The 72,089-nt window shown below is 36.3% G+C and overlaps 1 protein-coding gene across 1 annotated transcript; it reads left to right on the top strand.

Annotated features, from left to right (window-relative positions):
- Nucleotides 1–15,954: 15,954 nt before the first annotated feature.
- Nucleotides 15,955–17,703, top strand: fzd9b (frizzled class receptor 9b; the record flags this gene model as incomplete). Its single annotated transcript, XM_079374016.1, has 1 exon — nucleotides 15,955–17,703. One exon carries the CDS (start codon nucleotides 15,955–15,957, stop codon nucleotides 17,701–17,703), a length of 1,749 nt encoding a protein of 582 aa, XP_079230142.1.
- Between the last annotated feature and the right edge of the window lie 54,386 nt (nucleotides 17,704–72,089).

Below are 72,089 nucleotides of genomic sequence, written 5' to 3' on the forward strand. Positions count from 1 at the left end.
AGGTTCATTTCCAAGAACCGTCTAGACAATCCAGATGTCTCAGCCTAATATAAGAAAGACTGGTTGTTTTAGGAAAGTTAGAAAAGCCACACTATTCTGAAAAGGCTATGCTACTGTGCTACTAAAAAAATGTAAGTTAGGAATGCTGCTACTTTAACTTAGTTTTTATAAATAAAAGAGAACAAGGAACAACAGTGTATCGCCGGCCTCTGCCACCATATGCCAGAAATTATCATACAGATTTGCCTTTGTATCCATTTTTAACACACAGGCGAAGAATCAAGCCTTTATGCAGGCCGGAGTTTCACTGTTTACTCTTCTACCTCCAGGGCCAGAGGACAGAAAAAGAGAGAGAGGGAGACTCTGGTTTGAGTAAATGAAGGGAAATGTAGAGAACTGTAAGGTATAGAGGGAAGGAAAGGGGTGGAGAGAAGCAAGAAAGGAGTCCTTTGAGTGACAGTAATTTAGAAAGCTGTGCTTTTTATGAGTTTCCTGCTCTTAGAAAAACAGAGAGAGAAAAGGGGCCCAATTCAAATTGCTTTCTTTGAGCAGGGCTCTCATGGCAGGATGCCGCTTTGCATGTTTGTACATGTGTCTTTAAATTCAAAGGGATTTTGCATTGTTTGGGTCTTGGGAATATGTATTGGTTTTATGTTTAATATACCGTAAGTCAGCATGCCAAACGAGTATTTATTCCATGGTACAAAAAAAGGGGAGCTGCTCTTTTTATGTTCAATGATAAATAATTGGGATTTATACTTACAAACTACAAATACAGACTCAAGAATACCCCATAAATCTTGTGCACTAAATTAGACAAGTTCTTTGATTTACAACATTCAAACACACCACCTTGTAATCTGTTACAAGATGTACAACAACCAATGATATTTGATATTATTAAGGTCAAACACATGCATTGCTTTTATCTTAAAACCCTTGTGAAAAAAGTACACTTTAGCATACTTTTAGATTTGAAGTACACTACAAATGCACATTATTTTTCACATCTGCTGACTACATAGTAACGAGTAATCTATGACTGATAAAACTGTGTATTAAGCTTAATATCCAAGAAGGGAGGTTCTTCATAATCAAACATAATTTCAGAAACATACTTTTGGATCAAAGATTATACATAATATTAAAACAAGCATAACTGTCATGATATATATATCCCCACCATATTTCTTATCCTTGGTGACAACTACCACTGTGCAGCCAAGAATTTCTGTTCTAGATTTTTAAATAGAGTTTTTTTAGTTTTGTGTAACATGAGGAGGAAGTAAATGCTTTAGTTTAGTGGTTTTCCACAATGCCTTCAAATGCATAAAACAACACGATCCACCTCCAAGGGTAACAACTCGTCTGGTTTAAAGAATGTTATGTAAAAGTTGTAAGAACGACTAACGACATGCTGCAGCGATCCAGCTCCTATTGGCTGCATTGATTGATTCCTATTTTCATGTTCAGAAAGGAGACACAGTTATGAGTTTGTTCCCCCACGGGTCTGAAGTCGAAGACCAGGAAGAGTTTGTGGATTTGAGGTTTTGAGAACCCCTCTGACCCACACTCCCCTGTGTTTCCAGGCCTTCGTTTTTTTTTTTTTTTCTGAGCCCTGTGAAAGGAAACACTGGATAAATTATCAGCCATTTTGAAGGTCGACCTTGTTCCTCAGAAAAAGGGGTGAAAAAGTGAACCTAGAGATATTGCCACAATAATTTCTTTTCACCCTTTAACATTGGTTCTGGTGGATAAATGAAGGGGGTCCAAACAAATGTGTGTGCACAGGTGACTGTCAGTCCACTCAGTTTGGCATGTATCATTTGCTGTATGATTGATGGCATCATTGGTGTGTGTGTGTGTGTGTGCGCGCATAATCTTACAGCATGCTCAGGGGCCCTGTTGGCTAACACATGTGCCATGTGACAAAAACACAAGCCTCACTCTCTTGCTATTGAAATCAAGATGTGTACAAGAAATGCTGTGCACCATATTTATTTAAACTACATAGTTACTGTCTGAAAATATGCTTGCCCACTTATAGGATGTCTGTACTGTATGCTGTATGCCTGGGTGTTTCAATTTCAAACACTCTAGGATGTTCTGACTGATAGGTGTTTGTATGTGGTTGCTAGGGTGTTTTTGTTTGGTTACTGGTGTGCTAGGGTATTCTGAATGGTTAAAAAGATGTTGCTATTTGGTTGCTAGTGTGTTTTGGGGTGGTTTCCAGGTTATCTCTTTGTCAGCCACACTAGTGTGTTCTAACAGGTTGAAAAGGTGTGGCTATGTGGTTGCTAGAGTGTTTTTGGGTGGTAGCTGATGTGTTGCTATTTCAAACACTCTAGGGTATGAGTGGTTAAAATGGTGTTGATGTGTAGTTGCTAGCGTGTTTTTGGGTGGTTGCTGGGGTGTTTCTATGTCAACCCCACTAAGGTGTTCTGACAGGTTGAGAAGGTGTGGCTATGTGGTTGCTAGGGTGTTTTTGGGTGGTTGCCAGGTTGTTTCTATGTCAACCAGGGTGTTCTGACTGATTAAAAAGGTGTTTCTGTGTGGTTGCTAGGGTGTTTTTGAGTGGTTGTCCGGGTGTTGCTATTTCAAACACGCTAGGGTATGAGTGGTTGAAAGGGTGTTACTATATGGTTTCTGGGGGGTTTAGGGTGATTGCCAGGATGTTGCTATTTCAACCACACTAGGGTGTTCTGAGTGGTTAAAAGGGTGTTGCTATGTGGTTGCTATGGTGTTTTTGTGATTGCCAGGGTGTTGCTATTTGAACCAAACTAGGGTGTTCTGAGTGGTTAAAAGGGTGTTGCTATGTGGTTGCTATGGTGTTTTTTGTGATTACCAGTGTGTTGCTATTTCAACCACATTAGGGTGTTCTGATTGGTTAAAAGGTTGCTATGCAAATTGCTATGCATTTGTTAGACATTATTATGCTGTTTCTAGGGTGTTTTGGTGGTTGTCTGGGTGCTGCAATGTCAGCTACACAGGTTTTCTAACTGGTTGAAGAGGTGTTGCTGTTTGGTTGCTAGGGCATTGTTATGCTGTTGCTAGGGTGTTTTGGGTGTTTTGCCAGAGTGTTGCTCTGTCAACTACATTCAAGTATTTTGAGTAGTTAAAAGGAATGTTGCAATGTGGTTGTTGTGATTTTACCAGTGGTTGGTGGGCTGTTTCTATTTGGTTGTTAGGGTGTTGCCTTAATGTTGTTAGGGTATATGAGGTGGTTTCTAGAAAAATGCAAGGGTGTTATGGGTGGTTGCCAGAACACGTTGTGTGGTTGCTAAGGTGTTCTGGGTCGTTAGTAGGGAATTGCTATTCTGTTGCTTGGGTGTTTTGGGTTGTTACCTGGGCATTGCTATGTCAACCACACTCAAGTATTTTGAGTAGCTGAAAGGGGTCTTTCTATGTGGAGGTGAGGGTGTTCTTGGTGAGTGTTGCTATGCGGTTGCTAGTGTGTTGCTTGAGGGTGTTTTGAGTGTTTTTAGGACATTAAAAATATGTTCTGGTGGTTGTCAAAACACAGTACATTCTTGCTAAGTTTCCTGGGTGGTTGGTGGAGAATGCTGGGTTCAGTCTATTGGGTCATTTTATTGGATTGTTTTTAATATTTTTACCCAGATGCTGGGTAGTTTTTCTATAACTAAGTTGCTGGGTCATTTTAAACACTGGGTTATTTTTTCTACCCACCCGCTAGGTTGAGCCTGTCTCTGACAAAACAACCAATCTGCTGAGTCACAGTCAAAGCACGGGCTTATTGAGTCATCTACAGGGGAGAGCAGTTCTCAGCACCGCTGCCAATTTGGTGCGATTCTTCAGCGAAATAAAGGTTTGTATGCATTTTATTTCATGTATAAAGTCTTTAATGTGGTGTAAATTATATTATTTTATGCACCGCAATATAAGGACAAGATGTCAGTCAGCTGTGTTAGCAGTGGTCGTTTCACGCAGGAAACACCTTTGCCTTGCATAACATAAATGGATTTTATTCATTATAATACTGAGTTTAATTTAATTTGATGTTAAAATATGTTCTCTAATCTCTGTACTGTTTGTTTATGGGCAGGTTTTGGAGTCAGTCACAGCATCTTTCAGCTACAAGTGAAACGTGAGGCAGCAGTCTGAGGTTAGCAGTTCCCCCGTGAACAGCAGCCCTTCACCAGCTCAGATTTCGGCTACACACCGGCACGCAAATTAGCGCTATTTCAATAAAAAGTGATTACAGAGAACGATTGAATACACAGATTAAAATACTACTTTTAAATGTTAAATTTTTTATTTCTAAAATGCTTGTTAAATGAGTTTAAATATATGTAATATCGTAAACTATGCTGTATTTACCCAAATAAATTCAATTTGTCTTGTATTTTGTCCATGTGTTCTTGCTTAATAATAAATGTTCATCTTTTGATTATTGCAGTTGCCTCTAGTAATTCTGTGTATGATTTTATTATTATTATAATTTTTATTATTATTACCGCCCCATTTTAAGCCTGCAATATAATCATTTTTAAACAATATTTGACTCAAATAAAACAACCCAACATGGTGGGTAAAAATATTTAACCCAACCAGCTGGGTCAAAATAACCCAGCATGTGTTCTGTTCCATATTTATCCAATCCTGGGTTGCCAAATAACCCAAATTGGGTTATTTTTAACCCAGCATTTTTTGTGTAGGGTGTTCTGGGTGGTTGCCAGGGAGCTGTAATGCCAACCACACTACAGTGTTCTGAGTGTTTGAAAGGGTATTGCCATGCTTTTGGGTGGTTGCCAGTTTGTTACTTATATCAACCACATTAAAGTGTTCTGGGCTGTTGCCAGGGCAATATTATGTGGTGTATAAAATGTTCTGAGTGGTTGGTAGGGCATTGCTATGCACTTGCTTGTTCTCTGTGGTTGGCATCATGTTGTTTTGTGGATTCTACACTTTTAAAATTGGCTTCAAAAGGTTCTTCAAAGGGATAGAAAAACCATTTTTGGTTCCACAAAGAACCATTCAGTCAAAGGTTTTTGAAAGAACCATCTCTTTCTTACCTTTTTCTAATCTGAAGAACCTTCTTTCGCCACAAAGAACCTTTTGTGAAACAGAAGGGTTCTTCAGATGTTAAAGGTTCTTTATGGAACCATTTAAACAAAAAGGTTCTTCTATGGTATCGTGAAGCACCTTTATTTTTAAGAGCGTAAGGAGTTCAACATGGTTAGCAAATGTGGTTGCAAGGATGCTCTGAATGATTTCTAGGACATTTTTCTAGGCTAAGTCATTTGGGGTGTTTGCCAGGGTTACTGTAAGTGTCCTGGGGGTTGGTAGGGAGTTGCTATGTGATTGCTATTGCTGTCAGTAGTGGCTGATCTTTTCAATGCTGCATCATTACAGTGGCATGTAGACATGTGTTGACTGTCTTGGTGTTTAATATAGTTATTGCTCACTGAGTGGATCCTGTACTGACAGCATAAAGAGCCTTTAACACTGACACCTCTCCTGGCCTGTGATGCAGGTTAACAGCAACTCTCTGGATCTGTCTAAAGGGGCCATTTGTCATTCAGTAACTGAGCGCCAGTCCTCTCCGTTGGGCCCCATGTCGGGATGTCTTCCCCTTGGGCCACCTGACTCTCCCATCCATCCACACGTTATTAATAGGCCTTGCATGGCTTGACAGAAGCACTAACAATCCGTCAGGGGTGGGGTGTGTGTGTGTGTGTGATAGTAAGACTATATACAGGGGTCTTACTTGGAGGGCTGGGTACATCATGGGTTCAGGTGTGTGTATGTGTGTTTGGATGGGGTCATTTATTTTAAACTTTCTGTGAAGTTAGCCTCCGTCACACAGCATGTGTCCTCTAATTGTCCCAAGGCAACTGTCTGGACACTACGTATTACGTGCACATGAACTGTCTGCACACTTCACCCCCAAATCTTTATATTCTGATTATCTACACGTGGCTTGTGTTCATTTTTCGAAGTATATACACTGCTGATCTAAAGTTTGGGATCAGTTTGGGATCAGTTAGGTTTTTTAAAGAAGTTTCTTATGCTCATCAAGGCTGCATTTATTTCATTAGCAATACAGAAAAGACAGTAATGTGAAATATTATTACAATTTAAAATAATGGTTTTCTATTTTAATATTCTTTCAAATATAATTTATTTCTGATGCAAAACTGAATTTCATCAGCCATTACTCCAGTCTTCAGTGTCACATGATCCTTCAGAAATCATTCTAATATGCTTATTTATTATGTTGGAATATAATGTTGGAAACAGTTGTGCTGCTTAATGTTTTTAGAATACTTTTATCAGGATTCTTTTATGAATAAAAGTTAAAAAGAACAGCATTTATTTAAAATAGAAATCTTTTATAACATTATACACTACCGCTCAGAAGTTTGGGGTCAGTACTTTGTTTTATTTTTTTGAAAGAAATTAATCATTTTATTTAACAAGGCTGTGTTAAATTGATAAAAATATACACTGAAGACTGGAGTGCTGGAGTAAAAATCATGTTTGCATCACATAATTAAATTGTGTTTTAAAGTGTATTAAAATATAAGGAAAAAAAACATTATTTTAAATTGTAAAAATATTTCACAATGTGACACTGAAGACTGTAATTGATGATACAGAAAAATTGCCAAGCTTTGCCATCCCAGAAATAAATGACTGTACTTTTTAAAATATGTTACAGTAGAGAACAGTTCTTTTGAATTGTAATAATGATATTTCCCCCATTTTAAATTCTTATTATCCAATGAAAGGTTAGATTTTTTTTTTATTTATTTTTTTATTTTTTAATAAAAGATCAAAAGGATTAACAATGCAGATAAATTTTCACAGCCTTCTTTGATCATATTTACCAAGGGTGCCAATATTTTTGGCCATGACTGTATACTGTAATGACGTCTTTGAAAGGTATTACGAAAGCTGGGACAGGAGAGAAGGACATTTTCAAAACAACCCAAAAACAGGTTAGTTGTAGAAAAGTATGTATACAAGAAAAATGACAGTGGAGAGAGTGTGTCCACTGTTCTTGTTTCCCCAAGTCTGCTGCTGTTTCTGTCTTATTAATAGGTCTCTCGTGTGTGACAGCGGTGGGGAATTGAAATGTGGGTGTGAGAGTGTGTGACAGACAAAACACAGATAGTACCGTGTGTTTGTGTCTCTAATGTGTGTGCGTGAGTTCTTATGCACCAGGTGCTGATGGCTGCTGGGAGGGCAGGGATGAACAGCATGTGTTAAATGAGATGATTGGGCTGTTATTCATGTGATCGCTGAGTAGATGATTTATGCTGGAGTCTCAAAGCTGAGATCAGCCCCTCTCTAATATGAAACACTGATCAAAGGAGCTGATGGAAAGACTAGACGAGTAAGAGGGAGAGAACTAGAAAGCTTTTTCCACTATAGTCAAAAGAAGCATCAGGTTGGCACTTAGTAATCACTATCACATTACTTTAGGATTGCTATGAAAATATGATCATTCAAATATCTCAAATCACCCAATATAAAATTAAAAGCCAAGAACCGCAACACAGCACTTAAAAAACTCAGTTTATCAAACTGATGTAAATTGTAATTAACCCTTACAATAATCGTATGATCCATTTGCAGTAAACACATCTTTATGCTATAGTTCACCCAAAAATTAAAACCCTAATGTTGTTTCAAACCTGTATTAGTTTCTTTCCTCTGCAGAACACAAAAGAAGATAAATGTTGGGAAAAAATGTTGGGAAACAAACAGGTGCCCGTAGCCACTGACTGTCATAGTATTGAAAGAAATACTATGGAACTCAATGGCTACCGGCAACTGTCTAGTTACCAACACTCATACAGGTTTAGAACAACTAAGGGAGTAAATGATGACAGAATTTTCATTTTTGGGTGAACTATCCCTTTAATGGAAGGAGTATGGTACATAAGGCTCAAACATGAACCTGTGGAAAAACCACCCCGGTATACCTTTATAATCATATTTAAAAAACACATTTTCATTCACCCCTACACACATTTATTATTATAGTCATATTTATGCTACTGTACTGTAAATATGTGGCACTTGCCATTGGTTAGACAGAGCCGGTCATCCATGTGTCCAGCTACAGTAGTGTAGATTTCCATTACATTGCTCCCACTGGGAGGTTAAAAGCAGTCGTGTGTTTGCCCAGAAAGTTCAGCTTTCCAAAACAAAGAGGTGAAAGCTCAGTGGTGCACTGCTACAAACACACGCTCGCTCTCATTTGTTCAGTTCATTGTCTTCAGCTTACTTTCTCCTACTTTAAAGGTCTCAGTTATTAATATATATATATAGCTACCAAATTTATACAGTATATATATATATATATTGAATCGTTGACTGTACTCATATGTGTATGAACAGACATATTGTGTCAAATTTATTCCAAAAAATCCTGTTTTCCATTTACTTTTTAAGACATTCCAATTAAATATTAGCTTTTAAATCATTAACCATCCAAGGAATCTCTTCACCCTTAAGTACGGATTTGAGGGAAGAGGAGGTGTGGAATGGTATTTCTCTGTTTATCTTCTACAGAAGCTGGAGAACACTATTTATCTCTCTCTTTTCCTCCTTGTCTGACTCCTAAATACACATCACAAAGAAACCGATCCCTTATCAGCACACAACCCTATAAAGAGTGACAGACGCAGTGCAAACACACTCATGCTGAGGACAAACGTTCCCCATCAGTGACCTGCGGCCAGACCTGGATTTCCTTAATTATCCTAGTAATATAAGGAATGTCTTACTCTGAAATATATCAGTACTGGTGGTGTCCGAAAACAGCAGGTTCACTGAATTGCAAAATTCTATTTGTAAACATTCAAAATTGTCTTCACTTGACACCAAAAGAATCTCTGTTGGTATGTTACCAGGAATAGTTCGACCAAAAATGTTGCCAATATTTACTCACCCTCATGCAGTTCCAAAACTGTGACTTCTTCTGTGGAACAACATAGTATTGCAAAATGCTGTGAAAAGCATCAGCATATGTTTAGAAAGATTACGAATAACAAAAATAAATAAAAAAATTTACTTATATAAAAAAATTAAGTACTGGAATTAAGTACATTTTTACATGTAATATCTTAGTAAACACTTCTACTTTCTATGAAATATATTTGTATACTGCCAAATGTATTGACAAGCATTTATGGTAAAATAAAATATAATTTGAAATGATTTTGTGTATTTAAATATATTTGTAAATATCATTTTTGTAATGAAGTTACAATTTACTGCATTTAAAATAAATTAACTTTAAATCTAATAGCAAAAAAACAGACTAAAGTTAAAATTATAATCAAGTGCTTTACATGTGCTTTAGTATGTTAGTCAGCACATCAAAATAAATGAACTTCTTTAAAGCATGACAAAAAATTATTAAAACATGATTTCTTTAAAAAAACTTTGAGATTATTACAAAGTACTTTTAAAAGTGCTAAGAAACAGTCATGAACGTGTTATCCCTTTAAGTACATTTATTTCAAAAATATTTTTTTTTTAGTATACTTTTAAAATTTGAAGTACACTAAGTGCACATTCAATAAAATTAAGCACATTTCTTTTTCACAAGGGTCTGCGCTTTACCATATACTTAAAGTGGATGGGGACTGAGTCTGTCAAGCTTTTTTTAAATATCATTTTGCTGTGTAAATAACAACAATGATATTGTTGCTGTTTCAAAATAAATATATCCCACAATCCTTTCCTCTCTGCCACCAGCTTTGGAACGAAACTTCCTTGATGTTCAGTTTATACAGCAGGACAGTGTGACTGGAGCACAGGCAATTATATAATACTCGGCCAAACAGTGTTAGCATTGTGCTTTGTGAGTGAGTGTGTGTTGGCTCCAGATGTGAGAGAGCAGTTCTCCTGTTACACTCAGTTTTAATCACGGTAATCCATCAAGTCTTGCCACACTCCTCCACGCGTTGTCTTACTGTGTGTGCATGTAAGAGAGAGAAAGAGACATATAATCATATGGGACAGGGATGCAATTACAAAGACACCTCTATTGTCTTAGTTTTTGCATGCAACACCTGAACAGCTGTGAAATCAAATCTCTGTTTTTTTTTTGATGACAGAGTGAAATCATAGCTGGCTTAAATATGAATACTGCCTTTTCTTTATGGAAATTGATGCAGTGGAGCTGTGACGATGACATATTTGCTGGTGCATGTGTTAACAGTGTCTCTATTGTGGCATGAGAGTGTAAAAATTCATATATAAGTGAATCTCACAAAACCTGTCACCCTCACATTTTCACCCCGGTGTGTGTGTGTGTGTGTGTGTGTGTGTTTATGTGGTTTATGAGGACACAAATTTGTATAATGACATGGGTATGACAGAGGTATTACAATATGAAGGTGGTTTATGAGGACACTGCCTATGTCCACGTAATTCAAAAGGCTAAAAATACATACTAAATGGTGTTTTTTTGAAAATCTAAAAATGCACAAAGTCTCCTGTGAGGGCTAAGTTTAGGTGTAGGGTTGGTGTAGGGCAATAGCACACACAGTTTGTTCAGTATAAAAACCATTACGCCTATGGAGAGTCCCCATAAACCACAAAAACCAACGTGTGTGTGTGTGTGTGTGTGTGTGTGTGTGTGTGTGTGTGTGCACCTGGTATTCATCACGTCCTGGGGACCAAATGTCCCCACAAGGATAGTAATACCAGTAAATCTTAATCTTGTGGGGACATTTTTTGGTCCCCATGAGGAAACAAGCTTATAAATCATACAGCATAAAGTTTTTTGAAAATCTAAAAATGCACAAAGTCTCCTGTGAGGGCTAAGTTTAGGTGTAGGGTTGGTGTAGGGCAATAGCACATACAGATTGTACAGTATAAAAACCATTACGCCTATGGGATGTCCCCATAAAACATGGAAACCCAACATGTGTGTGTGTGTGTGTGTGTGTGTGTGTGTGTAAAAATTTTACATTTTATTTTAAATAGATCATTATAATTTCATAATCTTTTGAAAATAAAGTACATTCTCCAAAATGTTCATTGTTATGCACATTTTCTTATTTTAACTAGTATGGAGAATGTATAAATCATGGCAGGTAATGCTGTCTGTTTCTAAAAATTAATAATTTTAAAAAAGTTTATCATTTGAATTATTTTTTTATGTTATGTAATTATAAGCATCATTGACAATTATGACAATGACAAAAAAAGATGAGATTTGGGGGTAAAATGTGTTTAATTGCAAGAAAATGCAAGAAAATTCTTTAAAAAAAATCTTGAAATGCGCTTAAATTTCCTTTTGCAAAATATACACTGTTAAAAAAAAAGATTTCTCAAAGTTGTATATAAAACAAATATTACTGGAGTATGTTTTATGACAAAATATTTCAGTTCAAAATTTTATGTAACTCAGTGTGTTACTTGCCATTTTGTTGTGGAGGGGGTGGGACATGCACAATTTTGGCAGGTGTCATTTGAACATATTCGTAGGAGCATTCGTAAAAACATTCGTAATGTTTTTGGTCTCTCATTTCTTTTAAAGAGAACTCCTATTACTTTCTTCACACACCATGGCCCATTTGTCCTTTTAAAAAATGCATTATGAACTCATTTTCAACTCCATTTGAGTGCATTTTAAGGAACTTTCAGAACTAATCTGTCTCCTTTGTTTCTCTTTCCTCTATAAATATTCTATCCTCCCCTGCACATCTGAATTTGGCTGGTGGTGCGCAAAACTATGGTAATCATACCATTTATTTCAATGCTGTGTAAATATCCTTTTTTCTTTTTTTTAACCAAAAGAAGATTATGTTGAAGATTTAAACATCCCAACAGAGCACATGCCAATATGTTTCTTTTTACTTAGTTTCAAAATAAACTAATTATACATAAGTTTACTTATATATATATTAAGAGCAAAGAGCAAACTGCAATCCAGTTGAACGAACATGTATTATAGTTTAAATTTATATTAAATGCACTTAGCTGAACTTTAGAATGCTGTTTGTGACCCACTGAAGTAGGGTCTTTACATGTAATAATATGTTTGACAATTTAGTATTCAAGTGTGTCAAGAAACAACATTGATAGTGTTCCCTGTACTGTCTTTAAGTACTTAAACCCTTTTATTTCATTAATATTATATAATGTGCAAGTACAGTTTTTTAAATATACTTTTATGCTGTGCTGAATATTCTTCACCTAATGTAATGTTCCTGGTTAAAAACAATATATATATATATATATATACTGTCCTTTAAAAATTGCATGTACATCTCTAATTATCACCAAATCTTGTGTTCTTTGAAGGCTGGTAATTTTTTATTTGAAACACCACAAGTTAAAAAAATTGTTATAGACTGTGTAAGCAAAGTCAGTCTTGCAATAACAATAACTGGCATTTTCAGGTCAAAATAACCGAAACAACTCGAGGGTTATGATCTTAAGCGCACATTCACTATTATAAAACACACTTACACAAGTTAATGCAATGGAAAGGAGCAAGAATGGCTCGCCATCCGCCTCCCCTCTTTTTACTCCAGCTGATGGCATTGTCCCATACCTCTCTTATCCCGGGGCAGACCCTGTTCCTTTCAGACAGATATCTTACCCTGCCACGTGTCAAACAGCCCGACACACACTCCACATCAACACTACCCTCAGCGGTCACACTGTCCCTGCAGACGGCATCGGACCTTGTGATTTCCATCGTATTTTAAGAAGCACCCACACTTCCATTATGTCAGCGCTCCAAGAGAGTGTCCATAATAATCGTCCTCTAGTCGTGTACAATGCAAACAAGAAAAGTGAATACTGATGACGCATGACTTCCAACCACAGAAAGTGCAGTCCAGTGCAGCAGAGTCACAGGACATGGTGGCCGTTTTGATAAATAGTGACAGCCTAAGTGCTCTGAGCTGCATTAGCTTGAGTGAGAGAGATACCGCCATGGCACAGCTAGCCAAACAGGATATGGTGTCATGACATGAGCTCACATCACTTTAATTCACAGTTGGGTGAGCTCTAATTAAGGCCTCCATCTGTCACCCGCAATTTGTAAAGTCTTTAGGCAAGTCGCCCTGCTTCTCAATTAGATCGCTCTTGGAGTGGTGTCTGAGTGTGGTGGGGTTGTTTTTTTAGAGACGCATTTCGTGTCAGTCAGGAACACAGAGGTATGTCTGAGTGGTCAGATAAGATTAAAAGGGTGGAAATGTTTCTGATAGGTGGCATGCAAACACGGAGAGTTCTGTTACCTGATAAAAATCTCATATCGGTCCTGGGGAGGCTTCATACACAGACGGCGAGAGAGTGCGGCACCTGAGAGGACCCGGCGCTCTCAAAATGTGTTAGTTTTCTCTGTCAAGCTTTAAATAATGTACTGATTAGTAAAATGTTCCTGTAGCTTAAAGGAATAGTGTATCTGAAAATGAAAATTTGTTGAGAATGTACTCACCTTCAGGCTGTCCGAGATGTAAATGATTTGGAACAGATTTGGAGAAATTTAATATTACATCACTTGCTCACCAATAGATCCTCTGCAGTGAATGGGTGCCAAAATAAGAGTCCAAAATCCACTTCTTCCAGTGAAAAAGTCCATCCCATGTTGTCCTCTCGCATCAAAATCCACCGAAATATTCCACTAAAAATGTTTGTTTAGAACTGTTTTTTTCCCCTTTCCTTGATCTGTGCATATTTCTCTGCTGATTCACACAAAGCAACGTTTTAACTGGCTAAAGCAATATTTGAGGACTCATATTTTCCCTGGAAGATGGATTTTAACTCAGAAGACATTAATTGATGGACTGGAGTCATGTGCTTTAGAATTCTCATTCTGACGGCACCCATTCACTGCTGAGGATCCATTGGTGAGCAAGTGATATAATGCTCATTTTCCCCAATCTGTTCTGATGAAGAAACAAACTCATCTACATTTTTGGATGGCCTGAGGGTGAGTACATTTTCAGCTAATTTGCATGTTTGGGTGAACTATTCCTTTAACGTGATGGTAGCAACACCTAAGGTCATTGGTTTGATTTCTAGGGAATGCAATGGCTGTTATGCAATACAAGTTGGATTTGAATACAAGTGTTTTCATGATTGTTCATTATTCCAAAATTGGATTGGATTGGGGTCTGACGTGCAAACGCTGAGGATGATAAAAATCATTCTGTCTGGTATGCATTTCCTTTCTGGGCTGGAGGGGTATCAGACTCACTCTGTGCTCTTTCAGGCTAAGTGAGGCTTAGCATGCCAAATCCAAATCTGATAACTGCTCACAATCTAACACTATGGGTGAAAAGGTTTAAATGCCCACTGTAACCACATCAAACAGAAGGGATTTCTAACCTGGCTTGTTTTATTTTCACCAAATGTCTGGCTTGAGAACTGAGCGTTTGTGATTAATGAGTCTTGGAATAAATAAGACAGATGATTTTAAACATATTTGTTCTAGATATTACCAAGCTATACATTTTTTTAAAATATATTTTTAACTTTTGGATTACTTTAAGTAAACTGTTGCTTTGTTGCCTGTCTAGTGGAATTGTTATACATTATATAGCCACTAGATGGTAATAACTATCTTTTTTCTTTTACAGGAATCTCTCACTGACAGTATGTTGAGGGTTTCAGTATAAATATTTAAGTTTAGTAAAAGACAAAGTTTAATGGAATCTGTGTAAGATGAATTATTTTCCTAATTAAAATTTCTTGTCTGGGATTTGTTTTTCTTTCATTACATTTGGAATGAACCTCTGTCCTCTGCAGCAATATCCTGAGGTGTTGAGTATCATAGCAGCTATTTTGATAAATTCCTTTGCACCCTTTTTCCACTGCTGCCATTGCTTTATTAGGCCATAATACCAATGCCACTTCAAGATCAAGTTCGGCTGTTTATGATTTTACAACTAAATCTGTGGTTGAAATCTCATATGCAAGGATTTACATCATTTATGGAAATTTGAAAGGAATGCAAAGCAAAATGAGTTTAGTCTACTAAAACAAACAATTCCACAGTTTGAAGTGGACACCTGACATATAATCTTTTTTTTAAATCACAGTGGTAGTTTCCACTAAAATATCATTATTACAGTTATTGTTACTAAAAGGAAACGTATGCCACTGTAATAATTAAAAAAATAAAAATAAAAGAAAGAAAGAAAGAAAGAAAGAAAGTTTGAATGAGATCACACATTGTTTTAATTTGTAGGAGTAACAATAATATTGCATTTTGACTGAAACTATGATTTTCGGACATTTTTCCAAAGGTAGATCTCAAGATTGAGAGTGTGTATTTTATTGAGCGCCTTTTGGGTTGTAGGTGGGCGGAGCTACGGTTTACGCAATATATTTTTAGTTGTAAGAAGGCGGAATTTCAGAAGTGTGTGGGAGGAGCCACGAGAGCGCGTCATGAATACCCCGCCCCTGTATTAGAGGACACTGAGAGAGGAGAGCGAAAGTTCAGTGTGCGCCAGTGGAGATGTGAGGAGGACACAGGAGCTGCTGACGGACTACACGCTTCACAGAAGTTCGGAGATAACTGAAGACAAGGACAAATTTGTTATTTCTCTTGCTGAGCTCCTCCTGATGCCCTTATTTGTCCTAATAATGACGGTAACGACTGACGGGAAATATTAGTGTTTTAAGTGACTGTGCACGCGCGTTTTTCATAGAAACATATGACGAGTTTGGACATTAAGCATAATTTTATATGACGTGCAGACTTTAAAAGGGGATATTTTTCAGAGAAGTTTCATTTAGAGGAATATCTGTTTTTCAGCGTTTTAACTGGAGGACAAATGAAATATTCATTGAAGCACTTTTAATCTAAGCGGTCTATGGAGCTGCATAATCACCCATAACACACAAAAGTATCCTCTCTTGGGACTGTATATGCCAGGAAAGTTTCCACTGACTTGCCTCATTCAAAAAAAAAAAAAAAAAAAAGGTGACTGAAACTGAAAATCCAGCATGGGAGGCTCACCTCTGAAAATTGTGATTTCTCTGTGGTGTCAGCTGGTCATTGCTGCCTACAGTTTCGAGATTGGCTCCTATGACCTGGAGAGAGGGAGACCGGCTAAATGCGAGCCTATCGTCATCCCTATGTGCCAGGGCATTGGGTACAACCTCACCCGGATGCCCAACTTTATGGACCATGACAATCAGAGGGAAGCTGCGATTAAGCTGAATGAATTCGCCCCTCTGGTGGAATATGGTTGTGATGTGCATTTGAGATTTTTCCTCTGCTCTCTTTATGCCCCTATGTGTACGGACCAAGTGTCCACATCCATCCCTGCCTGCCGTCCCATGTGCGAACAGGCACGTCAGAAGTGCTCACCCATCATGGAGAAGTTTAATTACGCCTGGCCTGATTCTTTGGACTGCTCTAAACTGCCCACTAGAAATGACCCCAACGCGCTGTGCATGGAAGCCCCGGAAAATGATACCAAAACCGAAACTAAGAAAGGAGAGGGCATGTTGCCTGTGCCGCCCAGACCGAGGCAGCCTGGCGCTGGGAACGGACGCTCAGGGGGAAGCTTGGGAGTTTGTGAGAACCCGGAAAAGTTTCAGTATGTGGAAAAGAGTGAGACGTGCGCTCCGCGTTGCTCATCGGCCGTGGATGTGTACTGGTCCAGACAGGATAAGGACTTTGCTTTCATTTGGATGGCGGTTTGGTCTACTCTGTGCTTCGTATCCACGGCTTTCACAGTCCTAACCTTTCTGCTTGACCCACATCGCTTCCAGTACCCAGAGCGGCCCATCATCTTCCTCTCCATGTGCTACAACGTTTACTCGGTCGCCTTCATCATTCGATCCGTCGCCGGGGCAGAGAACATTGCATGTGACCGTGAGAACGGCGAGTTGTATATTATCCAAGAGGGCCTGGAAAGTACGGGTTGCACCATAGTCTTCCTCATCCTCTACTATTTTGGCATGGCAAGCTCCATCTGGTGGGTCATCCTCACCCTCACTTGGTTCCTGGCGGCAGGTAAGAAATGGGGTCACGAGGCTATCGAGTCACACAGCAGCTACTTCCACATGGCTGCCTGGGGCATACCTGCGCTGAAGACCATAGTCATCCTCACCATGCGGAAAGTGGCAGGCGACGAGCTCACCGGACTGTGCTATGTGGGCAGTATGGACGTGGGGGCGCTAACGGGCTTCGTCCTCGTGCCTCTATCCTGCTACCTCGTCATCGGGACGTCTTTCATCCTGACCGGCTTTGTGGCGCTTTTCCACATCCGAAAGGTTATGAAGACCGAAGGCACCAACACAGAAAAACTAGAAAAGCTGATGGTGAAAATTGGCATCTATTCCATCCTGTACACAGTTCCCGCCACCTGCGTAATCATTTGCTACTTCTACGAACGTCTCAATATGGACTACTGGAAATTTCGAGGGCTGCAAAGCAAGTGCACCACATTCCCGGGTCGGAGGAACGAGGACTGCTCCCTGGAGTCTTCGGTGCCCACCGTGGCCGTGTTCATGCTGAAGATCTTCATGTCGCTGGTGGTGGGCATCACTAGTGGCGTGTGGGTCTGGAGCTCCAAGACGCTGCAGACTTGGCAGGGGCTGTGTGGCAGGAAGTTGACAGACAGGACTTGCAGGAAGCACTGCAGCGGGAGCTGCAGCACCAGTCACTGTCACTACAAAGCACCTGCCGTTATACTGCACATGTCAAAGACTGATCCCTACTTGGACTGTCCCACGCACGTATGAGCGCATCCCTGAGACTGTGGCCTCATCTGTGATGTACCGTACTGTGGACTTTGTGAGAGTAAGACATACGGTGCAGTGAAGCTTTGTGGTGAAGTAAACCCACCATTGCAGCTAAACAATGGATTAACAGTACTTGTTAGTTAAAGGGAGAATTTTCTCATTGCTTGCTGTAGCACAAAATGAGACGGATATGCACGTCCTAATCAGTTATAAATATCTGCAATCACTCTTGCATGGAGAAGTGCACAGTGTCCCTATCTAAAAGCCGTTCGATGACTTGTTAATATGTTTAATTACTTGTTCAAATGTTTCAGGACTTCTATTTATTGTATATATATATATATATATATTTAAATGTGTTTGTCTTGGTTTCTCACAAGATGGCATTGATCAGTCTGTTAATAAGTGCCTTTTTGAAGAAGATAATAAAATGTTATATATTTTCAAAAGTTGTCTGAAATTTCCTCTTTGAAGTTGACATTTCAAGAGGTAATTGCTCACTTAAGCACATCTACTCCTACAAAGACAAACTACACTTTTGTTTTGGTGTTGCTACACAAAACAACAGTATTATTTCAATTTTACTGAAGTGCTTGTTTTGCCCAGACGGTTGTGTTTGCATCTATTTAGAGGTGGAAGTTAAAGAGAAGCACCTTGGTGAGACTTTTCACATGAACTGTAACAAGAAAATGCGTCAAAGCAATGCAAATATTTTGATGAAGAAAGCCAGGTTTGCATCTGAAAGGTTGCCCCAGTTCAAATGCAAATCGATCCTTGAGGGACCCTTTCAGGAGCCTTCAAAAGAGTGGGCTACCCCCGAATAACACAAGGCTATGTGGCTTTGTACGCCCCTGACACGAATAAATCTATGTTGTCAGTTTTAGGGGACTATTGGTCAGAGTTGTGACTAAGCTTGGATCATGGAGATGAGATTAAGCTTGTAGCGAAGGCCTCGTTTTTGTTTTAGCACATTGTTTATGCATCGTGTAATACTCCATGTTCTTTTTTTTATTCCTTTTAGCCGTTTGCTCTATTTTTTCTCTTTAATTCCCCTCCATATGACAGATGCAGCCACTTTGGGCGCGCTTTCCTTTGAGCGCGTTTACCAGAACAGAAATCCCTGGTGGGTTTCTCTCCTTCATCCTCAAAGGGAATCGTTGAGCAGAGCGACAGACAGTAGCCTGGATTTCTCTGTGCGAACGTTCACATCATCACCTTTAAACGCAGAGGTTGTTCTGGAATTATATTTCATTAATGAGGTGCACCACATGCACACACACACATCCAGATTCTCCTATTGTTGTGTGTTGCTTCTCTCTTCCCCCTACGCTCTTTGATGTGAGCCACTCATGCAAATAAAGGCACTTTTCTCCGACGCTTGATCCGGAGCATGTAGGGCTCCGATAGCTGCTTGAATTGTATTTTCCTCACCCTACCCCCGCCCGTTTGTAGCAGCGGATCTGGGTTTTGATGATTCATTCATATGCCATTGCATGTTTGTTTGTTCTTTAGCTTGGTTTAAGCATTATTAGAAAATGTATGGATATACCATACCAACAGGCTATATGCAGTATGCAACATTAATATTTAATATATATTTTTATCATATTTATATATGTCTATGGCACGGGTGAACATTACATAAAGAATTGGTTATTTGGTCTTCTATTCTCAAAATTTGAATAATCTGAATAAAACTCTAGCAAGACCCATTAAGAAATATATCCAGCATTATTTCAAGCATGAGAACAGAAAATGTAACGCTGGTGTGAGATTTACTTTTTCATACTACATTTTGTTAAAGTAACTATTTTTTCCAATAACTACTGGTATAGTGTGCTACATATTCATTGTTATGTTATATTGTTTCTGCAAGCAAATTAGTGAGTGAAATAATCAAACACGTTCTCTTAAACTGCAGGTTTGTCTAAATTACAAATTTTGAAAAAGTTTGCTGAACAGTCTAGGCATCTGCCTGCTCTCTTAAGTAATGCTGGAAAGTCTGATTCATTTTAGTGAATCCATTTGTCCAAAATGATTATCTGGCTTATAAGTCTCAGCATTGCCCATATATATATTAGTAAAATATTTAATTGAATTCCTGTTGAAGTTCTTGAAGCTGTTCATCACCATTGTCAACACAATTAATGAAATTAGAGGGTTTTGATGTATAAAAATATATACTATAAAAATACATGGAGTTCATTTGCAAAAACAGAGAACTCCATTTTCAACAATTTTCAAAAATCATGTTTTTTCATTGTGCATTAATTGTTATTAATTGTGTAATTAATCTCAATCAAACTGCAGCTGGGTTATTTTGATTAAGTAAAAATAACTAAAAAAATACAGCTAACACAATAAAAACATGATTTTTGAAAAATAAAAAAAAGTTATCCGTTTTTGCAAATAAACTCTTCATATATTGTTTAAAAAGCCCTTTTCTCTTATTTTTTCACGTAGTTTAGATGGTTGTAACTAGGACTAGCCCAATGTCATTTACCCAGACTCTGGCTTTACCTGACCTTGTAGCATTTGTTTGCTGACAACCAAGTTTTCCAAGTCGCATACTAAAATTAAGTTCATGGTCCATTTAGCTGGTCATGCAAATGTAAATAAAATGCCTCAGAATTTCCTTAGACATTTTTTTCCATCATTTAAATTATCATTCAACATTTTTTTTACCAGGGCCTGGGGCAAAAATGCAAACAAAATATGTCTTAGAAAAATATTAAATATATTAGATTATTAAAAAAAATTATATATTACACTTTGCAATGTTTTATAATCTATTAAAAATCTAGAATGTATCCTGTGCATTATATATACCTATGTTGATTTAATTTCATATTTAACAGCCATAATTGCTCAGATTCCTAAAAAGGCCATCTCACAATCAATTATTAAAATAATAGTAATTTGTGACCCTGCTGTAATATTTTACAGGCAATCTCTGACAGGTCTATGTGGGTTATTGAAGCCACATTGTTTTGTTGTTTAAACTGACAGCTGCATGTGTCATTTACCCATCGTCATCACAACATTGTAAAAGCAGCTCCTCTGAGAGAGATTTGGCAAGTGCACACATCCTTTCAGCAGCCAGTGGTTCAGAGCAGGCTGTTGAGGTCTGCTAGCGTTTTATGACAGAGTGTTTTGGTATTTTTCAGCTCAGGTTACCTCTCTTGTGCTTTACCTCCATCACAATGTCAGTAAACTGTGTCTGGTACAAGACTGTCTGTGTGTGTGTTTGTGTGCGTGCGTGTGTGTGTCTGTGTGTGTGTGTGTGTGTGTGTGTGTGTGTGTGTGTGTGTGCATCTAAAGGCACCAATTAAAATGACTCAGGCCAGTGGCTTACGTCGGAAAGGCACCTGCCCAACCACAAATGTGAGGTCAACACTGGAGCAGAACATGCATTCTCATTCACTCACATCCTCTCACTCACTTCCTCTTTCGCAAACCTAAAATAAGCTTTGATGATGGTAAAACCTCAAATATCAAACCAACAGAATTTTGCAGTGAACTTTTCCTTTGTTTGATGCCTATCATACAAAGGAATAGTCCACTCTAAAATGCATTGTTCAAACCAAAATTATATTTTGTCTAATGCACCTTAAAGAGTCCGAATACTTTTTAGTCTCGCTGCAAGTTGTGGGATCGGGAGTGTTTTGAGAGCCACGTTCTCGTCTGTCCGACCGAGCGGAGTGTGAGTGTAATCATGTGTTTGATTAAAAGAGGATCTTTATGAGGTGTTTACCCAACTCCACCCGAACCCCAGCCATGCTTATCAGTCCACAACCATCCACCCACCCCTTAGGAAAGAAGAAAGAGAGAGAGGGAGAGCAAAGAGAATAAAAGAAGCCCTCATTACACTCATCCACCCCCTCCACCCTCCCCTGCCCTCCAGAGAACTATCCCTTTTCTGCACTGTTTTGATGTGTAAATGAGCACATTGAAAACCTGCTGGCCTAAAAGAGAAGCTTTCCATGAAAATGCGCCAGTCGCTTCGCAGCAGGGTTCACACATAGTGGGTCTGCTTTGCTCAGCATTGATGCTTCTATTTTACTAATATGAATGTATACAAAGTACAAGTACATGCATGTGCAAAATTTGGTGTAGAAGCAATTTTCAATCAAAACTTGCTAGTAAATGTTGCATTTAATTACAAAGAAAAATAACAGCACATTAAACATAAAACTTTAAAGTTGAAAGACTGAAATAGTATTTCCTTGTAATACATAATCCAATAATCGGTTTTTACTTCAAAACAATAATTTTTTACTGTGTATAAAGTATCAATACATTTTGTGACTGCGTGTTTTGAGTTTGAGCTCCATCAAATTGATTCTTTATCGTCTATTTTCGTTTCTATAATGTGTGAATATAACCCCTATAGCATTCTAAAACAAAACCAATCAGAGCACCTTGTTATCACTAGTTTTATTTTATTTCTCGAGTCTGCTATTAGCTTATAGCCTGTTAGCATCGGCAGCGTGACTGCCGCTAATCTCGCTTACACTGCTAATACTCTACACACATTACCATTGTTTCTCTGTTACTTGCTTAAATGGCGGATTTGTGTCTACCTTTGAGTGCAGGTGAGGACACATTCGAGCTGCATTCGGTGCAGCTGGAGGCCGTGGAGAAGCAGGCCCAGCTGAGAGAGCGGAGAGCCAGCGCTGGAAACATCCCGGGCTGACGCTCACAAGTCCGGGGTAAGTATACAGCACGCTGCTAACACTCCCACCACCTCTACTCCGTGTGTTTCTCTGCACAGATCCTGTGCACCCAGGACACGATCTTCCCAGATGTCCTTCACTCCGGCACATCTCTTTAGCCAAGCATTCACATAATGCATCTTATAATCTTGTACTGCAGTTATATCTGATCAAATGTACATTATTATTATTCTTTAGCTTGGGTTGAACAAATCATTTTTGCTTAGATGGAACAGCAGCTACGCTAATTATGTCTCTATTTTTTTCTCTCTTTCTGCCATTAAGTGAAGTGACATACTGCCAAGTATGGTGACCCATACTCAGAATTCGTGCTCTGCATTTAACCCATCCAACGTGCACACACACAGCAGTGAACACACACACACCGTGAACATACACCCGAAGTAGTGGGCAGCCATTTATGCTGCGGCGCATGGGGAGCAGTTGGGGGTTCGGTGCCTTGCTCAAGGGCACCTCAGTCGTGGTATTGAGGGTGGAGAGAGCGCTGGACATTCACTCCCCCCACCTACAATCCCTGCCGGCCTGAGACTCGAACCCGCAACCTTTGGATTACGAGTCCGACTCTCTAACCATTAGGCCACGACTTCCCAAGACAAATCTTCCCAATTAACATCCCGCGGTAACTAGGAATTACAGAAGCTTCAGTCTGGATCCAACCCTTAAATGATCTGAGATGACTGAACACCTGAGAAAAGATGATGCCAACCCCTCAGAGGACCTCAGAGGATGCCAACGCTCAGACAACATACAGAATTACCAAATTTTGCCATAAGTTAAATATATTAAGGTTCTGCAATATATAAATATATTGTGGAAACTTAATTTCCTGTAGAGCTGCTTTGCAACGATTTGTATCGTAAAATGCGCTATACAAATAAACTTGAACTTGAACTATTGAATTGTGTGAAATTTCAGTACTGAATTTATGCATATTCAAGTCAACATGAAATGAAAATACACAATCCTGGTTTTATTGTAAACAATTCATCGGTGTTACTCCAAAAAAAAAAAAAAACTTTCTTGCTGCTGGATTTGTTTCTATGTCCTAAAATACAATCTCTGTTTGTATTGAAATATGTATGTGCAATGATATATCTCTAGTGTTGTAATTTGCCTAGGTTGGAGCTATGTTGGCTTGCGATGTTTAAATTTTCTTATTTCTACAACAGAAGCAATTTAGCCATATGTCAGTAAGCTAAAATCAAATTGCATTTTAGCTCTTATTTCAGTCAAGAATTGATTCTTTTTTAATACACACACATAGCTACAGGCGTACACTGAGTGTGTAGCATTTGATTTTTCTTTACAATATGATTAGTTGTCACCTCACCTTCTGGTTTAATTACCAATAATTCACCCAAAAATGAAAATTTATCATAATTTTCTCACCCTCAGAACATGAATAACTTTCTTAAAAAATAGATATATCAGATATAAAAGAATTTGGTGACCTTTGAGACAAAAACATTTCTGAGACATTTCTCAAAATATCTTCGATTACATATAAATTGACCCCATTTACATTTTATGATCTAGGTATTTTTGTGCACAATTCATAAGAGCTAATTCTAACAAATAAACAAAAATATTTGTCTTTTAAAAAAAATCTTTTGTCTTTGTCTCTAGTAACTAGCTCATCTTCTGAAACGACTTTCCTTTTCAGCTGACACCACAAATACTTTTATTTTTCAAGACCTCAACTCCAATTACACAAACTGGATGAACAGATATGACAGAAAGACTCATTGCATGTTTAGTTATCATCGGGAGTGCTTTCACACACACACACACACACGCATAGTGGATCCACAACGTACACCCAAACAAAACATAACCTTCTGACTATTAATTTCTGGAGCTGCCAAAGGTAGAACAGCCAAAGTTAAAAAAGGTGGTGTGTCCTCATGATGAGGAAAATATCAGAAAAATATTTTTTAAACAAACATTGAAATTCTCAGAATAACATAAAGCCTACCCACATTCCAGAATCCTGAAACAGTGCAGCCTTCCTCCTCAGTTTGTTAACGAACGACCCCCAAATATGTTTAAAAAAATGAGCACATTGAATTTGACAGACCATAACCCATCTACCTCACTGGTGAAAACCACTGTTCTGTCTTTGTGTTTGTTCAAGTGTTCAGTGCTACTGTATATAAAGTTCTGAACTTGTCCTGACTTCTGCTCTCAGAGCAACACTGACATGGGTTTATGAAGCCACTGCAAACCTACTAAAGCAGTACTTGGTCACAGTTTGATTTCACTGCATACTGTAGCTTGGAGACACAAGCACACTCAGTTTTGACCCAATGCACTTCACAATTAGCTAAAACATAGGCCCAAAACAGAAGTTGTAATGCAACGCAAATATGTGTTGTGTTTCGGCTAATTGCCACTGCATTGGACATATTTTCTGTCTTACGAACCACAGTTGACCTTACGACAGTGATTATTTAAATAAGCACACTGCTTTTCAAGGACGAGAACTTTATCTATATCAATCAAATGAAACAATGGCACGTGTTGGCTCACCTGCTGATGTTCCTGATGAATTTGGAATAAAGGGAAATCTACCCAACTGTCAAGAAATCGCACTTCCCACATTTAACACAGGAAAAATTAGTAACTGACACATGGCAGATTCAAACATAATGTATTTTTGTATGTTTTTCTTCAAATAAATTGAACTTGCTGCATGTCACATTATGTTGAAACCAGACGTTCAATCAAGAGTCCAATCAGCATTCTTCTGTTTCTCAAATAAAAGCAAATGATCCACACATAAAAGAGGCATAAAAGACACACAAGTACCTTCAATGAAGACAACGTGCATTTAGAATACAATTGTTTACTTTAACATTAGATGGACATTTATGAAGGAAATTAAACAAATATTCTGCTCATTTTTTCTGACTTTGAAGCACACTGCCATATAAAACTTGTCTAAATTGCATCTAGCATTAATGAAAACTGCTTTGTCATGAAGAATTACAGGTCTGATCCATTGCTTTGCATTTTTCAAGAATGCTAGTAGACATGCCATATTAACCCATTTTTACCATATAGTTAAAAGAGAAAAAAGGAGATTTGTTGATATGTTGTTTGTCCAACAGTTAGTGAAGTGATTTGATTGGCTATTTGGGCTTTCACTCAATTATCTGTCGTAAGGTCAATTCATCCATCTATCTACACGTTCTCCAAACCACTTGTCCTATGTAGGTGTCATCCTAAGTAGGTGAGTTATACTGGAGCCTATCCCAGTATCTTGGACAGAAATATGGACCGTTTAGCCTCAGCATTTCACCTGACCTGTATGGCTGTAGATTGAGGGAGAAAGCAGAGCACCCAGAATATTCCAAAGAAATAACTTACCATCAAAATGAAATAGATTTCTGATCCTCTGAGATGACTTTTCTTTCCACCTAACATCATTAATTTCTGATTTATTTTTCAGCCTGCTCCAATCATGTTTTTCCATTCTGCTAACTCTCTCTTTTCTTTTCTTTTTTTATCTGTAAATTCAAGTCCCAGCCTATTTTTTTATTCCTTTAATATCCTGTTTCATTCAAAGGTATCTGAATACCACAGTAAAATTGTGAAAAATATGAAATGTTTGGAAGAATTCAGTTATAACTGAACTATTGACATGTTTATAGCTACCACTGATGGTGCAGACATTTGAGGTAAGTCTATCGCCCCCTTGAGTGCTGAGGTTTGTTACTTCCATGCATTAAGTATGTAAAGGCACTTCACATTTGCATTTGCATACTGACTTAGCACATATTTCTTGACAGTCCATGATATTAAACAGTTTGTGTCATTCAAAGGAAGGAATGGAATCAAATATAAAAGCTAATAGGTCATGATTTGCATGATCTCCAGACATGCGAAAACCACTTAATCAGAGATTTGGGTCTTAAAAAATCAGCCTTTCCTCTTCTCAGTCGCTGTGAAAAATGGTATTAAACAGAACATAAAGCTTAGCGCGAATTTCCAGTCTGTTTCATCATGCCTTTCAGAGGCTGCAATAAATAGCAGAAGAGATGCCAGCGGTTGTCAAGAGATTTGCAGCATACTCAAATACTCATCTTTACGTCTTCCCTTCTCCGAGTCCCTGAAAAGAATGCTTGTTCTATTTTAGTATTTAACAGCCGGCTTCATTTTAATGTCAGCGTGAGATATTGTTTGTCGACTTCTCTACATTTTACATGTTGCCCCCAGGAGTACAGAGTCAGTAGTGCCCGTGTTCGACTGATCCGAGGTAACTTTTCCTCCTCCTCTCTTCAAAGTGACGTGAGCACATAGTGACAGCAGGCGTTTGTCGGGGTGACAAAGTGACGGGCGTTCGTCGAGGCCTTTTATCGGAGGTTGTCACGAAGTGTGATCACAGATGCTGTGCTATCTAGGTCAGGCGTTTAGACACGGAGGGCTCTGCCATTTTGATTCTAGTTGCTAGGCAGCACCCTTCTCTAATCTCCAGTACCAAAGTCTCTCCAGAGAGAGCAAGAGAGCGGGATCAACAAAAGAAAGAAGGAGTGATGGGAAAAAAACAACAACAAAGGGCTGTAAATGGTGCAGTGTCATCGTCTGGGTTTAGAAACATAGCCGGCACTGGGCAGCGAGAGGGGGTCAGTGGTGTGGAAGATCCTCGCTTCTTTAGATATAACTCACAAACCTCTTTATCTAGGCGTACAATCAAACTGTCTCTTTCTTCTCACTCAAAGACGCACACAAACTAAATCTCTGCTTCAGAACTTTGCTGCCAGGCTTGCCTTCTAAGGTTGCATCCCTAACAGTGTGTCTATACCAGATGCGACTGTGGTCGCGCCGCAACAGCTTGAGACTGTCTACACTGGACACAAAGCGACCATTGCAAATCCATTTGTCCATTTGTTGGAGTACATCGGAAATAGAACAGAGCATCAGTTTACTGTTTGCGATTTGTCATGTTGCATCCAGTGTAGACAGCATCAGTTTTAATGGGTTGTACTGTCTTTTATTGCATTGCGCCACTCGTGTCCAGTGTAGATGTGGTGTAAGCTAAATGTGACCAATGAGGAATCTAAAGTCTTTACATAAGAAATGCAGTTTCCGAGTTCAAGTCTCTGCTCATTTTGCAGGAAGTTTGATTGGCAGGCGATATGACCAATCAGCCATTTTTGTCCAACAAACGAAACAGACAGGAGAGATCCTGCCATTTTAATAGATTAACGTCGGTGGACTTGAACTTGAAAAATGGTGTGTATTGACATCTTTACGCATTGAAACAAGATGCCTTCTGATATTCATTCTTGATTATTTAACGCTAGTTAAGAGGAAGTAGTAAAGAGGAAGAGATGATCAGTTCACGTGACACTTAAACTGAGGCGCTACAGCGATCTGTCAAGACTCAAAAAGGCCACAAAACGGTATTTATTGTTGGAATTTCTTAAAAAATGGCTAAATTTGAAAGCTGAGACTTTGTTTAATTCCTAAAGTAAACTGCTCTGTCTTGTCTGTCGGCGAATTGTCAGTTTTCTGTTTTCTCCACGATGTATTATTCACTGCATGAGAACATGATGTGTGGCATGAGGGCGCCATGGCTTGTCGGACATAGCAACAGTAATGAATGGGGCCGGGTCTTTGCGAAGGATCAATTGATACTATCTCAAAAGCCATTTGAGTGTTATTTATTCATATCACATCACATTAAAGTTAATCTTCTAAAAATTCACAGTGTATACTTCTCCAGATTCACGAGGCCCTAGATACCAATAATTTAATGATTAATTAAAGATGACCATTACAAAAATTTACCAAGGTTTTACTACAATTAAAAAAAAAAATTTTTTGTTAAACCATGATAACCACAAATTTACCACAAATTTGCTACACTAACCGTGGTTTAACCATGGTATTTGAACTAAACTGTGGTTATACAAATGGTAATCAGTAAGCCACAAAATCATGGTTACTACACTTTCACTTTTACTGTAATAAAACCATGGTTTCGTAAAGTTAGTCATCAGGTTCATGTGTTTATCTGTAGTAAAAACCTGTCTTGCTATGAGGTTCATGTTTTTTCTGTAGTATTACAGCACACAGTGTATATTAGCACTATTTGATGTTTTCTTTTGGCATCTGCTAGAGAGTTTTGATATGGAAATGGTGACATGTGATCGGTAAGCCCCTCCCCTCCAACACATATGAGCCAATGGCAGTGGAGTATCAGTTGTACAGGGACCGGAACTCAGACATCTTTAGGTTTCAGCACCATAGAGAAGCATTGGAAGATCCAAAGCTCTGAATGGTATGATGGTGTTTATGCTACAAAAATAGAAAAACAATGTGCCTGGGGTCAGTGTTGCCAATTTAGCAATTTTGTAGCTAGATTTAGCTACTTCCCCACCCCTTTTGAGACTTTTTTCAAACGTTTAGGGACAAATATAGCAACTTCTTGGACAAACCTTATCCAAGTTTTTATCTTGCCCACTGATCTATATTCATCTTTACATAGATCAGTGAATTTGCCATTATGATGTCATCTAGTGACATTTAGCTACCAGTTTTAGCTACTTTCAATTGAAAGCAGTTGGCAACACTGCCTGGGGTACTTGTAACAGTACGTATCCTGATGGGATAGGCAATGGAATTTGCAATTTATTTTATTATTCATCATTCATTTTCTGGTTGTAATACTCTCATAAAGTTACAATTACAATCTGCTCAAACAGAACGCTATGTCATCTTGTGCTTCAGAAAAAGGTATCTCTGGCTAAAACTAGCTAACGTTAAAGTTAGTGAGTCCATGCTAATGCACAAGTACCTCTCCATTTTAAACTGGTTAAATGCAAATTAATTTAATCTTACCCTGCGGTACATGAACAGTGCTGATAATAATATGAGGCTTCTCCCACTTGCATTGTGATTTGTAAACCCTCGCTTCCAAATTAATCTTGTTACCCACCACATTTATTTAAGTCCCACCTAATACTCCTCCACACAGGCAGTCCTTCTGTGTCCAAAATTGATCAAAAACATCTTGACACACTGACAGCTGTCATTGTAAGACTGTTAGCAACTCTGTTTGTTTGTCTGAGTGATCAACAATAAGTAACGGGGCAGGGCTTACTGATAAGTCAATTTTCAAGTGTACACGAGGTTTCGCACAAACAGTGCTATTTGTATAAAGAATATGCGAGACTCATTAGTATTAGCATGTTGCTAAGCTAACTACCTGTTACTCTAACACGCATAAAGCTGAACGTGTACTTCCCTTATCCGTGTTCCACACTGAGAGCAACTATTAATAAAGAGGCGGAAATAGTTAAATGGCAACGTGAGCTTGTAACTGCAGCATGATGGTTTGATGCTCACCCTTCAGGGGTTCATTCTGAGAGATTTCTGTACATCTCTCTCCATCTCTCTGCTTATCTCTCTCATGTCCATCGTCTCTAGAGATTGCAAAAATATTCTGTATATGTAGGACTGTGTGTGAGAAAAGCGAGGCAAAAGACATGGAGTGCAATGTGCTTGATGATGATACTTTAATCTTTCGTTTCATTAAAAATTTAGTTCAAAGCAGATTTTAAAACCATGAAGCGGAGATCAGTGAAAACTTTATTCAGAAGGTGGAAGAAATGAAATCACTTCAAACAAACACAATTGCACCATCGTGCCTCTGTACTTACTCCATACAGATATGAGACAGTTTACTGAAGGAAATAAAGAAACATTATTGATTTTCAAGCACACGCACAAATCAAAGCAACTAACTATTTTACAAACTAAATTAATCAATGCTTCAGACACAAAATAGTGTAAATATCCCTCTGAAGTATTTTTTTAGTTTTTTGGTGGTGGTAAATAAAAATAGACACAAATAATACAAGTGCTGATCAAATGGAGATCTTTGTTATCTTGGCAAATCTGATGATCACTTCTGAAACTCTACAGGAGACACTGGAGAAACATCTGAGAACAAGGAAACTTGGCTCACCATATAATTAATATGAGAAACCATATAACACCATAACTCATTTTGAATTTGTTTTTCCAATGCAAAGGTCTTCCATATAATCACCATGATTTGGTCAAGATATCTGTGGCTACTGAGTTCTATCTGCATCAGGGAGAGTTTGACTCAAGAAGAGTCGACCCTTAGCCAAGACATCTCATCCTGCACTCAGTGCAGAAAAAACCTCATCAAACAGAGACGCGCTCATATCTGAGAGAGCCGTGCTGATTGAACTCTAGTCCTCCACGCATTTGATCTAAACTTCTCCTCCCCTTCAAAAAGCATGCACACTTTTAATCCACTTACTTTTATTTTCTCATGTTACCTTCCTCGTCAAGGTCAGGCTTATATGGATAAGAATCCATGTCTGAAGCGTTTATAAGTACAAAGCTTCAAAATATTTTACAGAAATTTTGGTCATACAATAATCTAAAACAAACTGTGCATGTTTTTGATTTTTATATGCATTCCAATGATATAAGACACTGAATACAGAGCCTGAAACTTTACAAAATGATTGGATTCAATATGATTAAAAAAATAAATAAAATGAAAGTTTGAAAACATTTCCGCAGAATATTACACTGCTTCTTGCATATTTTGCACCACTTCCAATGTGAAATGTCCTGTCAGTGGTGTTAAAAACATGTTCAATTTTATCCAAATCAAATGAACATGGCTACATTTCTTTTTTTTTCTTTTTTTTTTGTGCCTATAGGCAGTTAGGAATTGAATTGTCCCGTGAGTGATGCTAAAAGGTTAAAGTCGCAATGAAATGAAAATTCACCGTAACCATTTTCTAAGTTCATATTATAGCTCTTATTGTTAATTCATCTGCGCATAATTTTAAAAAATGACCTTGTAATGTTTATTTATTGATCTTACACTCAAATGTATGTCACAATATGGAAGAACAATATGTAGCTGTTTTTGTTTCATTACATCTTTAATTCTCTAAGGCATTTAAAGGGGTCATATGACGTTGCTAAAAAGAACATTATTTTGTGTATTAATGTAATGTTTATGCGGTTTAAGGTTCAAAAAGCACATTATTTTCCACATACTGTACATTATTGTTGCTCCACCTTTCTGAAACGTGCCGATTTTTACAAAGCTCCTTATGCCCCTTACCATTTATTGTGATGAAAAAAACAATAAAACCCATAATAAACGAGGCATTTGTTGCATCCAGTGGGGACATAATTACTGATTATAATGACTTATACTGTCTTTTTACGTGTCACGTTGCATCGCGCCACGTAAACATTACCATGTCTGCATTGATCGGAGAAAAGACAAACAACAAGCACTACTCTACACAGCTCAAAACTTGTGTTTGAATCGTCAGTGGCAAATTCTTTAAAACGTACAGGCTGTGAGTCAGAAGCGCCAGACTGTCCTTGCAAAGTTGGAATTGACCCACTTTATAGAAACAGCCTTTGTGGAAGCCAGCATTGTAGTCTACTCTTCCAGGTTCAGGAGATAGTCCTCCGTAAAATGCGCTGCACACACTCTAATATTTGGGTTGAACTGATCTGGAACAGTGTTGTAAATACAACTTAACCACTGATTTCTAGTTGTGTCCTCTTTTGGAAGCCCAAACAAAGTACTTTCGCTTTCACAATGAAACACAGCGTCTCCAGGACATGGCGCCGGCGGCAACAATACTACAGCGAGAATAATAGTTCTGCCTTCTTTCTTTGGGTGGTGTTTTGCTAATCTTTCCACACCGTGATGTAGATATGTGGGGGCGTGTTTGAATGAGCTATTTTAGGAGGGCGTGGTTGAGTCTTGACTTTCATAAAGAATGTCTCTTTGGTTTTGAGACTTTAGTCTTTGCAACTTCAGGGATCTTATGCACAGACAGCTTGTAACACTCCAAAGAGAAAGGAAAACTTGAAATCGCATCATATGACCCCTTTAAAAAAATAATATAGCTTACCACCTAACAAACCTAAGAAATGGTCTGTAGAATGAATTGCTTAACTTTCAGAAAATGCTGCTCACCTCAGGTCGCCAAACTAAGGGCGAATTCTAAACGGCTTCTTTGCGCCCTTCAGGGGCACTTCGGGAAAGGGATGCCATTTGTAGGGACTTTCCAAACGAAAGTGAGCAACTGAGTCCCTTCTCGAAGGGCCTTTCCAGAAGTCCGTTAGCGAAGTGAACATGCGATGGTCACTTCACAGAAGTGATTTCCATTTGTGATTTTTAAAGCAAAGTTGGGGTTGATTTCGACTTCACATACAAACGTAAGTAGAATAGGCTAAATACATTTGTCTTTATTGTAATGTGATAGAAATATGCGATAGAAATATGATTTAAGATGGTTAGCAAGCAAAGGCTCTGCCCTTCGAAGGGAGTAGGCAGGGCATAGGGATGCTCACTTCCGTTTGGAAATTGCTCTAAATATTATATGAGCTATTTTATTTTACATTTATTTGATATGACACTTGAAACCATTTGTAACTCTAACAGACAAAATGTATCAAATTAACACATTTGTAATACACACACACAAATATATATATTTGATTTCTGTTGGTTTGTAGCTATTGGTAATCTTATATTTCCTGTTAATTAAAGGAAAATATTTGTTCTTCTTATAATAACTTTGTGAACAGGGCTGGATGCTTGCTCTTGATGAACATGGGACTTGCGCCTCTACTTCTTTGAGAAAAGTAATTGGACACCATAGTTTACCCTATACATGAAAAGTGCCATAAGTATCAGTGAAGAATAGCCTAAACATTGCACAAATCCACCTATTGCTTGCTATGATACAGCATGCCTTTGTGTTAACGGCACTGAGTTAGACTTTCATGTCCCTTTCTCCTATTCATTCTCTCACCCTTTTCATTCTGTCTCTTGTTGTGGGGAACCGTGTAGGGGTGTAGATAATGCTTTTAGAGAACTTCATAATGAAGTTAACCCTCTCTTTTCCTTCTCATTCTAACCATCACCCTTTATTCCACCAAAGCCCCTAAAGAGAAGAGTAGGGGGTCAGAGGTCAGTATGCGTCTGTATGGTGAGAAAATGTTGAATGGGGCTCTGCAATTAAGCGAAGCCTCAGCACAGCAGGAACATCGAAGGCTAATATTCAGACATCAGACCTTATATTTCGGAGCCCCTTTTAGCTGATTGTTATGATGAATAAACATTTTAATAAATATGATTTTGATTTTATCTGTTAGCTGCATATCGCTTACATAGTCAGTTATTGCTAAGCTGAAAACATACTTTTATTACACGCAGACACAAGAATTGGGTAATAGTAAAAACAGACCAGTTTCAATTATATCAAATGATTTGTGCGTCTCTTGCGTTGTCTACCATCCTGGTTTATTATTTTTGATGAGCTTTTGCAATGCATGCCTATGACCGTATTTCAAGCATAATTACGCTGTCCACGTCATGGAACAGTTTCACGATGAGAATGTGTCTACTATATTTTAAGATGCTCTGTAGGATTTGGAACAAAGTGCATATGTTTCTCACTACCCTATGAGGCATGTATTCTCTGTTTAGCACCCCTGCTGAAGGCAGATCTTTTGCCGAATGGTGCTTCCCTGCAGTGCAATTCGGGATGTAAAGGGGGTAGAGAGGGAGGTTCTCATTTGAAGAACAGCCCATATGGACCTCTGTGCACAGTGACCTGTAAAATACGCTGTGTGCTGTTGAATATGGTTAGGATGCTGATGTCTTCACACCCCTTGTTTTGAGAGAAAAGTCCATTTTCTATGGTGAAAGATTGAAATACGGTCCTATTCATTAGGAGAGTTCAAATTTAGTTCTTCCTTCTTTGTGCGGCTCATCATCATCTCTTTCTGTGCATGCCTCTGCATGGAGTTACTAACAAAAGTTTGAATGGAGTATGTTCATATAATCAGAACAACAGAAGACTAACGGATGCCTATTTCAGTCCAATTCCTCCTTAGGCCAAAACTCGGCCAAATTTCAGTCATTTTCTTCAACATGCGCACAATGAGTTGTTTACCATTTCAGTTATAGATGAACTTTCGTTTTTTCTTTCTTTCTTTCTTTCTTTCTTATGGAATCAGGAAATTATATCGGCCATACAACTTGAAAAAAACTCTTCATTCTGTACCAAAACATCAGGACTGTAACCATTTATAGACATGTCCCTCCAGTCTTCACATTAGTGGCCTATATATATATATATATATATATATATATATATATATATATATATATATATATATATATAAAAAAATATAAACACAGAAGGTCTTCAGTAGGTCAAAAAATACAATAAAATTAAATATTTGAGCTATTTAATTTTACATTTATAAGAGATTTGAAACAGTTTGCAAACCTGTTACCAAAGTTTGTTAATACTGAAAATACTTAAAATCACACAGATCAGTATTTTCTTGTTATTCTATTAAAAATTTATACAATCAATACAAACTCAGATAGTTTACACCATTATTGTACTATTACTTAGGGCCCAAGCCAGTAAGGCGCAGGGCCCTATTGTTCTTCTAAGGATTATTAGGGCCCAAGCCAGTAAGGCGCAGGGCCCTATTGTTCTTCTAAGGATTATTAGGGCCCAAGCCAGTAAGGCGCAGGGCCCTATTGTTCTTCTAAGGATTATTATTTTTTTATTTTTTTTTTTTTTTTTTTTTTTTTATTTCAATCATCCGGGCACTTTTGGGGGCCTTAACGTGCCCGAAAACTCTCGAAAATTGGCACGCACATTGGAACCTGCGGCCATTAGGACGCCGCTGAGGCTGGGACCCGGGCGTGGCACAGGGGCTCTACGGCGCCCCCTGGAAAATTGTCAGAAAACTTGATGTATAGCTCACACATACTTGCACGTATTCATATGAAACTCGGTACACATATAGAACTCATTGAGCTGAACAACTTCCGCGCAGCATGTCATAGGCTCCGCCCAACAGGAAGTCGGCTATTCAGGGCTGTTTAAAAAGCGCATGCTCTGGAATTTGATATACTCCTCTGAGGATTTCCATACGATTGCCACCAAACTCGGTGAACATGATCTCAAGACATTGGGGACGCTAAATTGCGAAGATATTTTTGATATGTCGAACGGTTTGCCCGTGGCGAGGCGATGAAGTTATGGCGAAAAATGAGACCCAGGAAATGCCTAATAACGTCCACATACATTGTATGATGTTGATCAAACTTCAGTGATTTGTTCGTTGTATGATGCCGATCGGATAGATGTGACTATAATGACTGAAAGTTATAGCGCCACCAACTGGCTGCAGGAAGTGTGTCGTTTTCAAAATGCTTTGAATTCAGCATCTTATTTTTACTCGATTTGCTTCAAACTTCACCAGAATAATGTCAAAACACGGCCGATGTAAAACTGTGAAGGGAATATTGATATCTAAACTTATGTTGCCATGGCAACGTGTCAAAGTTGAAAATTCGTTTCTGGTGATTTTGAGGCAGATAACATGTTTAGAATGTCATGAAACTCAACACACATATGAGTATTAATGATAGTTAGACACTGGAAAAAGCTCATAAACGGGCGTGGAAGAGGCACTCTATAGCGCCACCTTTTGTCAAAAATGGGGGGGTTAGTTTTAGCTACAGACACCAAACTTGGTACATAAATTGTTCTTATTAATCCGGACAACTTTCTAATTTACAGTCATTAGCTACGACCAACAGGAAGTCGGCTATATTTATTTTAATGTGGGTTTTTTTTAAAAACGGGCTGTAAACAAATTAATACTCCTCCAAGCAGAAACACGGAAATCACACGAAACATTTTTTATCATGATGCCAAAATACTGAAGATGCTAAATTGCGGACGGATTTAGGATATCTTGAACGATGATTTAATGGCAATTTATTAAAGTTACAGTAAAAAAGATAATTTTTATTTTTTTTTATCTTTTAAGAGCAGCTTCCAAACACTTCATAAAAAATTACATACACAGAACAATACAGTCTGAGAATATGTGATTAATTTCATGAATTTACAATACACTATGCTTAGGAGAAAATTTAAAAACTATCAGAGAGTTGATATAATGCTTCTGAGTGAGAGGTCCTGTCAGCCTGCAGCTGAGTGAGGGGTGGGGGTGGGGTGGGCTGTGAGTGACTGTGTGAGTGACTGTGTGGATTGAGGCAGTGGGTGAGAGAGAGAAAGAGAGAGAGAGGGTCTGTTTTTTTAAAATCTTTAAAAAATGCTTATAAATCATTAAAGATTTTGATAACACTTTATAATAAGGTCTCAATTCTTAACATTAGGAAATGCAATAATTAACGTGAACTAACAATGAAAAATATATTTTTACAGCATGTTAATTCTTCCATGATAGTATGAACTAACAAAGAACTTTTTTTTTAAAGCATTTATTAATCTTTTTAATGTTAGAAAAATAATCATGTTCAAAAGATTAACTTTAAAATGTAATAATATATAAACACATTTTGGAATTAATATTCATCAACATTAAATGGTATATAATTATTAATGATTATATATATATAATGATAGCTACAGACACCAAACTCGGTACATAAATTGTTCTTATTAATCCGGACAACTTTCTAATTTACAGTCATTAGCTACGACCAACAGGAAATCGGCTATTTTTTTTTTTTATGTGTTTTTTTTTTTTTTAAACGGGCCGTAAACAAATTCATACTCCTTCAAGCAGAAACCAAAAATTCACACCAAACATTTTTTCACATGCTTCCAAGATACTGAAGATGCTTCATTGCGGACCGATTTAGGATATCTTGAACGGTGATTTAATGGCAATTTATTAAAGTCACAGTAAAAAATAACACTTTTCTTTTTTTTTATCTTTTAAGAGCAGCTTCAAAACACTTCATAAAAAATTAAATACACAGAACAATACAGTCTGAGGATATGTTATTAATTCCATGAATTTACAATACACTATACAGAGGAGAACATTTTCAAACTTATCAGAGTTCTCCTGTCTCTGTGCTTCTAATGTGTGCGGTAGGTGACTGGGTGGGTGACTGACTGTGTGAGTTCAGTGAGTGTGGAGGGAGAGAGAGAGAGAGAGAGAGAGAGAGAGAGAGAGAGAGAGAGAGAGAGAGAGAGAGAGAGAGAGAGAGAGAGAGAGAGGGTCTGTTTAAACTTCTCAATAAAATCCTTAAAAAATGCTTATAAAGCATTAAAGGTTTTGATAACACTTTATAATTAAGTCTCATTTGTTAACAGTAGGGAATGCATTAATTAACATGAACTAACAATGAAAAATATATTTTTTACAGCATGTTAATTCTTCATTGATAGTATGAACTTACAATGAACTAACAATGAACAAAATATTTTTAATATTAGAAAAATAGTCATGTTCAAAAGATAAAACTTTAAAATGTAATAATATATTAACACATTTTGGAATTGATTTTGATAAACATTAAATGGTATATATTTATTAATGATGTAAATTAACAACAGTTAAATAATGTTGTTTTTTAACATTGGTTAATTCACAAATAACATTAAATATTAACAATATATTTTTTACTTTATTAATTTGTGTTAGAAAAAATTATTCATGTTAGTTAATGGAAAAATAAATCATTAAAAAAAGCTTATAAATCATTAAAACCTTTGGTAACTATAATAATTTCTCATTTGTTAGCATTAGTAAATGCATTAACTAACATCAACTACCAATGAAAAATAAATTTTCACAGAATTTAAAGTTTTATATGTTCTGTGTGTGTGTGTGTGTTTCACAGAGTTGATGGTTTGGATTAACCCTTTAATTGCCGTATCCCTTAAAACCAAACTGCCAGAGGGTTACTGTGATGCTTGTGCTCGCTGGGCACCGTTTTATCGATGCCACCGGGGGTGGCGTATGCTGACGGCTTGGGCCCGTCATCGCTGCTCGCAGCTATATTTTTTTTTTTTTTTTTTTTTTTTTTTTTTTTATTTCAATCATCCGGGCACTTTTGGGGGCCTTAACGTGCCCGAAAACTCTCGAAAATTGGCACGCACATTGGAACCTGCGGCCATTAGGACGCCGCTGAGGCTGGGACCCGGGCGTGGCACAGGGGCTCTACGGCGCCCCCTGGAAAATTGTCAGAAAGCTTGATGTATAGCTCACACATACTTGCACGTATTCATATGAAACTCGGTACACATATAGAACTCATTGAGCCGAACAACTTTCACGCTGCATGTCTTAGGCTCCGCCCAACAGGAAGTCGGCTATTCAGGGCTGTTTAAAAAGCGCATGCTCTGGAATTTGATATACTCCTCTGAGGATTTCCATACGATTGCCACCAAACTCGGTGAACATGATCTCAAGACATTGGGGACGCTAAATTGCGAAGATATTTTTGATATGTCGAACGGTTTGCCCGTGGCGAGGCGATGAAGTTATGGCGAAAAATGAGACCCAGGAAATGCCTAATAACGTCCACATACATTGTATGATGTAGATCAAACTCCAGTGGTTTGTTCGTTGTGTGATGCCGATCGGATAGATGTGACTATTATGACTGAAAGTTATAGCGCCACCAACTGGCTGCAGGAAGTGTGTCGTTTTCAAAATGATTTGAATTCAGCATCTTATTTTTACTCGATTTGCTTCAAACTTCACCAGAATAATGTCAAAACACGGCCGATGTAAAACTGTGAAGGGAATATTGATATCTAAAATTATGTTGCCATGGCAACGTGTCAAAGTTGAAAATTCGTTTCTGGTGATTTTGAGGCAGATAACATGTTTAGAATGTCATGAAACTCAACACACATATCCATTTTAATGATAGTTAGACACTGGAAAAAGCTCATAAACGGGCGTGGAAGAGACACTCTATAGCGCCACCTTTTGTCAAAAATGGGGGGGTTAGTTTTAGCTACAGACACCAAACTCGGTACATAAATTGTTCTTATTAATCCGGACAACTTTCTAATTTACAGTCATTAGCTACGACCAACAGGACGTCGGCTATATTTATTTTAATGTGGGTTTTTTTTTAAAACGGGCTGTAAACAAATTCATACTCCTCAAAGCAGAAACACGTAAATCACACCAAACATTTTTTCTCATGATGCCAAAATACTGAAGATGCTAAATTGCGGACGGATTTAGGATATCTTGAACGATGATTTAATGGCAATTTATTAAAGTTACAGTAAAAAAGAGATTTTTTTTTTTTTTTTTATCTTTTAAGAGCAGCTTCCAAACACTTCATAAAAAATTACATACACAGAACAATACAGTCTGACGATATGTGATTAATTTCATGAATTTACAATACACTATGCTTAGGAGAAAATTTAAAAACTATCAGACAGTTGTTACAATGCTTCTATGAGTGAGAGTTCCCTGTCAGCCTGCAGCTGAGTGAGGGGGTGGGGGTGGGGTGGGGTGGGGTGGGGTGTGAGTGACTGTGTGGATTGAGGAGCTGGGTGAGAGAGAGAAAGAGAGAGAGGGTCTGTTTTTTTTAAATCTTTAAAAAATGCTTATAAAGCATTAAAGGTTTTGATAACACTTTATAATTAAGTCTCATTTGTTAACAGTAGGGAATGCATTAATTAACATGAACTAACAATGAAAAATATAATTTTTTACAGCATGTTAATTCTTCATTGATAGTATGAACTTACAATGAACAAAATATTTTTAATGTTAGAAAAATAGTCATGTTCAAAAGAGAAACTTTAAAATTTAATAATATATTAACACATTTTGGAATTAATATTGATCAACATTAAATGGAATATAATTATTAATGATTATATATATATATATAATGATAGCTACAGACACCAAACTTGGTACATAAATTGTTCACATTAAGCCGGACAACTTTCTAATTTACAGACATTAGCTACGACCAACAGGAAGTCGGCTTTTTTTTTTTTATGTTTTTTTTTCTCAAAACGGGCTGTAAACAAATTCATACACCTCCAAGCAGAAACCACAAATTCACACCAAACACAGAACAAGACAGTCTGAGGATATGTGATTAATTCCATGAATTTACAGTACACTATGGCGAGAAGAAAATTTTAAAACTTATCAGAGATATCCTGTCACTGTGCTTCTAATGTGTGCGGTAGGTGACTGGGTGAGTGACTGACTGTGTGAGTTCAGTGAGTGTGGAGGGGGAGAGAGAGAGAGAGAGAGAGAGAAAGAGAGAGAGAGAGAGAGAGAGAGAGAGAGAGAGAGAGAGAGAGAGAGAGTCTGTTTAAACTTCTCAATAAAATCCTTAAAAAATGCTTAAAGCATTAAAGGTTTTGATAACACTTTATAATTAAGTCTCATTTGTTAACAGTAGGGAATGCATTAATTAACATGAACTAACAATGAAAAATATATTTTTTAAAGCATGTTAATTCTTCATTGATAGTATGAACTTACAATGAACTAACAATGAACAAAATATTTTTAATATTAGAAAAATAGTCATGTTCAAAAGATAAAACTTTAAAATTTAATATATTAACACATTTTGGAATTGATTTTAAACATTAAAACATTGATTTCAACATTAAATGGTATATATTTATTAATGATGTAAATTAACAACAGTTAAATAATGTTGTTTTTTAACATTGGTTAATTCACAAATAACATTAAATATTAACAATATATTTTTTACTTTATTCATTTGTGTTAGAAAAAATTATTCATTTTAGTTAATGGAAAAATAAATAATTAAAAAATGCTTATAAATCATTAAAACCTTTGGTAACTATAATAATTTCTCATTTGTTAGCATTAGTAAATGCATTAACTAACATCAACTACCAATGAAAAATATATTTTCACAGAATTTAAAGTTTTATATGTTGTTCTGTGTGTGTGTGTTTCACAGAGTTGATGGTTTGGATTAACCCTTTAATTGCCGTATCCCTTAAAACCAAACTGCCAGAGGGTTACTGTGATGCTTGTGCTCGCTGGGCACCGTTTTATCGATGCCACCGGGGTGGCGTATGCTGACGGCTTGGTCCCGTCATCGCTGCTCGCAGCTATATTTATTTTTTTTTTTTTTTTTTTTTTTTTTTTTTTTTTTTTTTTTTTTCAATCATCCGGGCACTTTTGGGGGCCTTAACGTGCCCGAAAACTCTCGAAAATTGGCACGCACATTGGAACCTGCGGCCATTAGGACGCCGCTGAGGCTGGGACCCGGGCGTGGCACAGGGGCTCTACGGCGCCCCCTGGAAAATTGTCAGAAAACTTGATGTATAGCTCACACATACTTGCACGTATTCATATGAAACTCGGTACACATATAGAACTCATTGAGCCGAACAACTTCCGCGCAGCATGTCTTAGGCTCCGCCCAACAGGAAGTCGGCTATTCAGGGCTGTTTAAAAAGCGCATGCTCTGGAATTTGATATACTCCTCTGAGGATTTCCATACGATTGCCACCAAACTCGGTGAACATGATCTCAAGACATTGGGGACGCTAAATTGCGAAGATATTTTTGATATGTCGAACGGTTTGCCCGTGGCGAGGCGATGAAGTTATGGCGAAAAATGAGACCCAGGAAATGCCTAATAACGTCCACATACATTGTATGATGTAGATCAAACTCCAGTGGTTTGTTCGTTGTATGATGCCGATCGGATAGATGTGACTATTATGACTGAAAGTTATAGCGCCACCAACTGGCTGCAGGAAGTGTGTCATTTTCAAAATGCTTTGAATTCAGCATCTTATTTTTACTCGATTTGCTTCAAACTTCACCAGAATAATGTCAAAACACGGCCGATGTAAAACTGTGAAGGGAATATTGATATCTAAAAGTATGTTGCCATGGCAACGTGTCAAAGTTGAAAATTCGTTTCTGGTGATTTTGAGGCAGATAACATGTTTAGAATGTCATGAAACTCAACACACATATGAGTAATAATGATAGTTAGACACTGGAAAAAGCTCATAAACGGGCGTGGAAGAGGCACTCTATAGCGCCACCTTTTGTCAAAAATGGGGGGGTTAGTTTTAGCTACAGACACCAAACTCGGTACATAAATTGTTCTTATTAATCCGGACAACTTTCTAATTTACAGTCATTAGCTACGACCAACAGGAAGTCGGCTATATTTATTTTAATGTGGGTTTTTTTTAAAAACAGGCTGTAAACAAATTAATACTCCTCCAAGCAGAAACACGGAAATCACACCAAACATTTTTTCTCATGATGCCAAAATACTGAAGATGCTAAATTGCGGACGGATTTAGGATATCTTGAAAGATGATTTAATGGCAATTTATTAAAGTTACAGTAAAAAAGAGAATTATTATTATTTTTTTTTCTTTTAAGAGCAGCTTCCAAACACTTCATAAAAAATTACATACACAGAACAATACAGTCTGAGGATATGTGATTAATTTCATGAATTTACAATGCACTATGCTTAGGAGAAAATTAAAAAACTATCAGACAGCTGTTAAGACTGCTTCTGAGTGAGAGATCCCTGCCAGCCTGCATCTGAGTGAGGGGTGGGGGTGGGGTGGGGTGGGCTGTGAGTGACTGTGTGGATTGAGGCAGTGGGTGAGAGAGAGAAAGAGAGAGAGGGTCTGTTTTTTAAAATCTTAAAAAAAATGCTTATAAATCATTAAAGATTTTGATGACACTTTATAATAAGGTTTCATTTCTTAACATTAGGAAATGCATTATTTAACGTGAACTAACAATGAAAAATATATTTTTACAGCATGTTAATTCTTCCATGATAGTATGAACTAACAAAGAACATTTTTTTTAAAAGCATTTATTAATCTTTTTAATGTTAGAAAAATAGTCATGTTTAAAAGATAAACTTTAAAATTTAATAATATATTAACACATTTTGGAATTAATATTGAACAACATTAAATGGTATATAATTATTAATGATTATATATATATATATAATGATAGCTACAGACACCAAACTCGGTACATAAATTGTTCTTATTAATCCGGACAACTTTCTAATTTACAGTCATTAGCTACGACCAACAGGAAGTCGGCTATATTTATTTTAATGTGGGTTTTTTGTTTTTTTAAACGGGCTGTAAACAAATTCATACTCCTCCAAACAGAAACACGGAAATCACACCAAACATTTTTTATCATGATGCCAAAATACTGAAGATGCTAAATTGCGGACGGATTTAGGATATCTTGAACGGTGTTTTAATGGCAATTTATTAAAGTTACAGAAAAAAGAGAAAACTTTTTTTTTTTATCTTTTAAGAGCAGCTTCCAAACACTTCATAAAAAATTACATACACAGAACAATACAGTCTGAGGATATGTGATTAATTTCATGAATTTACAATACACTATGCTTAGGAGAAAATTTTAAAACTATCAGAAAGCTGTTAGACTGCTGAGTGAGAGCTCTTGCCAGCCTGCATCTGAGTGAGGGGTGGGGTGTGAGTGACTGTGTGAGTGACTGTGTGGATTGAGGCAGTGGGTGAGAGAGAGAAAGAGAGAGAGAGGGTCTGTTTTTTAAAATCTTAAAAAAATGCTTATAAATCATTAAAGATTTTTTATAACACTTTATAATAAGGTCTCATTTCTTAACATTAGGAAATGCATTAATTAACTGAACTAACAATGAAAAATATATTTTTACAGCATGTTAATTCTTCCATGATAGTATGAACTAACAAAGAACTATTTTTTTTAAAGCATTTATTAATCTTTTTAATGTTAGAAAAATAGTCATGTTCAAAAGATAAACTTTAAAATTTAATAATATATTAACACATTTTGGAATTAATATTGATCAACATTAAATGGTATATAATTATTAATGTTTATATATATATATATATTGATAGCTACAGACACCAAACTCGGTACATAAATTGTTCTTATTAAGCCGGACAACTTTCTAATTTACAGTCATTAGCTACGACCAACAGGAAGTCGGCTATATTTATTTTAATGTGGTTTTTTTTTTAAACAGGCTGTAAACAAATTCATACTCCTTCAAGCAGAAACACAGAAATCACACCAAACATTTTTTCTCATGATGCCAAAATACTGAAGATGCTAAATTGTGGATGGATTTAGGATATCTTGAACAGTGTTTTAATGGCAACTTATTAAAGTTACAGTAAAAAAGAGAAAACTTTTTTTCTTTTTCTTTTAAGAGCAGCTTCCAAACACTTCATAAAAAATTACATACACAGAACAAGACAGTCTGAGATATGTGATTAATTTCATGAATTTACAATACACTATGGAGAGGAGAAAATTTAAAACTTATCAGAGATATCCTGTCACTGTGCTTCTAATGTGTGCGGTGGGTGACTGGGTGGGTGACTGACTGTGTGAGTTCAGTGAGTGTGGAGGGGGAGAGAGAGAGAGAGAGAGAGAGAGAGAGAGAGAGAGAGAGGGTCTGTTTAAACTTCTCAATAAAATCCTTAAAAAATGCTTATAAAGCATTAAAGGTTTTGATAACACTTTATAATTAAGTCTCATTTGTTAACAGTAGGGAATGCATTAATTAACATGAACTAACAATGAAAAATATATTTTTTACAGCATGTTAATTCTTCATTGATAGTATGAACTTACAATGAACTAACAATGAACAAAATATTTGTAATATTAGAAAAATAGTCATGTTCAAAAGATAAAACATTAAAATGTAATAATATATTAACACATTTTGGAATTGATTTTGATAAACATTAAATGGTATATATTTATTAATGATGTAAATTAACAACAGTTAAATAATGTTGTTTTTTAACATTGGTTAATTCACAAATAACATTAAATATTAACAATATATTTTTTACTTTATTCATTTGTGTTAGAAAAAATTATTAATGTTAGTTAATGGAAAAATAAATCATTAAAAAAATGCTTATAAATCATTAAAACCTTTGGTAACTATAATAATTTCTCATTTGTTAGCATTAGTAAATGCATTGACTAACATGAACTACCAATGAAAAATATATTTTCACAGAATTTAAAGTTTTATATGTTGTTCTGTGTGTGTGTGTGTTTCACAGAGTTGATGGTTTGGATTAACCCTTTAATTGCCGTATCCCTTAAAACCAAACTGCCAGAGGGTTACTGTGATGCGTTTGCTCGCTGGGCACTGTTTTATCGATGCCACCGGGGTGGCGTATGCTGACGGCTTGGGCCCGTCATCGCTGCTTGCAGCTATATTTAGGGCCCAAGCCAGTAAGGCGCAGGGCCCTATTGTTCTTCTAAGGATTATTAGGGCCCAAGCCAGTAAGGCGCAGGGCCCTATTGTTCTTCTAAGGATTATTATTTTTTTTATTATTTTTTATTTCGACTATCCGGGTACTTTTGGGGGCCTTAACGTGCCCGAAAACTCTTGAAAATTGGCACACACATTGGAACCTGCGGCCATTAGGACGCCGCTGAGGCTGGGACCCGGGCGTGGCACAGGGGCTCTACGGCGCCCCCTGCAAAATTGTCAGAAAGCTTGATGTATAGCTCACACATACTTGCACGTATTCATATGAAACTCGGTACACATATAGAACTCATTGAGCTGAACAACTTCCGCACAGCATGTTTTAGGCTCCGCCCAACAGGAAGTCGGCTATTCAGGGCTGTTTAAAAAGCGCATGCTCTGGAATTTGATATACTCCTCTGAGGATTTCCATACGATTGCCACCAAACTCGGTGAACATGATCTCAAGACATTGGGGACGCTAAATTGCGAAGATATTTTTGATATGTCGAACGGTTTGCCCGTGGCGAGGCGATGAAGTTATGGCGAAAAATGAGACACAGGAAATGCCTAATAACGTCCACATACATTGTATGATGTAGATCAAACTTCATTGATTTGTTCGTTGTGTGATGCCGATCGGATAGATGTGACTATTATGACTGAAAGTTATAGCGCCACCAACTGGCTGCAGGAAGTGTGTCGTTTTCAAAATGCTTTGAATTCAGCATCTTATTTTTACTCGATTTGCTTCAAACTTCACCAGAATAATGTCAAAACACGGCCGATGTAAAACTGTGAAGGGAATATTGATATCTAAAATTATGTTACCATGGCAACGTGTCAAAGTTGAAAATTCGTTTCTGGTGATTTTGAGGCAGATAACATGTTTAGAATGTCATGAAACTCAACACACATATGAGTATTAATGATAGTTAGACACTGGAAAAAGCTCATAAACGGGCGTGGAAGAGACACTCTATAGCGCCACCTTTTGTCAAAAATGAGGGGGTTAGTTTTAGCTACAGACCCCAAACTCGGTACATAAATTGTTCTAATTAATCCGGACAACTTTCTAATTTACAGTCATTAGCTACGACCAACAGGAAGTCGGCTATATTTATTTTAATGTGGGTTTTTTTTAAAAACGGGCTGTAAACAAATTAATACTCCTCCAAGCAGAAACACGGAAATCACACCAAACGTTTTTTATCATGATGCCAAAATACTGAAGATGCTAAATTGCGGACGGATTTAGGATATCTTGAACGATGATTTAATGGCAATTTATTAAAGTTACAGTAAAAAAGATAATTTTTTTTTTTTTTTATCTTTTAAGAGAAGCTTCCAAACACTTCATAAAAAATTACATACACAGAACCATACAGTCTGAGGATATGTGATTAATTTCATGAATTTACAATACACTATGCTTAGGAGAAAATTTAAAAACTATCAGAAAGCTGTTAGACTGCTGAGTGAGAGCTCCCTGCCAGCCTGCAGCTGAGTGAGGGGTGGGGGTGGGGTGGGGTGTGAGTGACTGTGTGAGTGACTGTGTGGATTGAGGAGCTGGGTGAGAGAGAGAAAGAGAGAGAGAGGGTCTGTTTTTTAAAATCTTTAAAAAATGCTTATAAATCATTAAATAAGGTCTCAATTCTTAACATTAGGAAATGCATTAATTAACGTGAACTAACAATGAAAAATATATTTTTACAGCATGTTAATTCTTCCATGATAGTATGAACTAACAAAGAACAATTTTTTTAAAGCATTTATTAATCTTTTTAATGTTAGAAAAATAGTCATGTTCAAAAGATAAACTTTAAAATGTAATAATATATTAACACATTTTGGAATTGATTTTGATCAACATTAAATGGTATATATTTATTAATGATGTAAATTAACAACAGTTAAATAATGTTGTTTTTTAACATTGGTTAATTCACAAATAACATTAAATATTAACAATATATTTTTTACTTTATTAATTTGTGTTAGAAAAAATTATTCATGTTAGTTAATGGAAAAATAAATCATTAAAAAATGCTTATAAATCATTAAAAGCTTTGGTAACTATAATAATTTCTCATTTGTTAGCATTAGTAAATGCATTAACTAACATAAACTACCAATGAAAAATATATTTTCACAGAATTTAAAGTTTTATATGTTCTGTGTGTGTGTGTTTCACAGAATTGATGGTTTGGATTAACCCTTTAATTGCCGTATCCCTTAAAACCAAACTGCCAGAGGGTTACTGTGATGCTTGTGCTCGCTGGGCACCGTTTTATCGATGCCACCGGGGTGGCGTATGCTGACGGCTTGGGCCCGTCATCGCTGCTCGCAGCTATATTTATTTTTTTTTTTTTTATTTTTTTTTTTTATTTTTTTTATTTCAATCATCCGGGCACTTTTGGGGGCCTTAACGTGCCCGAAAACTCTCGAAAATTGGCACGCACATTGGAACCTGCGGCCATTAGGACGCCGCTGAGGCTGGGACCCGGGCGTGGCACAGGGGCTCTACGGCGCCCCCTGGAAAATTGTCAGAAAACTTGATGTATAGCTCACACATACTTGCACGTATTCATATGAAACTCGGTACACATATAGAACTCATTGAGCTGAACAACTTCCGCGCAGCATGTCATAGGCTCCGCCCAACAGGAAGTCGGCTATTCAGGGCTGTTTAAAAAGCGCATGCTCTGGAATTTGATATACTCCTCTGAGGATTTCCATACGATTGCCACCAAACTCGGTGAACATGATCTCAAGACATTGGGGACGCTAAATTGCGAAGATATTTTTGATATGTCGAACGGTTTGCCCGTGGCGAGGCGATGAAGTTATGGCGAAAAATGAGACCCAGGAAATGCCTAATAACGTCCACATACATTGTATGATGTAGATCAAACTTCAGTGATTTGTTCTTTGTATGATGCCGATCGGATAGATGTGACTATTATGACTGAAAGTTATAGCGCCACCAACTGGCTGCAGGAAGTGTGTCGTTTTCAAAATGCTTTGAATTCAGCATCTTATTTTTACTCGATTTGCTTCAAACTTCACCAGAATAATGTCAAAACACGGCCGATGTAAAACTGTGAAGGGAAGATTGATATCTAAAATTATGTTGCCATGGCAACGTGTCAAAGTTGAAAATTCGTTTCTGGTGATTTTGAGGCAGATAACATGTTTAGAATGTCATGAAACTCAACACACATATGAGTATTAATGATAGTTAGACACTGGAAAAAGCTCATATACGGGCGTGGAAGAGGCACTCTATAGCGCCACCTTTTGTCAAAAATGAGGGGGTTAGTTTTAGCTACAGACCCCAAACTCGGTACATAAATTGTTCTAATTAATCCGGACAACTTTCTAATTTACAGTCATTAGCTACGACCAACAGGAAGTCGGCTATATTTATTTTAATGTGGGTTTTTTTTTAAAACGGGCTGTAAACAAATTAATACTCCTCCAAGCAGAAACACGGAAATCACACCAAACATTTTTTATCATGATGCCAAAATACTGAAGTTGCTAAATTGCGGACGGATTTAGGATATCTTGAACGATGATTTAATGGCAATTTATTAAAGTTACAGTAAAAAAGATCATTTCTTTTTTTTTTTTATCTTTTAAGAGCAGCTTCCAAACACTTCATAAAAAATTACATACACAGAACAATACAGTCTGAGGATATGTGATTAATTTTATGAATTTACAATACACTATGCAGAGGAGAAAATTTTAAAACTATCAGAGAGTTAGACTTAGACTGCTTCTGAGTGAGAGATCCCTGTCAGCCTGCAGCTGAGTGAGGGGTGGGGGTGGGGTGGGCTGTGAGTGACTGTGTGGATTGAGCCAGTGGGTGAGAGAGAGAAAGAGAGAGAGAGGGTCTGTTTTTTTAAATCTTTAAAAAATGCTTATAAATCATTAAAGATTTTGATAACACTTTATAATAAGGTCTCAATTCTTAACATTAGGAAATGCATTAATTAACGTGAACTAACAATGAAAAATATATTTTTACAGCATGTTAATTCTTCCATGATAGTATGAACTAACAAAGAACAATTTTTTTAAAGCATTTATTAATCTTTTTAATGTTAGAAAATTAGTCATGTTCAAAAGATAAACTTTAAAATGTAATAATATATAAACACATTTTGGAATTAATATTGATCAACATTAAATGGTATATAATTATTAATGATTATATATATATATATATATATATATATATATATATATATATATATATATATATATATATATATATAATGATAGCTACAGACACCAAACTCGGTACATAAATTGTTCTTATTAATCCGGACAACTTTCTAATTTACAGTCATTAGCTACGACCAACAGGAAAATCGGCTATTTTTTTTTTTTATGTGTTTTTTTTTTTTTTAAACGGGCTGTAAACAAATTCATACTCCTTCAAGCAGAAACCAAAAATTCACACCAAACATTTTTTCACATGCTTCCAAGATACTGAAGATGCTACATTGCGGACTGATTTAGGATATCTTGAACGGTGATTTAATGGCAATTTATTAAAGTTACAGTAAAAAAGAACACTTTTTTTTTTTATCTTTAAAGAGCAGCTTCCAAACACTTCATAAAAAATTACATACACAGAACAAGACAGTCTGAGATATGTGATTAATTTCATGAATTTACAATACACTATGGAGAGCAGAAAATTAAAACTATCAGAGTTCTCCTGTCTCTGTGCTTCTAATGTGTGCGGTGGGTGACTGGGTGAGTGACTGACTGTGTGAGTTCAGTGAGTGTGGAGGGGGAGAGAGAGAGAGAGAGAGAGAGAGAGAGAGAGGGTCTGTTTAAACTTCTCAATAAAATCCTTAAAAAATGCTTATAAAGCATTAAAGGTTTTGATAACACTTTATAATTAAGTCTCTTTTGTTAACAGTAGGGAATGCATTAATTAACATGAACTAACAATGAAAAATATATTTTTTACAGCATGTTAATTCTTCATTGATAGTATGAACTTACAATGAACAAAATATTTTTAATATTAGAAAAATAGTCATGTTCAAAAGATAAAACTTTAAAATGTAATAATATATTAACACATTTTGGAATTGATTTTGATAAACATTAAATGGTATATATTTATTAATGATGTAAATTAACAACAGTTAAATAATGTTGTTTTTAACATTGGTTAATTCACAAATAACATTAAATATTAACAATATATGTTTTACTTTATTCATTTGTGTTAGAATAAATTATTCATGTTAGTTAATGGAAAAATAAATCATTAAAAAATGCTTATAAATCATTAAAACCTTTGGTAACTATAATAATTTCTCATTTGTTAGCATTAGTAAATGCATTAACTAACATGAACTACCAATGAAAAATATATTTTCACAGAATTTAAAGTTTTATATGTTGTTCTGTGTGTGTGTGTTTCACAGAGTTGATGGTTTGGAATAACCCTTTAATTGCCGTATCCCTTAAAACCAAACTGCCAGAGGGTTACTGTGATGCTTGTGCTCGCTGGGCACCGTTTTATCGATGCCACCGGGATGGCGTATGCTGACGGCTTGGGCCCGTCATCGCTGCTCGCAGCTATATTTAGGGCCCAAGCCAGTAAGGCGCAGGGCCCTATTGTTTTTCTAAGGATTATTATTTTTTAGGGCCCAAGCCAGTAAGGCGCAGGGCCCTATTGTTCTTCTAAGGATTATTATTTTTTTTATTATTTTTTATTTCGACTATCCGGGTACTTTTGGGGGCCTTAACGTGCCCGAAAACTCTTGAAAATTGGCACGCACATTGGAACCTGCGGCCATTAGGACGCCACAGACGCTGGGACCCGGGCGTGGCACAGGGGCTCTACGGCGCCCCCTGGAAGATTGTCAGAAAGCTTGATGTATAGCTCACACATACTTGCACGTATTCATATGAAACTCGGTACACATATAGAACTCATTGAGCCGAACAACTTTCACGCTGCATGTCTTAGGCTCCGCCCAACAGGAAGTCGGCTATTCAGGGCTGTTTAAAAAGCGCATGCTCTGGAATTTGATATACTCCTCTGAGGATTTCCATACGATTGCCACCAAACTCGGTGAACATGATCTCAAGACATTGGGGACGCTAAATTGCGAAGATATTTTTGATATGTCGAACGGTTTGCCCGTGGCGAGGCGATGAAGTTATGGCGAAAAATGAGACCCAGGAAATGCCTAATAACGTCCACATACATTGTATGATGTAGATCAAACTTCAGTGGTTTGTTCGTTGTATGATGCCGATCGGATAGATGTGACTATTATGACTGAAAGTTATAGCGCCACCAACTGGCTGCAGGAAGTGTGTCATTTTCAAAATGCTTTGAATTCAGCATCTTATTTTTACTCGATTTGCTTCAAACTTCACCAGAATAATGTCAAAACACGGCCGATGTAAAACTGTGAAGGGAATATTGATATCTAAAATTATGTTGCCATGGCAACGTGTCAAAGTTGAAAATTCGTTTCTGGTGATTTTGAGGCAGATAACATGTTTAGAATGTCATGAAACTCAACACACATATCAGTATTAATGATAGTTAGACACTGGAAAAAGCTCATAAACGGGCGTGGAAGAGGCACTCTATAGCGCCACCTTTTGTCAAAAATGGGGGGGTTAGTTTTAGCTACAGACACCAAACTCGGTACATAAATTGTTCTTATTAATCCGGACAACTTTCTAATTTACAGTCATTAGCTACGACCAACAGGAAGTCGGCTATATTTATTTTAAAGTGGGTTTTTTTTTAAAACAGGCTGTAAACAAATTCATACTCCTCCAAACAGAAACACGTAAATCACACCAAACATTTTTTCTCATGATGCCAAAATACTAAAGATGCTAAATTGCGGACGGATTTAGGATATCTTGAACGATGATTTAATGGCAATTTATTAAAGTTACTGTAAAAAATAGATTTTTTTTTTTTTTTTATCTTTTAAGAGCAGCTTCCAAACACTTCATAAAAAATTACATGCACATAACAATACAGTCTGAGGATATGTGATTAATTTCATGAATTTACAATACACTATGGAGAGCAGAAAATTAAAAAACTATCAGAGAGTTATTAAACTGCTGAGTGAGAGCTCCTGCCAGTCTGCCTCTGATTGAGGGGTGGGGGTGGGGTGGGCTGTCAGTGACTGTGTGGATTGAGGCAGTGGGTGAGAGAGAGAAAGAGAGAGAGAGGGTCTGTTTTTTAAAATCTTAAAAAAATGCTTATAAATCATTAAAGATTTTTATAACACTTTATAATAAGGTCTCATTTCTTAACATTAGGAAATGCATTAATTAACTGAACTAACAATGAAAAATATATTTTTACAGCATGTTAATTCTTCCATGATAGTATGAACTAACAAAGAACAATTTTTTTTAAAGCATTTATTAATCTTTTTAATGTTAGAAAAATAGTCATGTTCAAAAGATAAACTTTAAAATTTAATAATATATTAACACATTTTGGAATTAATATTGATCAACATTAAATGGTATATAATTATTAATGATTATATATATATATATATATATATAATGATAGCTACAGACACCAAACTCGGTACATAAATTGTTCTTATTAATCCGGACAACTTTCTAATTTACAGTCATTAGCTACGACCAACAGGAAGTCGGCTATATTTATTTTAATGTGGTTTTTTTTTTAAAATGAGCTGTAAACAAATTCATACTCCTCCAAACAGAAACACGGAAATCACACCAAACATTTTTTCTCATGATGCCAAAATACTGAAGATGCTAAATTGCGGACGGATTTAGGATATCTTTAGCGGTGTTTTAATGGCAATTTATTAAAGTTACAGAAAAAAGAGAAAACTTTTTTTTTTTATCTTTTAAGAGCAGCTTCCAAACACTTCATAAAAAATTACATACACAGAACAATACAGTGTAAGGATATGTGCTTAATTTCATGAATTTACAATACACTATGCTTAGGAGAAAAATTTAAAACTTAGAGATCTCCTGTCACTGTACTTCTAATGTGTGCGGTAGGTGACTGGGTGGGTGACTGACTGTGTGAGTTCAGTGAGTGTGGAGGGGGAGAGAGAGAGAGATAGATAGAGAGAGAGAGAGAGAGAGTGAGTCTGTTTAAACTTCTCAATAAAATCCTTAAAAAATGCTTATAAAGCATTACAGGTTTTGATAACACTTTATAATGAAGTCTCATTTGTTAACAGTAGGGAATGCATTAATTAACATGAACTAACAATGAAAAATATATTTTTTACAGCATGTTAATTCTTCATTGATAGTATGAACTTACAATGAACTAACAATGAACAAAATATTTTTAATATTAGAAAAATAGTCATGCTCAAAAGATAAAACTTTAATTTTTTTTAATATTGATCACCATTAAATGGTATATAATTATTAATGATGTAAATTAACAACAGTTAAATAATGTTGTTTTTAACATTGGTTAATTCACAAATAACATTAAATATTAACAATATATTTTTTACTTTATTTATTTGTGTTAGTAAAAATTATTCATGTTTGTTAATGGAAAAATAAATCATTAAAAAATGCTTATAAATCATTAAAAGCTTTGGTAACTAATAATTTCTCATTTGTTAACATTAGTAAATGCATTAACTAACATCAACTACCAATGAAAAATATATTTTGACAGAATTTAAAGTTTTATATGTTGTTCTGTGTGTCTGTGTTTCACAGAGTTGATTGTTTGGATTAACCCTTTAATTGCCGTATCCCTTAAAACCAAACTGCCAGAGGGTTACTGTATTGTGTGTGCTCGCTGGGCACCGTTTTTCGATGCCACCGGGGTGGCGTATGCACTGGCGGCTTGGGCCCGTCATCGCTGCTCGCAGCTATATTATTTTTTTTATTTTTTATTTCGACTATCCGGGCACTTTTGGGGGCCTTAACGTGCCCGAAAACTCTTGAAAATTGGCACGCACGTTGGAACCTGCGGCCATTAGGACGCCGCTGAGGCTGGGACCCAGGCGTGGCACAGGGGCTCTACGGCGCCCCCTGGAAAATTGTCAGAAAGCTTGATGTATAGCTCACACATACTTGCACGTATTCATATGAAACTCGGTACACATATAGAACTCATTGAGCTGAACAACTTCCGCGCAGCATGTCATAGGCTCCGCCCAACAGGAAGTCGGCTATTCAGGGCTGTTTGAAAAGCGCATGCTCTGGAATTTGATATACTCCTCTGAGGATTTCCATACAATTGCCACCAAACTCGGTGAACATGATCTCAAGACATTGGGGACGCTAAATTGCGAAGATATTTTTGATATGTCGAACGGTTTGCCCTTGGCGAGGCGATGAAGTTATGGCGAAAAATGAGACCCAGGAAATGCCTAATAACGTCCACATACATTGTATGATGTAGATCAAACTTCAGTGATTTGTTCGTTGTATGATGCCGATCGGATAGATGTGACTATAATGACTGAAAGTTATAGCGCCACCAACTGGCTGCAGGAAGTGTGTCGTTTTCAAAATGCTTTGAATTCAGCATCTTCTTTTTACTCTATTTGCTTCAAACTTCACCAGAATAATGTCAAAACATGGCCGATGTAAAACTGTGAAGGGAATATTGATATCTAAAATTATGTTGCCATGGCAACGTGTCAAAGTTGAAAATTCGTTTCTGGTGATTTTGAGGCAGATAACATGTTTAGAATGTCATGAAACTCAACACACATATCAGTATTAATGATAGTTAGACACTGGAAAAAGCTCATAAACGGGCGTGGAAGAGGCACTCTATAGCGCCACCTTTTGTCAAAAATGGGGGGGTTAGTTTTAGCTACAGACACCAAACTCGGTACATAAATTGTTCTAATTAATCCGGACAACTTTCTAATTTACAGTCATTAGCTACGACCAACAGGAAGTCGGCTATATTTATTTTAATGTGGGTTTTTTTTAAAAACGGGCTGTAAACAAATTAATACTCCTCCAAGCAGAAACACGGAAATCACACCAAACATTTTTTATCATGATGCCAAAATACTGAAGATGCTAAATTGCGGACGGATTTAGGATATCTTGAACGATGATTTAATGGCAATTTATTAAAGTTACAGTAAAAAAGATCATTTTTTTTTTTTTTTTATCTTTTAAGAGCAGCTTCCAAACACTTCATAAAAAATTACACACACAGAACAATACAGTCTGAGGATATGTGATTAATTTCATGAATTTACAATACACTATGCAGAGGAGAAAATTTGAAAACTATCAGAGAGTTAGACTTAGACTGCTTCTGAGTGAGAGATCCCTGTCAGCCTGCAGCTGAGTGAGGGGTGGGGGTGGGGGTGGGGTGTGAGTGACTGTGTGAGTGACTGTGTGGATTGAGCCAGTGGGTGAGAGAGAGAAAGAGAGAGAGAGGGTCTGTTTTTTAAAATCTTTAAAAAATGCTTATAAATCATTAAAGATTTTGATAACACTTTATAATAAGGTCTCAATTCTTAACATTAGGAAATGCATTAATTAACGTGAACTAACAATGAAAAATATATTTTTACAGCATGTTAATTCTTCCATGATAGTATGAACTAACAAAGAACAATTTTTTTAAAGCATTTATTAATCTTTTTAATGTTAGAAAATTAGTCATGTTCAAAAGATAAACTTTAAAATGTAATAATATATAAACACATTTTGGAATTAATATTGATCAACATTAAATGGTATATAATTATTAATGATTATATATATATATATATATATAATGATAGCTACAGACACCAAACTCGGTACATAAATTGTTCTTATTAATCCAGACAACTTTCTAATTTACAGTCATTAGCTACGACCAACAGGAAATCGGCTATTTTTTTTTTTTATGTGTTTTTTTTTTTTTTAAACGGGCTGTAAACAAATTCATACTCCTTCAAGCAGAAACCAAAAATTCACACCAAACATTTTTTCACATGCTTCCAAGATACTGAAGATGCTACATTGCGGACTGATTTAGGATATCTTGAACGGTGATTTAATGGCAATTTATTAAAGTTACAGTAAAAAAGAACACTTTTTTTTTATCTTTAAAGAGCAGCTTCCAAACACTTCATAAAAAATTACATACACAGAACAAGACAGTCTGAGATATGTGATTAATTTCATGAATTTACAATACACTATGGAGAGCAGAAAATTAAAACTATCAGAGATCTCCTGTCACTGTGCTCCTAATGTGTGCGGTAGGGGACTGGGTGGGTGACTGACTGTGTGAGTTCAGTGAGTGTGGAGGGGGAGAGAGAGAGAGAGAGAGAGAGAGGGTCTGTTTAAACTTCTCAATAAAATCCTTAAAAAATGCTTATAAAGCATTAAAGGTTTTGATAACACTTTATAATTAAGTCTCTTTTGTTAACAGTAGGGAATGCATTAATTAACATGAACTAACAATGAAAAATATATTTTTTACAGCATGTTAATTCTTCATTGATAGTATGAACTTACAACGAACTAACAATGAACAAAATATTTTTAATATTAGAAAAATAGTCATGTTCAAAAGATAAAACTTTAAAATGTAATAATATATTAACACATTTTGGAATTGATTTTGATAAACATTAAATGGTATATATTTATTAATGATGTAAATTAACAACAGTTAAATAATGTTGTTTTTAACATTGGTTAATTCACAAATAACATTAAATATTAACAATATATGTTTTACTTTATTCATTTGTGTTAGAATAAATTATTCATGTTAGTTAATGGAAAAATAAATCATTAAAAAATGCTTATAAATCATTAAAACCTTTGGTAACTATAATAATTTCTCATTTGTTAGCATTAGTAAATGCATTAACTAACATCAACTACCAATGAAAAATATATTTTCACAGAATTTAAAGTTTTATATGTTGTTCTGTGTGTGTGTGTTTCACAGAGTTGATGGTTTGGAATAACCCTTTAATTGCCGTATCCCTTAAAACCAAACTGCCAGAGGGTTACTGTGATGCTTGTGCTCGCTGGGCACCGTTTTATCGATGCCACCGGGGTGGCGTATGCTGACGGCTTGGGCCCGTCATCGCTGCTCGCAGCTATATTTATTTTTTTTTTTTTTTTTTTTTTTTTTTATTTTTTTTTTTTATTTCAATCATCCGGGCACTTTTGGGGGCCTTAACGTGCCCGAAAACTCTCGAAAATTGGCACGCACATTGGAACCTGCGGCCATTAGGACGCCGCTGAGGCTGGGACCCGGGCGTGGCACAGGGGCTCTACGGCGCCCCCTGGAAAATTGTCAGAAAACTTGATGTATAGCTCACACATACTTGCACGTATTCATATGAAACTCGGTACACATATAGAACTCATTGAGCTGAACAACTTTCACGCAGCATGTCTTAGGCTCCGCCCAACAGGAAGTCGGCTATTCAGGGCTGTTTAAAAAGCGCATGCTCTGGAATTTGATATACTCCTCTGAGGATTTCCATACGATTGCCACCAAACTCGGTGAACATGATCTCAGGACATTGGGGACGCTAAATTGCGAAGATATTTTTGATATGTCGAACGGTTTGCCCGTGGCGAGGCGATGAAGTTATGGCGAAAAATGAGACCCAGGAAATGCCTAATAACGTCCACATACATTGTATGATGTAGATCAAACTTCAGTGATTTGTTCTTTGTATGATGCCGATCGGATAGATGTGACTATTATGACTGAAAGTTATAGCGCCACCAACTGGCTGCAGGAAGTGTGTCGTTTTCAAAATGCTTTGAATTCAGCATCTTATTTTTACTCGATTTGCTTCAAACTTCACCAGAATAATGTCAAAACACGGCCGATGTAAAACTGTGAAGGGAAGATTGATATCTAAAATTATGTTGCCATGGCAACGTGTCAAAGTTGAAAATTCGTTTCTGGTGATTTTGAGGCAGATAACATGTTTAGAATGTCATGAAACTCAACACACATATGAGTATTAATGATAGTTAGACACTGGAAAAAGCTCATATACGGGCGTGGAAGAGGCACTCTATAGCGCCACCTTTTGTCAAAAATGAGGGGGTTAGTTTTAGCTACAGACCCCAAACTCGGTACATAAATTGTTCTAATTAATCCGGACAACTTTCTAATTTACAGTCATTAGCTACGACCAACAGGAAGTCGGCTATATTTATTTTAATGTGGGTTTTTTTTAAAAACGGGCTGTAAACAAATTAATACTCCTCCAAGCAGAAACACGGAAATCACACCAAACATTTTTTATCATGATGCCAAAATACTGAAGATGCTAAATTGCGGACGGATTTAGGATATCTTGAACGATGATTTAATGGCAATTTTTTAAAGTTACAGTAAAAAAGATCATTTCTTTTTTTTTTTTATCTTTTAAGAGCAGCTTCCAAACACTTCATAAAAAATTACATACACAGAACAATACAGTCTGAGGATATGTGATTAATTTTATGAATTTACAATACACTATGCAGAGGAGAAAATTTGAAAACTATCAGAGAGTTAGACTTAGACTGCTTCTGAGTGAGAGATCCCTGTCAGCCTGCAGCTGAGTGAGGGGTGGGGTGGGGTGTGAGTGACTGTGTGAGTGACTGTGTGGATTGAGCCAGTGGGTGAGAGAGAGAAAGAGAGAGAGAGGGTCTGTTTTTTTAAATCTTTAAAAAATGCTTATAAATCATTAAAGATTTTGATAACACTTTATAATAAGGTCTCAATTCTTAACATTAGGAAATGCATTAATTAACGTGAACTAACAATGAAAAATATATTTTTACAGCATGTTAATTTTTCCATGATAGTATGAACTAACAAAGAACAATTTTTTTAAAGCATTTATTAATCTTTTTAATGTTAGAAAATTAGTCATGTTCAAAAGATAAACTTTAAAATGTAATAATATATAAACACATTTTGGAATTAATATTGATCAACATTAAATGGTATATAATTATTAATGATTATATATATATATATATATATATATATAATGATAGCTACAGACACCAAACTCGGTACATAAATTGTTCTTATTAATCCGGACAACTTTCTAATTTACAGTCATTAGCTACGACCAACAGGAAATCGGCTATTTTTTTTTTTTATGTGTTTTTTTTTTTTTTAAACGGGCTGTAAACAAATTCATACTCCTTCAAGCAGAAACCAAAAATTCACACCAAACATTTTTTCACATGCTTCCAAGATACTGAAGATGCTACATTGCGGACTGATTTAGGATATCTTGAACGGTGATTTAATGGCAATTTATTAAAGTTACAGTAAAAAAGAACACTTTTTTTTTTTATCTTTAAAGAGCAGCTTCCAAACACTTCATAAAAAATTACATACACAGAACAAGACAGTCTGAGATATGTGATTAATTTCATGAATTTACAATACACTATGGAGAGCAGAAAATTAAAACTATCAGAGTTCTCCTGTCTCTGTGCTTCTAATGTGTGCGGTGGGTGACTGGGTGGGTGACTGACTGTGTGAGTTCAGTGAGTGTGGAGGGGGAGAGAGAGAGAGAGAGGGTCTGTTTAAACTTCTCAATAAAATCCTTAAAAAATGCTTATAAAGCATTAAAGGTTTTGATAACACTTTATAATTAAGTCTCTTTTGTTAACAGTAGGGAATGCATTAATTAACATGAACTAACAATGAAAAATATATATTTTACAGCATGTTAATTCTTCATTGATAGTATGAACTTACAATGAACTTACAATGAACAAAATATTTTTAATATTAGAAAAATAGTCATGTTCAAAAGATAAAACTTTAAAATGTAATAATATATTAACACATTTTGGAATTGATTTTGATAAACATTAAATGGTATATATTTATTAATGATGTAAATTAACAACAGTTAAATAATGTTGTTTTTAACATTGGTTAATTCACAAATAACATTAAATATTAACAATATATGTTTTACTTTATTCATTTGTGTTAGAATAAATTATTCATGTTAGTTAATGGAAAAATAAATCATTAAAAAATGCTTATAAATCATTAAAACCTTTGGTAACTATAATAATTTCTCATTTGTTAGCATTAGTAAATGCATTAACTAACATGAACTACCAATGAAAAATATATTTTCACAGAATTTAAAGTTTTATATGTTGTTCTGTGTGTGTGTGTTTCACAGAGTTGATGGTTTGGAATAACCCTTTAATTGCCGTATCCCTTAAAACCAAACTGCCAGAGGGTTACTGTAATGTGTGTGCTCGCTGGGCACCGTTTTATCGATGCCACCGGGATGGCGTATGCTGACGGCTTGGGCCCGTCATCGCTGCTCGCAGCTATATTTAGGGCCCAAGCCAGTAAGGCGCAGGGCCCTATTGTTCTTCTAAGGATTATTATTTTTTTTTTTTTTTTTATTTTTTATTTCAATCATCCGGGCACTTTTGGGGGCCTTAACGTGCCCGAAAACTCTCGAAAATTGGCACGCACATTGGAACCTGCGGCCATTAGGACGCCGCTGAGGCTGGGACCCGGGCGTGGCACAGGGGCTCTACGGCGCCCCCTGGAAAATTGTCAGAAAACACGATGTATAGCTCACACATACTTGCACGTATTCATATGAAACTCGGTACACATATAGAACTCATTGAGCCGAACAACTTCCGCGCAGCATGTCTTAGGCTCCGCCCAACAGGAAGTCGGCTATTCAGGGCTGTTTAAAAAGCGCATGCTCTGGAATTTGATATACTCCTCTGAGGATTTCCAAACGATTGCCACCAAACTCGGTGAACATGATCTCAAGACATTGGGGACGCTAAATTGCGAAGATATTTTTGATATGTCGAACGGTTTGCCCGTGGCGAGGCGATGAAGTTATGGCGAAAAATGAGACCCAGGAAATGCCTAATAACGTCCACATACATTGTATGATGTAGATCAAACTCCAGTGGTTTGTTCGTTGTATGATGCCGATCGGATAGATGTGACTATTATGACTGAAAGTTATAGCGCCACCAACTGGCTGCAGGAAGTGTGTCGTTTTCAAAATGCTTTGAATTCAGCATCTTCTTTTTACTCGATTTGCTTCAAACTTCACCAGAATAATGTCAAAACACGGCCGATGTAAAACTGTGAAGGGAATATTGATATCTAAAATTATGTTGCCATGGCAACGTGTCAAAGTTGAAAATTCGTTTCTGGTGATTTTGAGGCAGATAACATGTTTAGAATGTCATGAAACTCAACACACATATCAGTATTAATGATAGTTAGACACTGGAAAAAGCTCATAAACGGGCGTGGAAGAGACACTCTATAGCGCCACCTTTTGTCAAAAATGAGGGGGTTAGTTTTAGCTACAGACCCCAAACTCGGTACATAAATTGTTCTAATTAATCCGGACAACTTTCTAATTTACAGTCATTAGCTACGACCAACAGGAAGTCGGCTATATTTATTTTAATGTGGGTTTTTTTTAAAAACGGGCTGTAAACAAATTAATACTCCTCCAAGCAGAAACACGGAAATCACACCAAACATTTTTTATCATGATGCCAAAATACTGAAGATGCTAAATTGCGGACGTATTTAGGATATCTTGAACGATGATTTAATGGCAATTTATTAAAGTTACAGTAAAAAAGATATATATTTTTTTTTTTTATCTTTTAAGAGAAGCTTCCAAACACTTCATAAAAAATTACATACACAGAACAATACAGTCTGAGGATATGTGATTAATTTCATGAATTTACAATACACTATGCTTAGGAGAAAATTTAAAAACTATCAGAAAGCTGTTAGACTGCTGAGTGAGAGCTCCCTGCCAGCCTGCAGCTGAGTGAGGGGTGGGGTGGGGTGTGAGTGACTGTGTGAGTGACTGTGTGGATTGAGGAGCTGGGTGAGAGAGAGAAAGAGAGAGAGAGGGTCTGTTTTATAAAATCTTTAAAAAATGCTTATAAATCATTAAATAAGGTCTCAATTCTTAACATTAGGAAATGCATTAATTAACGTGAACTAACAATGAAAAATATATTTTTACAGCATGTTAATTCTTCCATGATAGTATGAACTAACAAAGAACAATTTTTTTAAAGCATTTATTAATCTTTTTAATGTTAGAAAAATAGTCATGTTCAAAAGATAAACTTTAAAATGTAATAATATATTAACACATTTTGGAATTAATATTGATCAACATTAAATGGTATATAATTATTAATGTTTATATATATATAATGATAGCTACAGACACCAAACTCGGTACATAAATTGTTCTTATTAATCCGGACAACTTTCTAATTTACAGTCATTAGCTACGACCAACAGGAAGTCGGCTATATTTATTTTAATGTGGGTTTTGTTTTTAAACAGGCTGTAAACAAATTCATACTCCTCCAAACAGAAACACGTAAATCACACCAAACATTTTTTCTTATGATGCCAAAATACTGAAGATGCTAAATTGCGGACGGATTTAGGATATCTTGAACGATGATTTAATGGCAATTTATTAAAGTTACAGTAAAAAAGAGAAAACTTTTCTTTTTTTTTTTTCTTTTAAGAGCAGCTTCCAAACACTTCATAAAAAATTACATACACAGAACAATACAGTCTGAGGATATGTGATTAATTTCATGAATTTACAATACACTATGCGGAGGAGAAAATTTAAAAACTATCAGAGTTCTCCTGTCTCTGTGCTTCTAATGTTTGCGGTAGGTGACTGGGTGGGTGACTGACTGAGTGAGTTCAGTGAGTGTGGAGGGGGAGAGAGAGAGGGAGAGGGTCTGTTTAAACATCTCAATAAAATCCTTAAAAAATGCTTATAAAGCATTAAAGGTTTTGATAACACTTTATAATTAAGTCTCATGTGTTAACAGTAGGCAATGCATTAATTAACATGAACTAACAATGAAAAATATATTTTTTACAGCATGTTAATTCTTCATTGATAGTATGAACTTACAATGAACTAACAATGAACAAAATATTTGTAATATTAGAAAAATAGTCATGTTCAAAAGATAAAACATTAAAATGTAATAATATATTAACACATTTTGGAATTGATTTTGATCAACATTAAATGGTATATATTTATTAATGATGTAAATTAACAACAGTTAAATAATGTTGTTTTTTAACATTGGTTAATTCACAAATAACATTAAATATTAACAATATATTTTTTACTTTATTCATTTGTGTTAGAAAAAATTATTCATGTTAGTTAATGGAAAAATAAATCATTAAAAAATGCTTATAAATCATTAAAACCTTTGGTAACTATAATAATTTCTCATTTGTTAGCATTAGTAAATGCATTAACTAACATCAACTACCAATGAAAAATATATTTTCACAGAATTTAAAGTTTTATATGTTGTTCTGTGTGTGTGTGTTTCACAGAGTTGATGGTTTGGATTAACCCTTTAATTGCCGTATCCCTTAAAACCAAACTGCCAGAGGGTTACTGTGATGCTTGTGCTCGCTGGGCACCGTTTTATCGATGCCACCGGGGTGGCGTATGCTGACGGCTTGGGCCCGTCATCGCTGCTCGCAGCTATATTTATTTATTTATTTTTTTTTTTTATTTTTTTTTATTTCAATCATCCGGGCACTTTTGGGGGCCTTAACGTGCCCGAAAACTCTCGAAAATTGGCACGCACATTGGAACCTGCGGCCATTAGGACGCCGCTGAGGCTGGGACCCGGGCGTGGCACAGGGGCTCTACGGCGCCCCCTGGAAAATTGTCAGAAAGCTTGATGTATAGCTCACACATACTTGCACGTATTCATATGAAACTCGGTACACATATAGAACTCATTGAGCCGAACAACTTTCACGCTGCATGTCTTAGGCTCCGCCCAACAGGAAGTCGGCTATTCAGGGCTGTTTAAAAAGCGCATGCTCTGGAATTTGATATACTCCTCTGAGGATTTCCATACGATTGCCACCAAACTCGGTGAACATGATCTCAAGACATTGGGGACGCTAAATTGCGAAGATATTTTTGATATGTCGAACGGTTTGCCCGTGGCGAGGCGATGAAGTTATGGCGAAAAATGAGACCCAGGAAATGCCTAATAACGTCCACATACATTGTATGATGTAGATCAAACTCCAGTGGTTTGTTCGTTGTGTGATGCCGATCGGATAGATGTGACTATTATGACTGAAAGTTATAGCGCCACCAACTGGCTGCAGGAAGTGTGTCGTTTTCAAAATGATTTGAATTCAGCATCTTATTTTTACTCGATTTGCTTCAAACTTCACCAGAATAATGTCAAAACACGGCCGATGTAAAACTGTGAAGGGAATATTGATATCTAAAATTATGTTGCCATGGCAACGTGTCAAAGTTGAAAATTCGTTTCTGGTGATTTTGAGGCAGATAACATGTTTAGAATGTCATGAAACTCAACACACATATCCATTTTAATGATAGTTAGACACTGGAAAAAGCTCATAAACGGGCGTGGAAGAGACACTCTATAGCGCCACCTTTTGTCAAAAATGGGGGGGTTAGTTTTAGCTACAGACACCAAACTCGGTACATAAATTGTTCTTATTAATCCGGACAACTTTCTAATTTACAGTCATTAGCTACGACCAACAGGACGTCGGCTATATTTATTTTAATGTGGGTTTTTTTTTTAAACGGGCTGTAAACAAATTCATACTCCTCAAAGCAGAAACACGTAAATCACACCAAACATTTTTTCTCATGATGCCAAAATACTGAAGATGCTAAATTGCGGACGGATTTAGGATATCTTGAACGATGATTTAATGGCAATTTATTAAAGTTACAGTAAAAAAGAGATTTTTTTTTTTTTTTTTTTCTTTTAAGAGCAGCTTCCAAACACTTCATAAAAAATTACATACACAGAACAATACAGTCTGACGATATGTGATTAATTTCATGAATTTACAATACACTATGCTTAGGAGAAAATTTAAAAACTATCAGACAGTTGTTACAATGCTTCAATGAGTGAGAGTTCCCTGTCAGCCTGCAGCTGAGTGAGGGGGTGGGGGTGGGGTGGGGTGTGAGTGACTGTGTGGATTGAGGAGCTGGGTGAGAGAGAGAAAGAGAGAGAGGGTCTGTTTTTTTTAAATCTTTAAAAAATGCTTATAAAGCATTAAAGGTTTTGATAACACTTTATAATTAAGTCTCATTTGTTAACAGTAGGGAATGCATTAATTAACATGAACTAACAATGAAAAATATAATTTTTTACAGCATGTTAATTCTTCATTGATAGTATGAACTTACAATGAACTAACAATGAACAAAATATTTTTAATGTTAGAAAAATAGTCATGTTCAAAAGAGAAACTTTAAAATTTAATAATATATTAACACATTTTGGAATTAATATTGATCAACATTAAATGGAATATAATTATTAATGATTATATATATAGATATAATGATAGCTACAGACACCAAACTTGGTACATAAATTGTTCACATTAAGCCGGACAACTTTCTAATTTACAGACATTAGCTACGACCAACAGGAAGTCGGCTTTTTTTTTTTTATGTTTTTTTTTTTCAAAACGGGCTGTAAACAAATTCATACACCTCCAAGCAGAAACCACAAATTCACACCAAACACAGAACAAGACAGTCTGAGGATATGTGATTAATTCCATGAATTTACAGTACACTATGGCGAGAAGAAAATTTTAAAACTTATCAGAGATATCCTGTCACTGTGCTTCTAATGTGTGCGGTAGGTGACTGGGTGAGTGACTGACTGTGTGAGTTCAGTGAGTGTGGAGGGGGAGAGAGAGAGAGAGAGAGAGAGAGAGAGAGAGAGAGAGAGAGAGTCTGTTTAAACTTCTCAATAAAATCCTTAAAAAATGCTTAAAGCATTAAAGGTTTTGATAACACTTTATAATTGAGTCTCATTTGTTAACAGTAGGGAATGCATTAATTAACATGAACTAACAATGAAAAATATATTTTTTAAAGCATGTTAATTCTTCATTGATAGTATGAACTTACAATGAACTAACAATGAACAAAATATTTTTAATATTAGAAAAATAGTCATGTTCAAAAGATAAAACTTTAAAATTTAATATATTAACACATTTTGGAATTGATTTTAAACATTAAAACATTGATTTCAACATTAAATGGTATATATTTATTAATGATGTAAATTAACAACAGTTAAATAATGTTGTTTTTTAACATTGGTTAATTCACAAATAACATTAAATATTAACAATATATTTTTTACTTTATTCATTTGTGTTAGAAAAAATTATTCATTTTAGTTAATGGAAAAATAAATCATTAAAAAATGCTTATAAATCATTAAAACCTTTGGTAACTATAATAATTTCTCATTTGTTAGCATTAGTAAATGCATTAACTAACATCAACTACCAATGAAAAATATATTTTCACAGAATTTAAAGTTTTATATGTTGTTCTGTGTGTGTGTGTTTCACAGAGTTGATGGTTTGGATTAACCCTTTAATTGCCGTATCCCTTAAAACCAAACTGCCAGAGGGTTACTGTGATGCTTGTGCTCGCTGGGCACCGTTTTATCGATGCCACCGGGGTGGCGTATGCTGACGGCTTGGGCCCGTCATCGCTGCTCGCAGCTATATTTTTTTTTTTTTTTTTTTTTTTTATTATTATTTTTTATTTCGACTATCCGGGTACTTTTGGGGGCCTTAACGTGCCCGAAAACTCTTGAAAATTGGCACACACATTGGAACCTGCGGCCATTAGGACGCCGCTGAGGCTGGGACCCGGGCGTGGCACAGGGGCTCTACGGCGCCCCCTGCAAAATTGTCAGAAAGCTTGATGTATAGCTCACACATACTTGCACGTATTCATATGAAACTCGGTACACATATAGAACTCATTGAGCTGAACAACTTTCACGCAGCATGTCTTAGGCTCCGCCCAACAGGAAGTCGGCTATTCAGGGCTGTTTAAAAAGCGCATGCTCTGGAATTTGATATACTCCTCTGAGGATTTCCATACGATTGCCACCAAACTCGGTGAACATGATCTCAAGACATTGGGGACGCTAAATTGCGAAGATATTTTTGATATGTCGAACGGTTTGCCCGTGGCGAGGCGATGAAGTTATGGCGAAAAATGAGACCCAGGAAATGCGTAATAACGTCCACATACATTGTATGATGCAGATCAAACTTCAGTGATTTGTTCGTTGTATGATGCCGATCGGATAGATGTGACTATTATGACTGAAAGTTATAGCGCCACCAACTGGCTGCAGGAAGTGTGTCGTTTTCAAAATGCTTTGAATTCAGCATCTTATTTTTACTCGATTTGCTTCAAACTTCACCAGAATAATGTCAAAACACGGCCGATGTAAAACTGTGAAAGGAATATTGATATCTAAAATTATGTTACCATGGCAACGTGTCAAAGTTGAAAATTCGTTTCTGGTGATTTTGAGGCAGATAACATGTTTAGAATGTCATGAAACTCAACACACATATCAGTATTAATGATAGTTAGACACTGGAAAAAGCTCATAAACGGGCGTGGAAGAGGCACTCTATAGCGCCACCTTTTGTCAAAAATGGGGGGGTTAGTTTTAGCTACAGACACCAAACTCGGTACATAAATTGTTCTTATTAATCCGGACAACTTTCTAATTTACAGTCATTAGCTACGACCAACAGGAAGTCGGCTATATTTATTTTAATGTGGGTTTTTTAAAAAAACGGGCTGTAAACAAATTAATACTCCTCCAAGCAGAAACACGGAAATCACACCAAACATTTTTTATCATGATGCCAAAATACTGAAGATGCTAAATTGCGGACGGATTTAGGATATCTTGAACGATGATTTAATGGCAATTTATTAAAGTTACAGTAAAAAATAGATTTTTTTTTTTTTTTATCTTTTAAGAGCAGCTTCCAAACACTTCATAAAAAATTACATACACAGAACAATACAGTGTGAGGATATGTGATTAATTTCATGAATTTACAATACACTATGCAGAGGAGAAAATTAAAAAACTATCAGAGAGTTGATATACTGCTTCTGAGTGAGAGCTCCTGTCACTGCATCTGAGTGAGGGGTGGGGGTGGGGTGGGGTGTGAGTGACTGTGTGAGTGACTGTGTGGATTGAGGCAGTGGGTGAGAGAGAGAAAGAGAGAGAGAGAGGGTCTGTTTTTTTAAATCTTTAAAAAATGCTTATAAATCATTAAAGATTTTGATAACACTTTATAATAAGGTCTCAATTCTTAACATTAGGAAATGCATTAATTAACGTGAACTAACAATGAAAAATATATTTTTACAGCATGTTAATTCTTCCATGATAGTATGAACTAACAAAGAACAATTTTTTAAAAAGCATTTATTAATCTTTTTAATGTTAGAAAAATAATCATGTTCAAAAGATAAACTTTAAAATTTAATAATATATTAACACATTTTGGAATTAATATTGATCAACATTAAATGGTATATAATTATTAATGATTATATATATAATGATAGCTACAGACACCAAACTCGGTACATAAATTGTTCATATTAAGCCGGACAACTTTCTAATTTACAGTCATTAGCTACGACCAACAGGAAATCGGCTATTTTTTTTTTAATGTTTTTTTTTTTTTTTTTTTTTAAAGGGCTGTAAACAAATTCATACTCCTCAAAGCAAAAACACGGAAATCACACCAAACATTTTTTCTCATGATGCCAAAATACTGAAGATGCTAAATTGCGGACGGATTTAGGATATCTTGAACGATGATTTAATGGCAATTTATTAAAGTTACAGTAAAAAAGAGAAAACTTTTTTTTTTTTTTTTATCTTTTAAGAACAGCTTCCAACCACTTCATAAAAAATTACATACACAGAACAATACAGTCTGAGGATATGTGATTAATTTCATGAATTTGCAATACACTATGCAGAGGAGAAAATTTAAAAACTATCAGAGAGCTGTTTCAATGCATCTGAGTGAGAGCTCCTGTCACTGCATCTGAGTGAGGGGTGGGGTGGGGTGGGCTGTGAGTGACTGTGTGAGTGACTGTGTGGATTGAGGAGCTGGGTGAGAGAGAGAAAGAGAGAGAGAGGGTCTGTTTTTTAAAATCTTAAAAAAATGCTTATAAATCATTAAAGATTTTGATAACACTTTATCATAAGGTCTCATTTCTTAACATTAGGAAATGCATTAATTAACGTGAACTAACAATGAAAAATATATTTTTTACAGCATGTTAATTCTTCATTGATAGTATGAACTTACAATGAACTAGCAATGAACAAAATATTTTTAATATTAGAAAAATAGTCATGTTCAAAAAATAAAACTTTAAAATTTAAAAATATATTAACACATTTTGGAATTGATTTTGATCAACATTAAATGGTATATATTTATTAATGATGTTAACTAACAACAGTTAAATAATGTTTTTTAACATTGGTTAATTCACAAATAACATTAAATATTAACAATATATTTTTTACTTTATTCATTTGTGTTAGAAAAAATTATTCATGTTAGTTAATGGAAAAATAAATCATTAAAAAATTCTTATAAATCATTAAAACCTTTTGGTAACTATAATAATTTCTCATTTGTTAGCATTAGTAAATGCATTAACTAACATGAACTACCAATGAAAAATATATTTTCACAGAATTTAAAGTTTTATATGTTGTTCTGTGTGTGTGTGTGTTTCACAGAGTTGATGGTTTGGATTAACTCTTTAATTGCCGTATCCCTTAAAACCAAACTGCCAGAGGGTTACTGTGATGTGTGTGCTCGCTGGGCACCGTTTTATCGATGCCACCGGGGTGGCGTATGCTGACGGCTTGGGCCCGTCATCGCTGCTTGCAGCTATATTTAGGGCCCAAGCCAGTAAGGCGCAGGGCCCTATTGTTCTTCTAAGGATTATTATTTTTTTTATTATTTTTTATTTCGACTATCCGGGTACTTTTGGGGGCCTTAACGTGCCCGAAAACTCTTGAAAATTGGCACGCACATTGGAACCTGCGGCCATTAGGACGCCACAGACGCTGGGACCCGGGCGTGGCACAGGGGCTCTACGGCGCCCCCTGGAAGATTGTCAGAAAGCTTGATGTATAGCTCACACATACTTGCACGTATTCATATGAAACTCGGTACACATATAGAACTCATTGAGCCGAACAACTTTCACGCTGCATGTCTTAGGCTCCGCCCAACAGGAAGTCGGCTATTCAGGGCTGTTTAAAAAGCGCATGCTCTGGAATTTGATATACTCCTCTGAGGATTTCCATACGATTGCCACCAAACTCGGTGAACATGATCTCAAGACATTGGGGACGCTAAATTGCGAAGATATTTTTGATATGTCGAACGGTTTGCCCGTGGCGAGGCGATGAAGTTATGGCGAAAAATGAGACCCAGGAAATGCCTAATAACGTCCACATACATTGTATGATGTAGATCAAACTCCAGTGGTTTGTTCGTTGTATGATGCCGATCGGATAGATGTGACTATTATGACTGAAAGTTATAGCGCCACCAACTGGCTGCAGGAAGTGTGTCATTTTCAAAATGCTTTGAATTCAGCATCTTATTTTTACTCGATTTGCTTCAAACTTCACCAGAATAATGTCAAAACACGGCCGATGTAAAACTGTGAAGGGAATATTGATATCTAAAATTATGTTGCCATGGCAACGCGTCAAAGTTGAAAATTCGTTTCTGGTGATTTTGAGGCAGATAACATGTTTAGAATGTCATGAAACTCAACACACATATCAGTATTAATGATAGTTAGACACTGGAAAAAGCTCATAAACGGGCGTGGAAGAGGCACTCTATAGCGCCACCTTTTGTCAAAAATGGGGGGGTTAGTTTTAGCTACAGACACCAAACTCGGTACATAAATTGTTCTTATTAATCCGGACAACTTTCTAATTTACAGTCATTAGCTACGACCAACAGGAAGTCGGCTATATTTATTTTAAAGTGGGTTTTTTTTTAAAACAGGCTGTAAACAAATTCATACTCCTCCAAACAGAAACACGTAAATCACACCAAACATTTTTTCTCATGATGCCAAAATACTGAAGATGCTAAATTGCGGACGGATTTAGGATATCTTGAACGATGATTTAATGGCAATTTATTAAAGTTACTGTAAAAAATAGGTTTTTTTTTTTTTTTTTTATCTTTTAAGAGCAGCTTCCAAACACTTCATAAAAAATTACATGCACATAACAATACAGTCTGAGGATATGTGATTAATTTCATGAATTTACAATACACTATGGAGAGCAGAAAATTAAAAAACTATCAGAGAGTTATTAAACTGCTGAGTGAGAGCTCCTGCCAGTCTGCCTCTGATTGAGGGGTGGGGGTGGGGTGGGCTGTCAGTGACTGTGTGGATTGAGGCAGTGGGTGAGAGAGAGAAAGAGAGAGAGAGGGTCTGTTTTTTAAAATCTTAAAA

This window comes from Barbus barbus, assembly GCF_936440315.1.
Source record: "Barbus barbus genome assembly, chromosome: 23".
NCBI lineage: Eukaryota > Metazoa > Chordata > Actinopteri > Cypriniformes > Cyprinidae > Barbus > Barbus barbus.